This window comes from Ochotona curzoniae, unplaced genomic scaffold (assembly GCF_017591425.1).
Source record: "Ochotona curzoniae isolate NIBS_2020 unplaced genomic scaffold, NIBS_Ocur_1.0 contig_883, whole genome shotgun sequence".
Taxonomy (NCBI): Eukaryota; Metazoa; Chordata; class Mammalia; order Lagomorpha; family Ochotonidae; genus Ochotona; species Ochotona curzoniae.
In genome coordinates this window covers 57,558,248-57,630,336 of record NW_024466599.1, presented here as the reverse complement: position 1 = coordinate 57,630,336, position 72,089 = coordinate 57,558,248, and positions in this window count along the sequence as shown.

The following is a 72,089-nucleotide window of genomic DNA, read 5'->3' as shown; positions in this document are numbered from 1 at the left end:
GCATGTTTTGTTTGTTTTAGTTACAGAAGGATGGCACAAGAGAAATATATTTGCCCAAGTCATGACATTACATTGCATTAAATGTGAATTTAAAATGATGAAGTAAGAATTCTAGACTTAATAAACCAAGCAATCAAGAGAGGAGGCTTACTAGACTGATACTAAGACAGTATTAAGTATAAATAAGTACTAAATGGATGTAGATTAAGAGCAAGAGTTCTCATATGTATAAGAGTATAATTGGAAAATTTAATAACTTAGGAGGCAAGGCATAAGAGTTTGAACTTAGAAGAGTAGTCTGACATTATAATGTCATGATCAGATATTACAGAAATACCATGATTCCAGATGAGAATAAAATGTAGAATATTTTGTTTGTAAAACAAAGTTCAAAAGAGCTATGCATGTAAATGTCTGAGAATATCCAACTTTAGTTAGATCAGCTCTCAAAGAATTGAAATTATTGTAATAGGCTGAGAATAGGCAGTGAAAAATTCTGCTTGTTTGATAAATTTGATGAATATATGGGAATGACCATATGCATATATATGACTGTGATATGTAGCAATATCAGTGATGTGCATAGTAGGATGAAATATTAATTTCCAGGGTGCACACTTGTGCACACATACACATGTTCCTACTCATGTTTTATTTGAAAGGTAGAATTATACAGAGAAGGAGAGAGAGAGAGAGAGAGTAAGAGACTGGAAAAATCAGAAAATGGATTGGGTCAAGCTAAAGTCAGGAGTCAGAAATTTCATTAGGATCACCCATGGGGGTCAAGAAAGTATGTACACGGAACAACTTCCTCTGATTTTCTAGACGTGATAGCAGGGAGCTGGATCAAAAATTCGGTGTCTGAGGCTACAACTCCACCCATGTAGGATGCTGGCATTGCAGGTTGCAGCAGCTTAACGCACTACACCACAGCAGTTGGCCCTTTGTTTTTCCATTTGTCCCTGATGTTATATGTTCACTGTGGTCTCTTTTCTTGACTCTTCAGTAAACTAATTATTAATTAATTAATGGTTCCGTTTGCTGCCTCAATTTATTTATTCATACAGTCTCATTTTTCTTCATTGTGTTTATGCCAGCTATTACAAAGTACGGGTGCATGAGTTTGTAATTCATCACTAAAATCTCACTTTTTTCTCTGAAAAGATCTTATTGCAACCTTTCTTGTGAAATACACTTTTTATTTCAGAGTAAAAAACATTTTCAATTTTCATATTCGTGTAGGAAATTCAATGGTTATACTTCTTGCTGTTTTTGAAGTTGTGCTCTTACTCCCTCTGGATGATTATAAGATTTTTTGTAGCATTCTATGTATTTATTTATTAAGAGTATACTGTACTACCTGAATCTATGGATTTTTATATTTTCATTATGTTGGAAAATTCTTTTCATTCTTGTTCTGACTTTCCATTTCACTCTTGTTCTTTTATTCCAATAGGCTTCCAGTTTTATTTATGTGAGACATTTTACTTTATCTAAAATTTTTCGTTTTTGCCAATTTTCTGTGTTTCTTTTTAAAAGTGGCTGTGTTTAGTCAGCATATTTTCTTTTGTTGTATGATCAAACTCATTGATTCACTTCCAAAGATTTATTCTGCTGTGAAACCCCTCCATTGAATCAGTTTCAGTCATTTTGTTTTGGAGTGCCAGAATTGATCGTGTTGCTTGGGTTGCCCAGGGAGCTTCTTCCCTGAAAGGTCTGAACTCCCTTATTGTTCCTTACATTCCATTAGTCCTATGAGAGCTCAGCCTCATTTCTGTAATTACCGGCTCGATTTCACAGCCCTACCTCCAGCTTCTTTTTCTCTCACTCACTGCTTTCCAGTATCTTTGAAGGGAGATACAGCAGTAGCCATTAGCCTCAATCTCACAATTCTTTATTTTTATTTTCAGGACATTGCACTCGAATTTCAGTTTATTTGATGTTTTCATGATGCCTCCAAGCATCAGTCCTGCTTGTTGTCGTAGCGAGTCATTAGGAAAGGCAGAGTTTGCTTCACCAGCTTTGCTTCTCTCAATAACTTTAACTATACATAACCTATGTCCCATTCTAGAGAAGGTAGGATTGTGCTTATGCTAATTTTGTCTTCTTTTTCTCCAAGTAATCAAATTATATCAGATTTAATTTTTGATACCCTTGGTTTCAGTGCTTACCCACTGTACTTGTCATCCATCGGCTCTTGCTTTTAATTTTTCCACTTGCTTAGGAAAACATCATAACACATAATTTGTATGCCTTGATTCTCATTCCTCCATTTATTTTCTTTTTACCCTGACATTCGTTACATTTATCTTACAATTTGTTTCTTATTGTGTAACTCATCAGCTGAAGCTTCTGTAAGTTAGTTTCACAAAAGCTCACCTAAAATAGAAATTCCTTACTGTTATATATATATATAATATATATATGTATAATTTTATTAGTTTACTTTTTCACTTAACCATGTGATCTACATATTTACTGTGTTTGTTTGGTATGCTTGGACACTCTACTATTGTAAGCATCTAAAAAGAATATGCCCCCCTCACTTGGTGTGTAACTTCCTCCGTTGTAGTTAGGGAATGACTTGGAGTATGTATGATCCTTAACATGAGTTTTGTGATCCATTCCTTCCTTTATTCTTACTGCTCTGTATATTTATATTTTTTTCCTGGCTCTTCTTCAAGATACTTAAAGATCTGAGATAAAAGGGACTGAAAACTTACAAGGGTAAAAACAAAGCAGAGTTTTCTCGTTCTATCGGGATTCTAAAACTATTGTCCCACTACGAACTTTCCTTATGGGTCATGTTTTGGCAAGTAAAACAGACTATAAGACAAATCATTTTTTCATGCGATTCCCAAAATATGAGAACAACAGTACTTTTATCAACCATGTTTCTTATTCATTTGCAATATTGACTTTGCCATGAAATGAGAGTAATTCAATTTCAGATTATAGAATAAAGCTGAAATCATTATAGCTCTGCCTGCTAGTTTTACAGTAGTTAAGACTGTATGAGGATCTTTATGATGAATCTTTGTATTTCAGAGTTTTACAATCAGACATTGAAAAAGAAAATAAGTCAAATAGCTTTAGAGACTGTGTTGGTGTATATGAAAAATCCATATCAGGCTTTTAATTCAACAGGATTCACATCAATAATGTAGTCCCTCTGCACACAAAGTTTTATTATTAAATTTTCTCTTGGCACCACTGACACACTTTCCTTATGTCACAGAAGGACCAATTCTAGGAATTATTTATATTTAGCCTCAGAAACAGTATACAATGTATTGCTGTAAAGAGAAGCAGAATGTGTGGGGAAAATACAAAGTTCCTAATTCATTGTCTCATTATGGAAAGGGTACTTAATATTTGTTCATTCTTGTGTCATGAATAAAAAATTAAATATGAGAAAGTTTTTCCACTAACCTGAAAACCAGTGGCTGGATCTTTTGAAATCCTTTGCAGTACTTACCTCTGAGCAGTTTACCATAAAATGAACAGCTAACATACTGGGACCTTACAAATAGGAACAAAGTTTCTGTCTCTGAGTTATATTTGAGACAAATTGCAAAGTCCCAAAATGTCCAGTAAAAGACAAAAGCTCACTTAAAATGTTTATGTAATTTAACGATGAACAGGCTGAGCTGTTAATAGAATGACATGGATATCCTGAATCCAGATCCCTATTAAATACCCATGAAGGACCATGTGTGTGTGATGATCATAAAGAAATTAGTTGTGACTAGTGGACAACTAGTTAAGATTAGAAAGAATCAGAAACTGAGACAAAAGTTGGGCAGTGTTGGAACTTTCTTCATGAAACTACTCAAATTTACGGCGTCTTTATTTTTGCATTGTTCAACTGCTTAGATTTTTAAGTCCTTAAATGGGCAAATAAGGATTTTGCTACCCAGCTAGATCTCAGCAAGAAGATAAACTGCATATATTTCTGAAGTTTACAAGTTAATTTTGAATCATCTATGTAAATTATTAATAACAGTTTTTGAGTCATCTGTTTTTCCTAGATGGATAGCTTTAAGTCAAGTAATTAATGAACATAATTTAAATAATCACAAGCCACCACATGAAAATGTTATTACTGTTTTACAGATAATGAAATGTCTTTGAGAGGAGAAAGAACCTTTCCATAGCTATCTATTTCTGACAGACTTAGTCATAAGATTTAATTTTAGAAAAAAAAGTATTTTTAAGTGGTGTATTTATTTATATGAAATGCAGAATGGCAGAAACAGAGGCACAGAGAGAGGCATCTTCCATCTGCTGGTTCACCCTCCTCCTACAGATGCTGTCAGTAGGTTGGGCTATGCCAAACTGCAGTCAGGAGACAGGAACTCCATCCAGATGTCTCATATGGGTGACAGGACCACAAATACTTATGCCATCCTCTACAACTCTGAAGTACATTAAGAGGAAGCTAGATCAGAAGAATGGGGTAGGTGGGACTTGAACTAGGTACTCTGATTTGGCATATAGACATTCCAGGAATTAGGTTAACCCCCTTGGCCAAAGAACTGTTCCAGCCTGTGCCCTTAAGCCTTATTTTATATAATGCTTCCTAATTAACTAGAATAAAATAATTTAGACAAAACTTTCCCAGTAGGACAGCATGAAAAATGAATCCATAAGTTAAGGAGGGAATGCATTGTTAAAGAAGAACCAGAAACACTCGTATAATAAATGAAGCCAACTAATACAACCATGTGATTTCAATTTCCAACCATTTTACCTACTTCCTTCCATCTATCCCAAGAAACTCTACCTTGTTCAGGTCATTTCTTTTCGTGTAAATAAGTAAGGCAAGCTCAAAGATGTGTTTCATGTACCAACCCACATGTTGGCAAGCCAGGTATTGAGACTATAACAGAGTTCTTGTGTAGGGTGACTTGACTTGTTCACTTAAGGTAAACTGACAGCCTTCCCAGCAGGAAAATTATGCTTTCTTACTTAAAAAAAGAGAGAGAGAGAGAATCCTACATTAAGAATACAAATGTACACACACACACACACACTCACTCATAAAATTATTAGGAAGTTCTCACATTTCCAGCAACATCACCAGTCCCTCTCCACTCCAATGGCACCAGCAGTCACCACTTTCCTGAAATTCTTCACAAAATCTTGCTTCTGGATGTTTAGCACTAAGAAAAGGCTTTGATGCTTTTGTCTTCCGTGTAGACTTTGCAACTTTGCATTGCTAGGTTCTACTCTTCCCTCAGATGATCACTTAAACATTGAAATCCTTGATTGATATCTTTGATTGATACTGATATATTTTCTATCATGACACCTGGGTTGGTGCTTTCCTCTTTGACAATCTTCAAATAAGCATCATTGAAATTTTTTATTCATATGTAAGTTTTTAATTTGTGAATGCTTATTATGTATCAGGAAATATTATTAATGCTAAATGTTTCTCCTGACCTGTGGAAAAATAAACATATACATTTACATATATGTTTGTATTTATGCGTATATTAAACAAAGATAAAATGAATAAAACTAATAAATATAGAAAAACATAGTGAGGATAAAAATAAAAAATGTAGGTTGCTGACTTTTTGTTTAAAAAAGTAACTTGGACACAGGTTATAGAATTAAGTACACTGACAAAGGGTGATAAATATAGCCCTTACTTAGAGAATTCAGAATGAAAAATATAAAAATATCAGATATATATTTCTATGTAAAGAGTAACCTAAATTTAGAAGATAGCTTGTGAGCTTGCTATAAGGTGTAAACACAATTGCTGTATTTGATGAATATCAAGGAAACCTTTGTGGAATAGAAATGGGTGAACCTTGGGATATCAAACTTTGGTTTATGACATAAATCAAGCAGGGCCTTAATATGCTTTCATTTTTATTTAGTGGAAAGAAGGGCCACAAATGGGGTTTAAAGAGTAGCTGTTACCTAGTTTTTGTGCCTAACCTGAAGATAGACATAAATCAACAGGTAGCTGTGTTGAGAGCACCACTGGCTACATTTACTTTTGAGATCATATACAGATATGAAGAAAATAGTTAAGAACTGCAAAAGATTTGATTGGCTAGAATAACTACATACAGTTTTTAATTGGCAATCAAGTTTATAGGTGCAAAATGGGAAAATATTCCTTAAGAGATAGTTACAGAGGAAAACAATCATTAAATTTTGAAAAAAAAATATTTTTAACATTATTTATTGGAGAGGGATGCACACCCATGTTCTGTGCATTAGATTAGATTAGATTTTCTGATTAGAGTAGAGAGGGTAGAGATATGGAAGAAGTTGAGTGGGATACATATTTCAGTTCTTTTCTTTTTTATCTCCTGTGTCCAGAGTGAGAGTAGGGAAGGCGGGGGGCAGGGCTTAGGCATGGGAGATGGTCATTTAATGACAACTTAAAAGTAATGTGAAGGAGGATGCTACTTGAGTGTTCTGATGGTTCTGGGACTCTGTTTGTGTTGCTGCTCCAGGGTTGAGAAAATCTTTCCAAGTTTATTGGCTGACCAACTTCATCCTGCACATCCACAGATCCAGGCATTTCCTGCAGAACATGGCCAGGAGAATTATCCAACCTGTTCTGCTTTCTGCCCTCTAATGAGGCACTCAACATCCTCTGCTGGCAGATGAGCTGACTCTCAGATCTCCATCTGCATCTGGGCGTGCTGCCACCAGACAGGAATCAACAATGGAGAAGGTCCAATTCAGATATGTGCACTCAAGGCCAAACCACATGTTTGTGAATTTCCCTGTGGCCAGGGTCTAATTTAGCAGTCTAGTTGGGCAGTCCCCTAATAAACCTCATCTCTCAGGCCCACAAACTTGACTCTTGTGTACACTAGCTAATTCAGGATCAGTTTGTGTCCATTACCTGCACCAGTTAAGACACATAGCATTGGATGCACCTGCCTGGTGAGTTCTGTCTCTAGCCCCATCTCTCACATGAACCTGTGGTTGCTGTGGCCTAATTCAGTAAAGTTCTTCACAGGCTCAGCCTTCACAAAAACCAGTGAACACAATGAGCTGTTCAGGACGACTCCCAACAAGTCTACCAGGCTTGCCCCCAGCCCTCACCTCTGGATGTGCCAGCATATGATTTGGCCTAGTCCAGTTTGTGTCACACATCTCAGCCTGACTCATCCATAAACATAACCCTCACATGTAACAATAAGTGCTGCTACCTTGTCCAACCTGGATTCAGTCCCAGCCCTGGTTCTCACGCTCATAGGTGCCCACAGTTCCCCTGGAAGGCCCACTCCCTGCCCTAGATCTTGCCCTTGCCAGGGAGTATTGTAATCCAGTCTGACATGACTTGCACCCAGTCCTGGAACTTGCCAGTGGGTGCTATGGCCATGTCAGTGGGTGCGGCAACATAGCTGAGCCTGGCCCTCCCCACCAGTGCCCATGTGGCAGCCAGTGAGTATGACATTTCTGCCCAACCCAGCCAGCTCATAGGCCCAGCTCTCATGCTTACTAATGGAAGCAGCAGCAGTCTAGCAGAAGAATCCCCAGTTTCCCTACCAGGCCCACTTCCAGCCTCAGGTCTAGCACATGATAGCAGGTGCTGTGGCTGAGTCTGGGATGGATCTCCCCAAGTCTCAGCATTTGCCAGCAGGTGTTGCAGGCTGGATTAGTCCAGCCTTCCCCCACCCTCCCCTTCTCAGATCTCACAGGTGTGAGCAGCAGCCTAGCGCATTCTTGCCCAGGCTAGCCCAACCCCATTCTTGGCCCTCACGTGAATAGTTGGTTTACATTTTTTTTTAATCCACAAATATATGCATGACTAAAATACAAGTGGCATTATGTTTTTCAGGAGGTGTTGCTAAATATATTCCATAATAATTACACATCTATTTTATGGTTGAAGTAAGTTTTATTAATTAATGATGTTAAAAATGCCATAAAATATCATTGTTACTTAAAATGTGTTTGTTGGTCAGTAAGTACATTGAAGGATTCGCATTGTGACACAGCAGATTAAATCATGATCTGTGATGTTGGCATCACATATGAGATCACTGATTCATGTTTCGTTTTCTGCACTTCTGATTCAATTCCCTGCTGCCTGGGAAGGCAGTAGGTGATGAGTCAAGTGTTTAGGCCCCTGCCACCCATATGGGAGGCCCAGAGGAGGTTCTGTGCCCCGTTTATGGCCTTTGTGGTCATCTGTAAAGTGACCCAGCAGATAGTAGAGCTCTTTATCACTGTCTCCCCTTCTCTGCCTCTCTCCCTTTAAAACAAATAAAACAGACCTTTAAAAAACATAATTGATAAAGCTTTTAAAGAAGGACATGTTATGTTCCTTCATCCTTTTGGCATAATACATGGTGAAATATTTTTGATGTTCAAATTTATGATACGAGAACAAATTGCCCATCAGCGGATAGCTCCTTCACTTACAATTAAGATCATTATCATATCTCTGCAAAAAGTATGCAGAAAAACATACTTACTGCATACAATCACAATTTACATTGCTTTTGTTTTGCTTACATTACTTTTTTTTTTAGCTTTGTAGGTTGTCTTATTATGTCTTTTTAGCTTCCCATATAGTAAGTATGTTTATGTTCTTCAATTTCGTGGTTGGGACTTTATGGAATAAGGAAACTAAGTAAATTTCCATATTGTAAAACTGCAGCATAAAACAACAATAATTTGCATGCAGATGTGAACCTGTGCCTTTGTTTACTGGGAAGTGGTACCTTGGCATTGAGATCACTAACACATAATGCTAGCTTGGAAACTATACTTTAGGTAAGCTGTCTGAATATAATCATATCCCACTCTGGTTGAGCTTAAATATTTCTCCTTCTCACAACTAAAAAAAACTTTTCTATTTTTCTTACTTTCCACATTTTTCCCTCTCTGATCCCTTATAATGCCTTGAGAATTAAGTCATTATTTTGAAATTATTGTACATTCTGTAATGCAGATTAGTAATTTTGGATTATTTCTCTCAGCCACTGTTTATAACTAAGAAATTAATTAAATAACGAATAATTCTGGAGCTAGTTAAAATTAAGAAAAATCACTATTTAAAATGCTAAGTAACTATAGAACTTCCACAATACATTGTTCAAATCTATATATCACATCCTCCAAGTGTCAGATATCCCATCTTTAAATTAAAAGAGTTATGGTTGAAGACTAGGGCTTAATATTTGGCAGTGAAAAGCGATCAAATACTTCTAAGAGATTTTGAGTCTTTTTGAAGTTTGAGTTTATAGTATCCCAAAACCAGAGATTACAGCACATCTGGAATGTTAATATATTTTAATGTTCTCTTGAATTTAGGCTTTCAAATGAAATTATTCACTGAAATTTTAATCTTTCCAAATTAAATGGCTGAAATGAGCAGTCTTTGTTATGGAGAAAATCTAGATGAAACAAAATATTGATCTAGTACTTGGTGTCTGGCTTCTACTAATGGAAATCGTAGACACTAAGTGTGTAGCATGATGAAGAACTGAATTTGTACACATATGTGAGTTTTCTGCAGCATCAAAGTATTTTCAAATTCATTTTAATAATTGTGTGTATCACATAACATATATACAAGAGGAACACCGGAAAATGTACTCTTAAGTTCTACCTTAAGGAAAATGTTAGAATTTTTACAAATTATATTGATGATATTAATTGACCTTACTCATTGAATTCATGATAATTTTTTATAACTTCTCTGAAGCATTTATATATTTTTCTTTGTCTTCTTCTACCTGAAGGGTAAAAATATTTAAGTTTTTATATAGATTTCATTACCTAAAGGAAGTATTTTGAAAAATTCCAGTTACCAATATACAATATGAAGATCTGAGATGATGGAATATATGGTTGGGATATTTGATATTTTTGTAAGAAGAAAAGGTGTAGACTTGATCTGTCCATGATGGTTGAGACAGGCCTGTAGAATACATGGAAGTCACCATGGCTTTAACAGATTGGAAAGACTTGCAGCACAAACGTTCTTTAGAGTGTTCCAGAGGCTTGTTGGTGCTGTGGGCCTTGTGTTTTCAAGTTCAGACTCTGTACTGTTTTTGCTATTATGTTAGAAATTCAGAAATAATTGTTAAAATTGTGGTATTGTGCAAACCACAGAATGACAGCTCTGACTCACAGCTGTATCTTACAGATGCATGAACCATATGCTACCATTATGAATGTTTTCCAGATAAAAGCAGGAATGTGACTTCTCTGAGAAAAGCAGAGCTAAATTATTAGGTAAATTGATCAGAATTAATATTAGCCTGATTAAGTCTGAACTTAATATACTTTCGACATTCTCATTTTGGTTCTTTTCAAAATCCAATTAACTTACACAGATGATTAGCATTTGCTAGTCTCTGATTTTATAGCCTGCAAATTTCTCTCAGCATAGCCTTCTCTTTCATTTTCATGACTTAAATCCAAATATTACAAAGAGATTCCATAAAGTATTTGAACATTAACAAGCTTGGAAGCTGAAAATTTCATGTACGGCTATGATTAATTATGCTTTCCAAACTGAAAAGAGCATCTTTAAAACAGGCCAGAAAAAGGAAGCAGAATAAACAGGTGCTGAGGAAACATTCCTAGTTATATAGAAACAGCACAAACTCCCATAGCTGAATCATTCCCTCTGTTGATAAAAGTAAGTAAAATTTCAACCCTGCAGTATAACTGTACTTCTCCCTGGAGAGAACCAAAAATAACACACCTTCCTATGTATTACTAAATGGACCTTAGTTTTTGAAGTCTTTGAAAAGAGCTCATGGATTCACATTTTCAAATTAGTTGCAAACACATAGCAGCCACCAGAATAAATGAAAAAAACAAATAACAATGCTGTGTACTTCTTCTAAAGCTCCTATAGGAATAGAGATTCTTATATTTCACATAAAATAGTTTTCTACTCATTAAATCCACAGCCTGAAATCTCTTTTTCTGCCATTCTGGTGGCTGAAGATATTGAAAACATCACCAAACAGAAACTAACTAGAAACTCTCAAATCTGGAAGGTCTAGTAGTTCCTAAAGCAACACAAAAAACAAAGTCCTAAATCAAAATCTCTTTAAACATTTTGAAATTATGTTTTGATAAGTTTCTAACCTTTGAAACTAAATTATCCCGACTGCAACAAGATCTAAGGTTAATTAATCTCAGGATTCTTTACAGGTGGAGAAAATAGGATTCAGGGATATAAAAGAATATTAGAATATATTCATAACTGCAACCTAGTCCCCAAATATTGAATCTCTGCTGTCCAACATTGCTTCTATGCTTATTTCACAAATTTACACAAAGTTGTAGATGTGTTCTTGATCTACTACTGGTAAAATATTGAGACTTTATTTTTTATTGAAGATTATGTTAAACTAAGTAGTTGTAGAAATGATAAGTAAATTCCATCTGAAGAATGCCTTTTTTTTCATAGGAGGTAGATGAAAAATCAAGAGCAAATTAGTGAAACCCTAACAAAAATGTACTAACAGAAAGTGAGTTCAGAGTTAACATTAACTCTGTTATACCAATGTAGATTTTTTTAATGTACCTCCCACTCATTTCATTCACCATCACAATGTACAATGCAATTGATTGTAAAGGTAGACAGGAGAATATCGGCATCCATTGACTGCAACTTATTTGTTTTCCCTGACAGAATTCAAAGAATTGTTGACATCAGCAGACTCAGGGCCGTGGAAAATGTAACAGTCGCTCCTTCACACAAAGTACCTCAATTTTACTCACATACACATTTCATCCTTTAAAAACTTAAATGAATTTATTAATAAATACTAAACTTATATAATGAATTGACTATGTATTTCGGTGCTGAAATGAATTTGTTGGCAGTCATTAAATGTACTTGAATATAATTGAATGAAGTAAATTTGTCTTCCTCCCTATGGTGAGGATATTTTTCTTTGGTATGTTTTGGTAATTCAGATTTGATTGAGTGAAAACAAAGAACCCAAGAATTAACAAGGCTTTACAGCAGTAACTGAAATTACAAGCGTCTTGCCAAGGTTGCCATTACTATCAGTTATATGAAGAACCCTCAGATTCAGTGGATGCATTTATCCACTGATTCTACCAACATTTAGATTTTTATAAGCATTTTTTTTTCATTTCAATTCACATTAAATGAATCCATTTTGATTGCTAGATTATGGACAAGATGCTTGAAAAACATCGGTAAATAAAATGGACAAAGCCCCTTGTTCTGATGTCACTTAGTTTTAAGTGCCTTTTTTTTGCCTTTCTAGTGGACTTCAATTGAAGTCATAATTCCCTAGAAGTGCTTATAAGGCCTACAGTGATCTGTACCTTTCCTGTATCTGTTTATTTGCCAAAGCCAGGGGCACTGGCCTTGTTCATGAGAAGAGCTGAGCTTCCCTCAGTTCTTTTGTATTTAAGTTCCTTGTGCTAGGAATACTTCTGATCTATTTGAAGGGCTCACTAGCCTGATTTAAAACTATGTTTCAGCGACAGGTTTTTTAGGTACAATATTACAAAAAAAACAAAAGCTGCACACCTTCTTTGTATTGTTTCTTTCTTTTATACTGTAGTGCTAAACAACAGTATTTTCCAATAACTCTTTCCAATCTGATTGCTTTTCTTATGACAAAAGTCTTCTCTATCCACATGGGCACATTCCAGACAACTTGAACACAAAAATTAACAGACCCCTGTATGCTATGTTTTTCCTTTGTCTATAAACTTTAATCTCTAAATTAGTGATAGGTTGATAACAATAATAAATGCAAAAATTATGCTTTAATAAAAGCCATATGAATATATCTGTCTCTTTTAAGGTATTGTCCTGTATTTTTCTTTTGATGATGTGAAGTGATAATGTGCCTATGTAATGAGCTGAAATGAAGCTCAATATTTTCTCATGTGATACAGTCATTTCCTATTCATGTCTTCCCAGTAAAATTTGAATGCTTGTTCTACTTTAGCTAAATATTTATTATGCACCACGGATTGAACTTTTTAAGGTTGAGTTATATCAGCAGAAATATAATAAATATATTTTTCTTTGTTATTCTTTTGCTTTGCGGTTAAAATTTGTTTTGCTTATTTGGAAAACAGAGTAACAGAGGAAGAACCATATAGGAAAAGAGATCTTCCATCTGTTGATTCATTGCCCAAATGACCACACAGCCATTTGGCTGGACCAAGCTAAATTCAAGAATATGGAACTCCATCTGCATGTTTCAAGTGGGCTTCCGAGTCCAAGTACTTGGGCTCTTCAACTGCTATTCCTTTTGCATTAGCAGGAACCTAAATCAGAAGTACAACAGCCAGAACTTGAATCAATACCCATATCGGATTATTGCATTGCATGCAGTGACTTAGCCAGCTGTACCCACAACTCCAACCTTTCTTTCCTTATTTCATATAGAGATTAGAGAAGGCTTAACATATAATTTTTAAAAACATTAGTTTATTTTTATTGGAAAGTAAGATAATCAGATAGGAGAGACAGAGGGGAAGATTTTTCCATCTGGTAATTCACTCCCTAAATGGCTGTAGTGGGCAGAGCTGAGCTGGTCCAAAGCCAGAGCCAGGAGCCAAGAGATTCTTCTGGGTCTCCCACGTGGGTGCAGGGTCCCAAGGCTTTGGGCGGTTCTCAACTGATTTTCCAGGCCACAGGCAGGAAGCTGAATGGGAAGTGGGGCTGCCAGGATCCGAACTGGCGCCAATATGGGATTCCGGAATATGCAAGGTGAGGATTTTAGACACTAGGCTGCTGCGCCAGGCTCATATTTTTGTTTTCTTAAGTTGTCAGCTCTTAAATTTTCATTTAAAGAATTGACAGCATTACTGTCTGTGGTTTGCACCATTATTATGACAATGAATCTGATAAACAAATGGATCAGTAAGTGTCAGAGGACTGACTTATATCCAGCAGATACACAAAGTAATGAGTCACATGCCTGGGATGGACCCAGTAAGAAGGCAAGCAATTTCAGTTGTTGAGTAGTATGCAATTGAACTTTTGTGAGTTGTTTATATCTAGCAGTTTCCATTTAGTATGTTCAGATCACAGCTGAACAAGGGATATTGTAATTGCAAAAGGGAAACTGCAGTAAAGGAAGGACTATGGTGTAGGTAAAATTATTCTGTTTGTAGAACTATTTTTTTTTTAGCATAAATTTTTTAAAAAAATTGTTGTTTGTTGAACTATTTGTATATACAGTCTCCTCTGTCTTCATAGATTATAAATTCCTGAGAATAGATCTGTATTCTACTTTATTTTTTTTAAGATTTATATATTTATGGGAAAGGCTGATATAAAGAGAGGAGAGATAGAGAGGAAGATCTTCCGTCTGATGATTCACTCCCCAAGTGGCTGCAACGACCGATGCTACACAGATCCGAGGCCAGGAGCCAGGAACTTCTTCTGGGTCTTCCATGTGGGTGCAGGGTCCCAATAATCTGGGATTTCCTCGACTGCTTTCCCAGGCCACAAGCAGGGAGTCGGATGGGAAGTGAAGCTGCCGGGATTAGAACTGGCGCCCATTTGGGATCCTAGTCCGTTCAAGGCAAGGACCTTAACTGCTACTCTGTCGCACCAGGCCCTCTATTTCTTATCAAAACAATGAATAAGAAAGAATGTATGTGTACATAAAGGATTATTACCAAACTTTACAAGTCCTTGTCATTTATCAAGCCTTCATAGAACATATTAATAAATGTATAAATAAACTAGTAAATTCTTATTAATTTGTGCCTTCTTAGTATAAAAAATCAAGTTAATTTTTTGAAGGCATCTAATTATTCACTAAACTCAAGTGCATTGCTAAAAATAATACAAGATGGGAATATAGCTAATTTCTTTGACAGTTAAAAAAGAGGTGAAAAGTAAGAAAAAAGGCTTATTTCTTATTCTTCAAAAGGCTTATTTCTGAGTGGCTGGAGGTCATCTAATCTTTTCCGTTTTCTTCAGCTTATAAATTGCATGATTATTAGAATTATCCCTGCACATATAATAGATTTTCTTTGCATGGGGATGTTTGGGGAGGTATTTAATTCAGGATTATAAATCACATAGGGAGATGATTTATGCAAAGTTAGAATTCATTAGCATGTGTTAAATTATTTTTCCCAAAATTCAAGCAAATTGAAGAAGTCAAATGGATCAAGTTAAAAAAAAGGAGAGCAATTTGTTAATAATCCCATTACTATGTTGATAAATAACCAGAAATGGATAAATTGCAGGCTGCGGGAATCTTATTACCTTCATTGTAATTCAAATGAGAAAAGGCAAACCTCTTTTACAATAAGTGGCTGACTTTGTGTATCAGCTGATAGGCATCTCGTTGATGATACTGGACAAATGCATATTGTAAAAATGAAAAGAACTTCCATTAACTGCGCTGAAGTCCTATCACTGATTCTTGTTATGGGGAAACTTAAATGATTTATTTGTGGAAAGGAGAAACAAGTAGACTATCAAGGAACTAAATTAGCTCCAAACCCTGATTTTGCAAATTAATAACTTTATCTAAATTTTATAGGATTTTATAAAATGTTGAAATTGATAAATGCTTCCAATGTGATATTATTGTGAAATTCATAATAATGTAGAATAGGTTTAATATATATTATGTACTGTATAAATATTAATTTAATGTCATGTCCAAGTCTATCCACGTTTTGAAGAAAATTTTACCTTTTACTGTCTTGTCTTTTCTGCATATAACCTATCTTCATTTCTGGCAATGAATTATCTGTCCCAAAGTACATTTTTGGGCGTTTTTCTTAAGGTTTATTTATCTGTTTGAATGACAGAGTTAGAAAGGAAGAAGGGAGTCACATAGCTAGGGAGATGTTCCACCTGCTGGTTCACTTCCCAGATGCTTTCATGTGCCAGTGTTGAGCCTGTTCAAAACAAGGAGTTAGGATCTTCTTCCATGTCTCCTATATGGGTATTGGGCATTAGGAACTTGGGTCAACCTTTGCCTCTTTCCCATATGCATCAGCAGGAAACTGAGTCAGAATAGGAGCAACCAGAACTTCACTTGGTTCCTTTGAGTGATGTGGGCTTTGCTTGCAGTGGCCTTATTTGCTGTATCACAGTGTCATACCCCACAATGCAGTTTTATTTTTTCTTCTTCTATTATTATTATTATTATTATTATTATTAGATACAGTTCCATTGGCTCTTGGATTTCCCTTATTCCCCTGCCTCCACACTGATTTACCCTATATTATTACAATAATATAGTCCTGCATAAACAGTCATAAGTCCATCACTACAAGCATGGATAATGACAGAGTCCAGAATCCTGTTGTCAAGATGTATTTAACAACTTCATTGGGAGTCTATCTTTGATCTGGATGTAGAGATGCATTCTGCATTGTATCCTCACATTTGGATATGATAGTCTCCATTACACAGTTACTATAAATGTCCCTTAAATGAAAATCCACAATACAAAATCAACAATATGAAGAAAAATTGAAGTTTACAATGCCATGATGTAGCATGCTACTGAATGACTAATGTGTCACTGAAGAAATGAAAAAGAAAATGAAGAACCTTTTAGGAGATGATGTTACTGTATGACCTATGATTCAGTAAAGAATATAATAAGAGACAAAAAAACTGTTTTGAAGAAATGAAAATAAAAAACATCAGGATCCATGAGACATAGTTTCTGCTGATCTTTGCTGGTGAGATGTATCTCCTGTGGTAGGCAGCACATAGATGGGTTTTGTTTTTTGATCCAGTCTACTAATATATGACATTTGATTGATGGGTTTAAGCCATTTACCCTCAGGGTTAATATGAATGGGTGTAATTTGGTCCTGTCATTGTAGCAATGGATTGTTCATTGTTTGATTTAGTCTTCTGTTGTTATTTTACTGTGATGTTCTTCACATTTGCCTGTAGTTTGGGTACGAGCTATTCCTTTTCTCTATCAAGAGAACATCTTTAAGTATCATTTGGAGGGCAGGTCTGGAAGAGGTGTATTCTTTGAGCTTTTCTTTACTGTTGAAGAATTTTATTTCATTTCCAAAGGCAAAGGAAAGCTTTACTGGTACATTATTCTGGGTCAACAATGTTTCCTTTTAGAATCTGGAATATGTTGCTCCATTCTTTTCAGTCCTGTAGAGATTTCTGTTAGAGGTCAAATGTGAGTCTGATTTCATTCCTCTATATGTCAATTTGATTTTTTCATGTGCACATTTAAGGATCTTTTCCTTATGTTCAACTGAAGAGAGCTTGATTATCATGTGTCGTGGTGAAGATTGCTTTTGGCTAATGGTAAAGTATATTTTTAATCACTTGATTCTGTTGTCCAAAGATGATGTAGGTTTTCCTCATAATATGTACATCAGTTAACATTCTTTACTGTCTTATTTTTTCTTGTTATGGGTCCTAGTATTTTTTTTTCAGTCACTGTTAAACATTGTTGTTAAGCTTAAAGTTTTATGGTTTTCCATTTACAATTATAGGCATAATTGATATATGTATTTCTTAAGCCGACACATTTCCTTGTTCACCTCTTCCTATCATTTTTCTATAAAGCTGGTGTAAAAAAATCACTTTAGATTGGGAGCTGGGACCATTAAAAGCCACTATTGGGTGTTTTATCCTTCTAATTGTAATATCTCTGTGGACAAATGATTTTTTAACACATTTTTGAATTTACTCTAGTAGTTTAAGTCTCATATTCTCTTTTCAAGAATTCAACTAATTAGGGGAGTGGGAGACAATGACAACTGGAGTTGAAATTGAAAAATCTAGATTGGAATATAAAACTTTAATTTTTACTTTACGTTGCATATGCATGTTAGCATTTTGAGAACATATTCATACTTGTAGGTGGATAAGAGTATAACATCAACAGGAGTGTTTACATATATAACACACCTACCATGGTCATCTTTTCCAATGAAACAATTCCTCTCTGTTTATATATTAAAATTAAATATATTTTAGATATGTTATAATTTTCTATGCTTTGTAACTTGCAAGTCCAGGAAAGGCATTTAATCAAAGATAGCATTAAGACACGAGCAGTTCTGTTATTTCTTCATTTATTCATAAGCAACTTAGCTAACTTTTTTTCTTTATTTTATGCCAGAACTGAAATAAACCAGTGATTTTAATTTTCTTGATCATAAGCTATAATTACAAAAGTCCTTTACTCTGTACCCTAGGAAATACAATTGCATGCAAATAAGAATTTAATGAAATTACACTTAATTTAATAATATGCTATCATCCCTATTCCATTTATTTATGAATTGATTTTATTATTAAAGTGATAATTGAAATCTACCAAATTGATTGTTAACTCACTAATGGTTGCCAGCAGGTACTTTGAAAAACACTGATGTAAGGCAGATGGAGATAGTAAGTATCTGATTTGGTTGGTTAGCTGAAATAATCTGGTTCCAGAATTTGACCATTTACTGTAGAAATGACTAATGTTATCGCTGTCCTGAGGCCAAAGAGATTAAAAAAATCAAAGGACAGGATATGGAATAGGAAATTCACCACTAAGTCTTAGAAAAGATTATATTACCTTGGTTTAATATGTTACCATGTAGCAGAGCTTGAGATTGATTGAGGTAGAAGATAGGAAATGTGTATATTGTCAAATTCTAAAATTCTAGAACAGGTTTTAGGTAATCAGGCTCTACTGCCATATAAAATGAACAGAGTGACTGTTTAGAGGGCTGTTTGTGCTAAAAACTCTCAAATGTCAACATTAGGAAATCAGTTGTTTCCAGGTACTCTGGTGCATTAATTCTTTTAATCTGTACAAGTATACTCTAACATAAGCACACTTGTTAATCCTTTAGATATATAGGAAACTGAGACACAAAACAGTTGGATGACTTGGCTAAACCAGAGACTCTAGGGAGTCATCCTATTTTTCAGAAGTAGAGATGCCTACTGCAATGTATCTCCACTTCATGGTATACTTGCCTCCATTATACATATCTTCCAGATAAATATATGTATATACATGTTTACCTATATATCTATTGATATATTGTAGTGACCATTGCTATTCACAATGATGCAGGCCAAAACACTTAGACCACTCTTAGGCTTGCTTCTAGTATAAGAACCTCAACTACTAGACACATGTCAATCACAAATTCACAAAGGACAATAACAACATGTACAAAGAAGGTTTAATCTCCATAAAAAGAAAATATGAACATTCAGATCATGTGGTTTTCAGAAAAAAAAAGATTCTAAATTCCAAAAGAGATAATATGAATAAAATGTTAATGAGAGTAGTGATGGTGGTAATAACAACAAAAATGACAAGGTATCATCTTTCTGGCTGATAATCACTCTCTAAAAACTAGATAAAATATCATTTAACAGATCTCTTGATATATTGGACAGAACGGTCCATCTGTGTCAGATGCCGGGTGAGAGCTAGATTCTAACCATGTGCCAACTCATGATTCTACTTTTCCTCAAAGTTATTCAACATTTAAAAGGTAAAGCCCCTACCCCGATATGTATTTTTGCTAATCTGTTGGCACTGTGGAACAAAAGGGAAAGAACAAGGTATAGTAAAGATAGTAATTCTAGCTTTAGTCTCCAAGAGACCCTGGAAATCTTAGAAAGAACAGAAATAAACCAACAACTACTTGGCTATATGACCAATTTCATGTCATTTACATAACTAACAAAACATTAACTGAAATGGAATTTGAGTTGGAAAGCAACAAAATTCAAAGTATTTGTTTGAGTTATTTCCATGCATAATGGATAAAGAGAGTCAGATAAATGCAGAAACAAAAAATATGAACAAGGGTCAGTATATTTATTGCAAAAAAAACCCCCATATTTACAGATAATACAAATACTTGGATTATCAGACATTCATTTCAAGCAAAGTGATTTACTGTAAATAATAATAGAAGCATAAAACAAGGTCAAATATTCACAGTAACCAAACTTCATTTTTTAAATGACCTAAATATTTGAAAAAATATAAATGCAATTGAAAAAATAAATTGACATGAAGGTTCTAGTTTAACAGCAGATAAAATATAGCTAAAAGGAAATTAACAAAAGCCTATCCCAAAGTTATAATTTAAAAACTATTTATTTCCCTTTAAGCCAGGGTAACAGATAGTGATGGACATGTAGCATAGATTTGAGGCATGTAATAAATTCAGAGAAGAAAAGTAATTAAAACTTAGAAAAAGAGGGAAAAAAATGTTATCATTATTTGAAATATATAATAGATTCAATTATGTAGAAAATTACATAGAGTCGAAAAACTACTGTAATTCAGATTCATGAGTGTAAATCAAAATATGAAATCAGATGCTGTTTTGTACTGGCTATGATCAAAGCGAAAGGATGTTGAACAAAATAGCTTTGTAAGACAAAAATTCTTAGAATGTAAAGATAGGATAACAGTGATAGATTTTAATGAGACATTTTTCTTGTAAAATCATTTCCAGAAAACAAGATGTGTTTCTTGATTTAAAAACAGTATTAATTAAACAAGCTCAAGTGAATTGACATATATAGAACTTCAAATACTTCAGAGTAATACAGATTATAACAATATGGATAATTGAGAAAAATCAACAAAAATTATAAGTGAAAAGTGGTAGATTTACATACTGTGTTCTGTTTACATTACACAAGTCAAACTTTTTATGAAAATAGTTTCTTTTTACAAGCAATTTGTTAATGTAAAGAGATTTTGTGCATTCTATAGATACAGCTCTAAGAAGAAAACTTAATTTTCTTCACTGGCCTCTACTCACATCTCTCTCCTTATAAATCTTGCAAAATCACTTAGAAAAGCTTACATATATAATAACTAAAACCTGAAAATAACAATTGGTTATTAAGCAGCAGAGATGCATTAACACAAAACCTATAAAAATACCAAGATATGTTTAGGATTAAATGACTTTTTTGCAGCAGAGAAGTACTGGAATTTGAAACATTCAAATGAAAAAAGGTCCAGTACAACAGCCTAGTGGCTAAAGTCCTCTCCTTACATGTGCTGGTTTGTGTCCCAGCTGCTCCACTTGCCTTCCAGCTCCCTGCTTGTGGCCTGGGTAATTAGTAGAGTATGGCCGAAAGTCTTGGGACTGTGGACCAGTGTGGAAGACCCGGAAGAAGCTCCTGGCTTCTGATTGGCTCAACTCTGGCCATTGTGGCCACTTGGAGAGTGAATCAATGGATTGCAGATCTTTCTGTTTATTTCTCTCTGTATATGTGATTTTCCACAAGTAATAAATAAATCTTTTAAAAAGGAAAATATGTAAAATATAATATCAACAATCTATCTACAAATAACTATATAATATACATATTGCATTTATTAAAATATAAGAATGAACTTAGACATTAAAAAAGAATTAAAGATGAAAGTAATGAGGTTTTTCTTTTGTTTGCTTCTTTAGCGTGAATTCAAAATTCACTGATAATAACATGATAAGGTAGGTTCCGGAAAGCTCCTCTTGTTCTCCAAGGAGGCTGGATGGAAGCCGTGGCGAGGGAAGATTCTCAGTGCAATGCAGACTAAGTTGGGGCTGAGATTCCCAATGGTAGCCAGTAACCCAATGCGCAGTTCCTTCTTGGATACCGTGTGGATCATTATGTCTCCCCACCCTGTTGCTGTAGGGAAATTTGTTGTCATACAAGGGAATGAGCTTGACAATGTAGTCACTGAGGACAATGCCAGTCCCAGCATCAAAGCTAGAGGAGTCAGTGTGATGGTTCAAGTCCTAGAAGATAACTTGGACTTTGTTGTAGTCTAGGTAATCCTTCGGGTTTCCCAGCCATGCTTCCTTCACTGTCTTCAGGATATCACCATATTTAGCAAATTTCTCTAAACAGATCAGGTCCATCACTGACACCTTGGGCTGATCCCACAAACGCTATGCAGTGAAATTCCTATGTAGCTTAGGGATGACCCTTTGCTAGCTCGGTCAATGCCTGTAGATGAAATGATGATATCCTGAGTCGCCAATGTGGTCACTTGCCAGTTTCCTGTAGAGATCATCCACAGCCTTTTGTGTGGCAGTCCTGGCATCAACTGTGGTGCCGAAACTGTCATAGATGACTTTGGCCTGGGGAACTAGGGTAGGTGGCATATGAGACCTGGTAATTTTGAGGGAGTTATCATGATTCCTATGGGTCACACAAATCACAAACATGAGGGGCATCTACATAGAGCGCAGAGAGGATGAGCCTTTTGCTTTCACCCCTCGGATGAGCCCCTGGCTTCTCCTTGGTGCTGAAGATCTCAGTGGACTCCACAACAAAGTACCAACATCGCCCCTTTGGAAGTTGCATGATCTCACTCCCAGAAGGTGGCGATGGCTTTCCCATTCTCAGCCATGACTGGGCCATAGAGTTTGCTCTATGTGGAATCCAACTGGAACATGGAGCCGACAGCAGTTGTTTACATGAGAGTTCATTCTTGGTGTTTTACCTTTTATGAGATTTGACAAATATGTATTTACATTTACCATTATTAGAGAACTAATAATTATAATTTCACTACTATAATAATTCTCTGTCATGTGAGTCAGTCTTTCGCCCCCCTCCCGCCAGCCCTTAGGATTTACTGATAATTAACTGTTTTCACAATATTCTAGAAGTTCAGACCATCAGAATCAAATATGCAGGCTTTTACTTCTAAGTGGTTTAAGTGGCTCCTTTCTTTTCTTTCTTTTTCCCCCTTATGTCTGTATTTACTATGAATGACACTGTTTAGATATCTGCAGCTTTGCAATAACATGCCTCTCTTTTTAAAATTAACTTATTTTGTTTATATGAGATGAATAAATGTCATGTATCTCATAATACAGACTTAGGAACGGAGTCATACTTCCCGCTCTATGTTCCCTCCTGCCCACATGCTGGAGGATGGAGATTTCCTCCATTTAGTAATTTGTGCTTTGAGTTCTGCCATGTATTTATGGTTTTATGATTTATTTTTAGGCAATGAGTAAAACTCTGCCTTCTGAATATACCACAATTTATTTCCCCATTTTCTTTGAAGGACATCTTGCTTCCTTTCAAGTTTTGTCAATTATGAATATAGCTGCTTTTGACATCTATGTGAATGTGTCTGAGAGGCCATACATTTTCACCTGGGTGAAGTTCAAGGTGTACAATCGCTTAATCCAACCACCCTCTTTGGCTAAAGCCCATCATAGATTTTCCTTAGCATACAGAGAAAGCATCTGGAGAAGCTGTACTTTCTATTTTCATGTGAAAAAAAGGTAAAATATTTTCCTCATAGCTAACTTAGACAGTGGCTTATATAAAATGCCCTGAAGTATTTTACTTAAGCTTCTGTTTTAACAGTTTTTATTAAGATACTTTCTTGCTAACTTTTCCCCCTGTTGTTCATAGCTTTCTCTTCTTGCAGTGAGCTATAGTATTAATACTATTTTGTCAAATGTTTCTTATATATAATGAAGCTTCTAGCAGATATTTAAACTGTAAGTCCCCCTTATAAGCAAATATACAAAAAAACCTCACAGACTTTATCCCTATAAATTATTATGATGATGATTTGACACTGTTTAGTATTGTTCTAAGTTTTCATCTCATATGTCTTTGTACACATAGGAAGTCACTTATATACATTTATTCTTCTGGATCTTCACTCACATGGTTCCAAAAAGTGATACTCATGCTATAGACTTACATTTAATACATATATGTATGCAATAGAATTTGTGCAGAAGGAGATTAAAACAGAAACAGTGCCAAGGGAAGGCTTTAATGGAAATCTGTTTCACTTGACAAATTATTTTTATAAGGCTACAACCATAAATAATACACCGGCTATTTTTATGGCTTTCAATTTCTCAATCTATGGAAGAATCACAATCCGGTAGGACCACTGCTATTTCATCAGTTTTGCAATTTTTAATATTGTTAATGTTACAGTGAGACTAGTCCTTTTTGATAAAACTGACAAAGAGGGGAGATTTATCAACATAGTAAACGAGGTTTTTAATAGGCAGAATGTCTAGTCTTGATGCTGAAAAAATAAGTCATTTAAAAATGCTCTTTATTACTTTTTATATTTTCAATATTTTATCTGAGAAACAAGCCTCATTTCCTACTTTTTTTTCCCTGCTCCCCCTTCTTCCATCTTTCTTCATTATTGGCTTTTCTTTACATTTTTAAATAGCATATTTAGATTTTCAATACAGATCTTAAGGCTTCACCAAATAAATTTGGGGAAAAAAAAGAAAAAAAGATGTTAACTTAGTGAGAAATATAGCAAAAGCTACAAACAATAGTTCAATCGAAAGAAGTATCATACACAGTAAATATAGTAACCAAAATCATTATCCCTACTCTTTTCCATAATTATTCTGCAATTGTCCTTCTCATACCTAGAATTTAATGTTTTGTTTTTACAAAGCTTTCTCTACAGTTTGTATAATTCAAAGTCATCATAAAAGCAAAACCGATACATAGCTAGAGTGTTCACAGTCCTCATCAATAAATAGAGGAGAGAAAAGGAGAAAAGGCTGAGAATGTTGTGGTACAGGGGGAAGTGTTAATGTGGTACACTGGCACAGAAGTAGACAAGTAAATGCCTATAATTGTCTTAGCCCTGAAACATGGGAAATATAGATGGGGGCAGGGACTCCATTAAGGAAAATGATTTTATGTGAAAATTTTAAAAGATTTGTTTGTTTTTATTTGAAAAGCAGAGTTATAAAAAGTGAAGGAGAAAGGGAGAGAGAGAGAGAGAAGAAAGAGAGAGAGAAGCTTCCATCCTCTGATTCACTTCCCAAATTACTGCTAACAAATGAAACTGAGCAGATCCAAAGCCAGGAGCCAAGAACTTCTTCCAAATCTCATGTGGGTGCAGGGTCCTAAGTACTTGGACCATCATCCTCTGCTGCTTTCCCAGGTCATAAGCAGGGAGCTGGATGGGAGATGGAGCAGCCAGGGTGGGAACTGGAAGCCATATGCTAGCAAGCAAAGCCATAGTACTGATCCTATGAAAAAGTTTGCTACAGTGTTTCTCCTAACACTTAGATGTATTTTAAAAGATGTGAGAGGAGATGTTACAGAAATGAAATTCAAACCGCAGAAAACCAATAAGGTAGTTCAATAATATGTGTTAACATTTTTCCTAGCTTGTGTAACCCATAGACTGCAGTGCAAATATATGTAGTTTTATACAGATATTATTACCTTGAAACTGGAAGATTTAACATTGCATAAATGAACAGTAATGAAAGAGCAGATTAAAATATACTAGAGTCTGTAAAACCTTTGAATACTGATACTTATTTCAATCAGCCTTCTTTGTATTTATGAGTTTCCCAATGAATATGAAAGGAAAGGCATTCAGGATTAAATCCGTTGTTTACCTTTTCATTATCCTTGCATTAACAGCACTTCCAAATATTTATGTATTTATTTGAAAGACAGTTTCACACAGACACACACACAAAGAGAAAGAGAGGGAAAGAAAGACAGAATGTAAATCGATATGTCTCAGCTTATGCGTAAATTTTGAAACCAGCTCAAATTGACTGGTAAGAGATGAGGAGACTTGGGTCTTGGCTAAGAAACAGAAATAGAAGTCTTAGTAACGACTTGTTTTTGGCTAGTCAAAGCTGAGAATTTGAATATATGTTTTGTTAGCTCTATTCCTTTTCTTTCCTCTCTAAAGTTTTACACATCAGTGTCCGTGAGAGAGTTATCTATCTAATTTAGTTTGGGGAAAATGCAAAATTTAACTATATTAAATGTGTTTGATATTTCCTATACTTCAAAAGATAATTGCTTGGAAAATGTGACAGAAATGCAGCAGCATTGGGTTAGCACTGGAGCAGTTAGGCAACATATTGGTACCCGTATTGGATGTCAGCACAGCACATGGAGACTTAACCCACTACACAACAGTCCCAACTTCCAGTCAGGCTTTTAAAACCGTGATCTGTTCCAATACATGTCAATTGTGCATTTAAAAATCACATTTCTTGCTATTCTGAGTAATACAGGTTCCGTGTTAATTTAAATTCAGATATGATGGGAAGAAATTGAGGAAATATTGGGAATAAAATGTTGGGAAGAAATTGAGGAAAAGATCATGGAATAACTCTTCCGTTAAAAGTGGCTAAAATTTTAGGCCCGGCGCTGTGGCCTAGCTGCTAAAGTCCTCACCTTGCACACACTGGGATCCCATATGGGTGCCAGTTCTAATCCCAACAGCTCCACTTTCCATCCAGCTCTCTGCTCATGGCCTGTGAAAGCAGTTGAGGACGACCAAAAGCTTTGGGACCTTGCACCCACATGGTAGTCCCAGAAGAGGTTCCTGGTTCCCGGCTTTGGATCGGCGCAGCACCAGCCATTTTGGTCACTTGGCGAGTGAATCATTGGACTGAAGATCTTCCTCTCTGTCTCTCTGACCTTGTAATAAAAATAAATAAATCTTTTTTTAAAAGTGGCTAGAATCTAGGCTGGAAAGCAAAGAAAGTAAACGATCCTTTTGTAGCCTACTGATCAATAAGTTTGATAGGGAAGGAAAAGTGTTAGACAGGTAAGATATTCTTAAGGAGATTAAGATGGATCTGGGCTTTTTCTTGTATATCTGGTGGGTATTCAGTAAAATAGTGTGTATGAATAGTCAAATGTATACAAGTTTTTCCAGTATAAGCAGATATGTATGACAACATACATGAAGTGAATGATTATCTCCATATGTATCCTTTAAGTGGCCAGAGAAGATAGGGAGTGAGAGAAGAATAAGGAAGGAAAAAGAGAGAAGGCATAGGTGGCATTTTGAATGTGGCAAAAGGGGTTGCTTAATTAAATATGTCTCATGATGCTTAAAAATCTCCAATTGAATCTGATGAAGTATACAATTTTAATAATTTTTCATGTAGTAAAGGTTGGGCTGGAAAAATTTGCAGAATTTGTACAAGTGTTTAAAATTTGAAAGTAATCAAACTATAATTCATGTCAAAATACCCACAGCTGATCCATTTTGTATTTATTTTGATGTGAACAATCATATAGCAATGCAAGCATTTCACAATCTACATAGTTATATATCAACAATAGTGGGGAACATTATACTTTGTTAATTATCAAATATCTATTTAAATACATTGTCAGATGTAATGGAATGAAATTGAGAAGATCGTAGAGAAGATACTTTAAGTTTAAAGATTAAAAAAGTACAATACCATGGAGTTAAATAACATGGACAAATCAAAGAAAACAAAAAGGCTTTCTGGAGAAAAAGATGCTAATGTATGACCCATGAGACACTGAGGAATTTAATAATACAAAAGGAACAATTTTGAAGAAATGAAAATAAAAACAAAAATATAAAGAACTGTAAGTTGTAGCAAAAACGGTATATGAAATGGCTGTCAATCCTGTATTTTTGCATGAAGGCTGCCTTATATCAGAGAGAAAACAGTATTTGTCCTTTTGTGGTTGACTTGCTTCACTGAAGATAATGGTCTCTACTTGGGACCATTTGGTTGCAAATGGTAGAATTTTATTCTTTTGAATGGCTGAGTAGTAGTCCATGAACATTTGACATGTTTCTTTATCCATTTCTCTTTGGATGGGCATCTGGGCTATTTCCATGTGTTTGTTATTGTAGATTGTGCTGCTGTGAACATAGGATTACAGATTCCTTTCTCATATGCAGATTTCATTTCCTTTAGATATCTTCCCAGCAACGGTATAGCTAGGTCATATGACTAGTTTATTTTCATTTCTCTTAGCACTCTCCATACTGACTTCCATTGTGTTTGTACTAGCCTACACTCCCACCAGCAGTGAAGGAGGGTGCCTTTCTCCCCAGATCCGTGGTAGCAGAGTTCTGAATGTAGGCCAATCTTGCTGGATTTAGGTGGAACTTCCAGCTGATTTTCACTTGTATCTCCCTGACTGCTAGGGAGCCTGACCATCTTTTCATATGTCTAATAGCCATTTGAATTTGTTCTTTTGAAAAATGTCTGTTCATCTCTGCCCATTTCTTCACAGGGCTGTTTGTTGTCATTGGGTTTCTAAAACTCTTATAAATCCTGGGTATTAGTCCCCTATCAGTAGTGTAGTGTGAAGATTTTCTCCCATTCTGTTGGTTGCTTCTTCACTTTGTTGATTGTCTCCTTTGCTGTACAGAAGCTTTTTAGTTTGATATAGTCCCATTTGTTTATTTTGGCTCTGACTACCTGTGCTTTTTCAAGAAGCCTTTCCCTATTCCTATATTTCGGAGAGTGCTTCCTATGTTTTCATTTAATAGTTTGATGGTTTCTGGGTGAATATTTAGGCCCTTGATCCAATTGGAGCTAATTTTTGAGTGAGGTGGGGGTCTTGCTTCTTACATCTGCAGGCTGTTGTCCAATTGTTCTAACAGCATTTGTTGAAGAGACCAGGCTTTGTCCATGGATTGTTTTCACTTTTCTTGTCAAAAAAATAGCTGGCTATACATGCGTGGGCTCTCTTCTGAGGTTTCTATTCGGTTCCATTGATCTTTTTTAAAATCTGTATATGTGAAATAATTGAAATTTATTCACTTCATATTAGTAAAAATAAAATGAGAAAGGAAGCCTTAAAAGTATTTAAGTATATGAATTAAATTTGTGCATATTGATGTGTATATTATTGTGATACATGCATAGAATGTGCAATGTTAGGATGAACCAATCTGTCTTCTCATTGTCTTTACAATGTAAACATTCAAAATCATTCCTTGTAGTTAATCTCATTAAAATAATATTCAGTATTTGATGTTTGTCTATAATGATATTATCATGCAATAGAACCCCCGGCTTCTGTCTTCTGTCCAGCTATATTTGTTGACATTTAATCAATCTTTCTCCCTTCCTCCCTACTATAATAGCATCTGAAAGCTAAAATTTCAATTGGATCTAGGTATTTTGGGTGTGACAACACGTGATTATAAAAATCAACAAAAATCTTAAATGTGGGATTTCAGAAAATCAAGTCATTGCAACATATGATCCTAGACTGCTCATTAGGGAAATGCAAACTGAAGCTGAGATACCACTTCACGGCTACCAGGATGATTTCCATCAATATCATATAAAACAAGGAACGTTGAGATTGTGAAAAACCAGTGAAATTCTAGCATGATGTTAGTGTGAATGAGAATGTTCCGCCACTAAGGGAAAGAGTATGGTGATGCCTCAAAGGGGAAAGCAAAAAAAAGTTGAGATCACCTTGAAATATAGTGGCTGGGTATATGAATACACAAAAGAAATTAAAGTAGGGTATTTGAAGAAATAAATGTGTTAATGTTCTTAGCAGAGTATAAAGTAGCCAAACTGTTCAAGTGTCCATTAAGAATATAATAAAAACATTCTAGTTTTTACCTACACGTCATGGAATTATCAATCCGTTTTCCAAAGAAAGGAAATGGCAATGTAGATGAAATTTGAAGATACATGGCAAAGGTAGTCTGAGCAAGTGACAGATATTATCTGATTTTGATTATATAAGGAATCTAATCTAAATCATACATAGGTTATATTTGTCCTAATGATGAATTATAAAAACCTTCCTATCTTCTCCATATCTTAAGTTTTGGTTTTCTTCACTTTTTACAGAATTATTGATTTTAACTATAAATGTTATGAAAATATATGTTTAAAATTTGAATGTTATCTGACAGACAGCTATATAAATGCAATAATATATAATGTGTGTTTGTGTGTACAAGCATACATAATATGAAGAGTATTTTTAAAATAATTTAGAATAAGAAGCTCCTAGTAGGAAGCAAATTACCTTCATGTAATGTGTTTAACCATTAAAATAGATCACATTTTATAAGCCAGGTTAAAATTTAAATTCAGCATAAAACAAAAAAATTAAGTTTTAAAGTAGAATATGATAAAATCAATATTGCTCTTTTGAAATGAAAGTATTCTCTTGGAATCAACCAGCTAACCTTTACGGTAGCAGGGCAAAAGTTTCCAAGTAAAATTCCAATAAATTTCAAGGGTTTAATTACTGATGAATTATAAGAAAATGGTACTGTTTAATTCTGGGATGTTCCCAGCCAATTTGTGAGATGACTCACTGGAGAAAAATATCTCTATGTCAATGACTATTCAAAACATATAAATGTAAATCAGACCACTAGGGCAAAGAAAAAGAAAACTGAATTATTTTTGTTTTAATCATTTGCTGCAGGCCAGGGATTTCATTGTCACTAAAATAGGAGCGTGGCTCTTATTCACTGTTGAGGCTAGTAGGGCCAAGTTGATTTTTTTTTTCCTGTTATCTATCTAAGCACATTATTTTCATTAAGATGCAAAAAGTCAACAGTACAATTTAAAATTTTTTTTTTTAAATTGGGGTGGAAACTTTTTTCAAACGGAAATTCAGAGGTTATCTGACTTATGAACACTACAGTTCACAAAAGTCAATTATCTTCTGGGTATACAGTTTCATACACAGAGGAAAGGGCATAATTTAAAATATTTGTTTCAGCACAGAAATTGTTTATCAACCTGTCAATTTCTGTAAATAGCCGCTGTAGCTGAATAAATTATGAGATTGGCCATAAGTCTTAGGTCTTTATGAAAGCAATAAATACATTGATAAGCTTAACATGGACAGCTGTTACAGGTTAGCATTGTATAGTAATTTTGGGCTCAAACTTTGTGTTCAAATCCAATCCATGTTAATCAATGGTTCTTTGACTCCAGGCTAGTCAGTGATCCTATGCAACACTGTCTTTCCTGTAAAATGGGGATAATGATCATGAAAATGCCAGCAATGATAATTTCCATAGTACACATTTCATGAAATTTAATCCAGCTTTGTAAGCTATTAGTATAGTGATAAAATGAAGACAATAAAGTTACCCACTTCACTGAACCCAAGGCAAGCATTAATAACTTAATAAGACACAAATTGTTTTAGGCTGCATTAAGCACTTAGTAATAATTATTTCATAGAATAAAACTAACCATCCCTGTATTAGGAGCTCCCAATACCAGTCAATGACAGTAATAACAGATGTGAATACTTTAAAATCAGCTGTAAATATCTTGAACCTCTCTGTAGAAACTGAAATAATTTTTTTTAAGATTTATTTATTTATTTATTTATTTGGAAAGGCAGATTTACAGAGAGAAGGAGACACAGAAAGGAAGATTTTTGTCCATTGGTTCATTTCCTAAGTCCCCACAATGGCCAGAGCTAAGCCCACCCAAAGCTAGGAGCCAGGAGCTTCTTCTGGGTCTCCCACATGGGTACAGGGTTTCAAGATCTTGGGCCATCCTCTACTACTTTTCCAGGCCACAAGCAGAGAGCTGGATGAGGGGTGGAGCAGCTGGGGCACTAAATCAGCACCCAAACTGGATCCTGGTGGTTGCAGGGCAAGGATTCAGCCACTAGGCTATTGCACTGGGTCATGAAAGAGTTATTTTTTTTTTGGTAAACCATGGCAAGAAAATCATTGGTTTGTTATGGGCAATAAAAACTGCAAATCAGTTGCAAATAATAATTAACGTAGAGTGAAAGGTCATCTGTATGAGTTTTCCATAGCAATGCAAAGAAAATGTGCTTATGTATTGCATCTACTGTCTAGTCTTCCAGGGTAACCCGCAGTTACTGTTTTCATGGAACACCTCAGGTTTATTTGATTCACTCCTATTAGAAATTCACACAATTAGTTTTTGACATCTGGTCACTGCTTCAATAAGTTTTGTTAAATCCTCCAGGGATAATAAATCTATCTTTGCATATCTGGTTATCAGAATCATAATATTGTCTCAAAATATAGAAAAAATCTGAATTTTAAAGTCCTGAGTTAAAGTTTATTCATAAATAAGTAGAAAGCATTTTTAAAAATTAGAGGTAAAGGGCCAGGCGCAGTAGCCAAACGGCTAAAGTCCTCACTTTGCATTCACCAGGATCCTATATGGGCGCCAGTTCTAATCTCAGTGGCCCTACTTCCCGTCCATTTCCCGTCCAGTTCCAGTTTCCCGTCCAGTGGCCTAGGAAAGAAGTTGAGGATGGCCCAGAGCCTTGGGACCCTGCACCTGCTTGGGAGTTCCAGAAGAATCTCCTGGCTCCTGGTTTTGGATTAGTGCAGCTCCAGCCAATGCTGCCACTTGGGGAGTGAATCAATGGACAGAAGATCTTCCTCTCTGTCTCTCCTCCTTTCTGTATATCTGACTTTCCAATAAAAATAAAATAAATCTTTAAAAAAATTTAGAGGTAAAATGCTGCTATCATTTTGGAATTAAGGTATCCCCAGTATCAGTGTGTTAAAGTGTTGGTCTTCAACATCTCATCTTATAACAATATTAATTGTTTTCAGATTAAAGCTGGAGGCCTGATTCAGTTATGGCTTCCAGAAGGACACTTTTGATCTTTGGGGTCTGGAGTTCTCATGAGGGGCATGTTGATATGCGGTGGGTCAGGTCCAGCTGTTCCCACCTCTCTTTTGGTTTGCCACTCCTGCTCACACACACAAGACTCATCTTGTGACCAGTGCAATATAAAGCACTCAGTCATGGACTGTGGAACTCCTTAATCAGGAGAGGAAAAACTGCCTTCTGTCCTTATTAGTTATTTGTCTCATATACTTTATGTATAGTGATGAAAAGCTGGTTAATACAGTAATCATCTTTTCAATTATTTCTGTCAAAGGGAAAAGTTAGGGGCCCATTAAGAAAGGACAGAAGATTTTTGCTCTGTTATTACTGTACCAATATGAGGAAACAGAATTGAAAGATTTATTTTTATGAAAACCTTTTTGAGATTCTCTCCATGTGAGTCATCTTTAAAAATTTCAGGAAATGGAAATTATAAAACAAAATTGTATGTTAACATGATAGATAATTGTTATAAATTTGTGTTGTTGAATCACCATGCATATGTTGGATGGATTCCCACTTGGTCTGTGTGAATTATCTTTTAAATTTTTTTAAGTTTTGAATTTTTTTATTAATTATGTTTTTATGCTACTTGACTAGGATGATAAGGGTCAAGGTCTACAGGAAGGTGGGTGAAATCACCATTTCCACATTCTTTTTTTTTTTCCTTCCTGTGTCTGAGGGAAGCAGGGAGGTCAAGCAGAGAAGCCACATCCAGCCTCTCAAATGCCTCTGCACCCTGGGATGGAGGACAGCCACCTGACACCATCCCAGGTTCCTCCATGTGGCATGCTCTGAGTTTCCTGCTCAAGAGGTTTTGATAGTTCAACAGTTCCAAATTACTGCCAAGATGGGCACTCCAAGCACAACGAAATTGCTCCAGAATCTACTGTTGACATAGTCTTTTTGGTGTGTTCCTGTAGTAAATGAGATAGTATTTTGTTGAGGATTTTTGGATCTGTGTTCATCAGACTTTTATCTGTAGTTTCCTTCCTTTATTATATCTTTCCTTGGTTTTGGAATTGAGGTGATGCTGGCCCCTTTGAAGTTTGAAAAGATTCCCTTCCTTGAAATTGCTTTAACTACTTTGAGAAAGATTGGGATTACTTCTTTAAGGGTTTGGTAGAATTTTGCAGTGAAACCACCTGATCCTGAGGTTTCCTGTGTTGGGATTTCTACAACTGATCCAATCTGTCTTAATTATTGGCTTGTTAGTTTTCTGTGTCTTAGTGACTCAATTTTGGTACTTTGTGTGTGTGCAGAGATCTTTCTGTTTCTTTTGTGTTTTCCAATTTGTTGGTAAATAGCTGTTTATAGTGATATTTGATGATTCTTTCTATTTCTGTGTTATAGATCAGAGTCACAATTTGGAAGCTGCAACCCCTAGACTTTATAATCCTTTCTGTCCACCTATCAGCCAAATGATGCCTCTCCATGACTACCTACTCTAATCTTGGACCTGAGGGGGATGGAGTCATGTAGCCACTCCCCTTTCAAGGTCCTTAAGAGCTCATGCTGAGGAGGGGCTTGGGTTGGTGCTTGCTTGGTCTGTCCTCTCCCTATGGATGGACTAGGGGAACAGAAGATAGAAACTCTCTTTCCCTCACCCTTTTCTTTCCTGGCCAAAACTCCCTGGATATAGTTCACATATGTCTGTATTCTTCACCTTTTGAATAAACCTTGCCACTTTATTAAACTGTATTGATGCCTAGTGCTTAAAATACTTTTAAGTTATAACATTTCTCCATATATACAACTATATATATATAACATATAATTATAACATCATCCATTGTACCATCTCCTTTTGCATATCTGATTTTATCTGAGTTTTCTGCCTTCTCGTTTTTGTTGGGTGAATTGGGCTAGAGGCATATCAATATTGTTGATTTTTTTTTTTTTTAAAAATTTGTCATTTAGCTGAAATTTCATATCATTATTTTAGTTTCCATTTGTTTCTCTCTAATTTTTATTATTTTTTATTCATTCTACTAGTTCTTAGCTGTCTTGTGACTACAGGTCTTGATGCGGCATTACTACATCATTCATTTGATATCTTTCCAATTAATCTACAACTTTTACGTAGCATTTCACCTTAATACAGCTTTTTCTGAATTCCGTAAGTTTTGATATGTTGTTTTGTTGTCTTCATTCATTTATACTTTTCATTTTATTTCTTCCATGACTCAGTGTTCATTCAGGTGTTTGTTGTTCCATCTCCATGTGTTTGCATATTTTATTGAGTTTCTTAAGTTGCTAATTTCCAACTTCATTCCACCTAAGAAAAGAAAAGATAACATGGTATGATTCAGTTGTTTGTTTATTTAAATTTATTTTATGGCCTATCCTGGGGACAATTTGGAGAAAATCCCATGCATTAATAAAAAGAATCTGGATCCTTTAGATCTGTTCACTTTTATAAAGGTAGCTAGTTGCCCTAAAACAATATTATTATCTTAGTAGATTCAGAAAATATATTGGATACAATATAACAGCTTTCATAATAAGAACCTTAAGCAAATTTGTTTTATAAGAATCATTGGAACACAATAATGGAAATATATAACAAACCCACAGCCAGCATCGTATTGATTGGGAAAAAGCTGAAAAAAATTTGCTAAGATCTAGAGCCAAATAAGTATGCCCACTGTCACCATTACTATACAATATTATTCCAAAAGTTTTAGCCCAAGCTATTAGTTTAAAAAAAGAGAGAGAACAAGGAAGGAAGGGAGGGAGGAAGGAAGGGAGGGAAGGATGAAGGAATCAAGGAAGGAAGGGAGGAAAAGGAAGGACAGGAGAGAAGGACAAAAGAAAAGAAAAAGGACATGGATGGAAAAGGGAGAAGTACCATTATCTGTGATTGCAGACAATAGGACTCTAAACAGAGGAGCCCCTGAAGGCACCACAGTAGATTGTTGGAACTAATCAAGGCAGTTTGATAGCTACAGGATGTAAAATCAACACACAGAAATGAATAGCCATAGTGTAGAGAAGCGATGCCATTGCCAAGGAGTGACCTGTAGTATCAGTCTCACAATACTTACAATAACCAAAAAATTAAATGCCTTGAGATAAATTTAACCAAGGATGTGAAAAATTTCTATGATCAATTTTTCTAAGTTTTATTTCTAAGATGGGAACAAAAATATACTCATATGAAAGTGTTTTATAAAATGTTAAGCAGACACTGGAGATTTCTAGATAACTGAAAAAAAACCTGAAAGAAACTGCTTAAGCTAAGAAATATTTTATATTCAACCTAATTTAATTTTCATTCCTGCATGGAGAGCTTTCCATTTGGGAATACTTCAGCTTACAGAAAAATCAATGAGCTGTCAAGTTAAAAAAAAAAAACTAACAAATCATAGACTTGGAATTTTAAACTAGGTTTGCTGCTTTTTAAGATCAGACTTTTAACAGGTTTTAGTTATATTGTAGTGTTTTCAAGAATGTACATGAAATAGATCACACACACCCAATTAGCAAATTTTTCTGCTCATCTTTGCTTCCTTTTTTCCTTCTTTCCCTTATTATTTTTTCTTTATTCCCTTAGAAATAAGACAGAGTTCAGAACATTATATATATGTCTCATAATATATATATTATATATATGTGCCTATCATATATATATATATACATCAACAGATTATATCTAAGAAATAATGAAAAAGATACATTAATGTCAGGAAAAAGAAATTGCTCCAGGAATAAAATGAAATAAAATCCAAGAAAATTTAAGCAAGGTAATAAGAAAACCAAGACAGAATCTAATACTTTTTTAAGAAAGAAATGGAATTGAGAAATAAATTTAACATTTCTGCTTCCTGCAAGGTGAATACCATATTTAATAAAAAAAAAAGTTCTTCTAAGAATCACAAGAAAGTTAGGAAATTGGAATGCCTACAGCCTAAGAATAATCTGAAATAATAGTGGTGATTGGAGTCAAGAATCTAAGCTACCCGTTAGCATTTTTTATTATCATGATTCTAGATTACCAAACCTTATAGAACTGGGAGTAAAATAAAGCAAAACAACTTGAGTCCTAGGATGTAGAGAAAATGAAACTTCTCTTTATTACAAAATTGGTCCTTTGAATATGTGTTAGGTAATGAATGGGCAACATACAACATATGTAATGGTGTAAACACAAAAAATTTTCCACAATGACTCTTCTTGAAAGAAAACGATAGTCAAATGTTGATTCTAATTAAGATTTGTGCTTTAATTTGCACACATTGCTAATTGACAAATGTCAAATTTAATTACAACTTTGAAGTTCTAGGAAAAATAAATCAAAAGTCAATTTCAAGGCAAAAAAAAAAAAAAAAAAATACCTGCCCCTCCAAAAAAGACCCACTGAATTCAGAAACCCAAGTATGCTCACCATGAAAATCAGAAAAACATAACAAATAATATATCGATATGGAAATGCAAGCACCCAGGGAAAAGGGTCAGTAGGAACAAAATTGATCTTGTAGGGAGTCAAATGTAGTATTCCACAGGAGATTATGAAAAAGAGACTAACAGACTTGAGAATTCTGTGCTTCGATATGCTTGCAGGTAGACTGATGGCCATACCTCCTTGGTTGAGTTTCATCTGAATTTTGTCCCTATGAGAAACCATAGCTGTGATTATGATCATATGCTGAGTCCATTGTGTATTTGTAGAAAATTATCAAACCTAGGGTAATCTTTAGGATTCACAAAATCTAAAAAGATTTGACTAAAATATTTTAGGAAGAGTTGCTTGGCCTTGTGGTTGATATGTCACTTGAATCATCCCTGTTCCTCTTCAAAGTAGCACATTTGACACCTTGCTCCTGCTACGGACTCAGGTGTTTTGCTAATATGTCTGCTCAAGCAGTGTTCCTGCCTCCTACATGGAGGTCATGTTTCTGTTCCAGGCTGCTGTCTTTGGCCTGCTGCAACTTCATGTTCAGTGTGTCTATTGGAGATATTTAGGGAGTTAACCACCTGATGAGAGGGTGCTCTCTCATTCCGTGTGTGTGTGTGTCTTTGACAAATACATAATAATGAAAAAATTGCAAGCACAGTAAAAAATGAACAAATCTAAGAGAGCAAATAGGAAGGAGTTATAAATGAAGAGGGCATTAGCAATTAGAGTCATAATCCCTGAAGAGACTAAATCAGTAAACATTTTTTTAAGTGTTGTAGATAGCAGAGAAAAAATTAATGTAGTGGGGCAGTAAGACTAAAGAAATGAATCAAAGCATATTAATTGGTCCAAAGATATGGTGAAGAACACAAAAACAAAATGTTGAATTTCAGAGTGCTTAAGAAGTACATAGTTTGAGATTACCTATGAAGCAGACAGAACCTTCTGCCACCATGGGTCACAGATCATCAGAGGAGGATGAGAATCCTAATCAAATGACATAAAACACGGATTTCTGAAAACTAACAAGAAATAAACTCTCTAAGGGACACCAGAATCAGGAAGCTTGTGTGTGAATGAATTGTTTCAAATCGATTAGATAAAATGACAATCAGTTTCAATTTATGTGTTCAAAAATCTCCCTTTCAAAGATAAAAGTGGTAAAGAAAAACTATGTTACAAGTGTCAGCCATCAGCAGAACATCCCAGGGAAATTCAAGAATATGTATTATTGCAATTTAGCAATAGTTATTAGAGAATTCTGATAAACATGAAGATATGTGAGCAAATAATATTGACTACATAGGGTGGCTGTAACTAACTTATATTATGAGAATTTATCAAGTGGGGTAATATGAATATATATGGACAAATGTTAAGATTTAAAGAATTTATTTTTATATGCCAGAAACTGAAAGTTAAAAATCTGTTACATTATTTATGTTTAACATTTTTTAACAATTTTAATTTATTTTAAATTTTTAACTTTATACTTATTAACATCAAAACAAGACATCACATGTAATGTAAACACGCAATTTACAGTGTCAACAAAATAATCAAGATTAAATCTCCCAAAGAGGTGACTTAATTATTATTTATGAAATGTTGTGAAGAGACATGGAAAGGACATGAATAGATCAGAGAAATAGAACATAATCATTAATATTAAAGAGTAATAAATTAAACCTTTTAATATTATTGAGGTACATAACATTGCATTATAGTAACAATAAACATAAATGACACAAGGGGTTTTTTTTAGTTTTACAGAAAAAAAGAGAAATTGGTCAGGATGATCTTTAAGAAAAAAGAACATTCATTTGCTAAGTTAGACCCTCAGCATCCCCCTGTGAATTATTACTCATGTGCCCCTGTAACAAAGATTTCACTAAAGAAATAGGCAAAGAAGTAAAACTATTCCGTGAAATAGATATACTTAAAATTTGTTGCTAATAATGATTATGCTGGGCCCAGCACAGTGGTCTAGCAGCTAAACTCTTCACCTTGAACGCTCTGGGATCTCATATGTGCACCGGTAGTATGGCCAGCAGCCTCGCTTCCCACCCAGTTCCCTGCTTGTGGCCTGAGAAAGCAGTCGTGACGGCCCAAAGCCTTGGGACCCTGCACCTGTGTGAGAGACCTGGAGCAAGCTCCTGGCTCCTGACTTCAAAACAGCACAGCAACAGCCGTTAGGGTCACTTGGGGAGTGAATCAATGGACAGAAGATTGTCCTCTCTGTCTCTCCTCCTCTTTGTATATCTGACTTTCCAATAAAAATAAAATAAATTTTTTAAAAAGGGGTTATGTTGATGATTACCTGAGAAGATTAAAAACTTTTCTATACATAGTTAAGGGAGCAGTGTATAGGACTGTTATTAAAAATTAAACCCTCACAAACAGGGAAATTACAGAATTAAATGAAAAGCAAAATTTTTAAAGTTCAGAAATAAATCATGGAAGAATTTTTGTGTTAATTTAGGGAAAATTAATTATTAAGAATTAAAAAGGATTAGATCAGATTTAGATTAGTTTAGGACCATAAAAATTCTGATGTAAGATATATGTTCTTTAAAAGAATAGAAGAATCGGGCCCAGCATGGTAGCCTAGTGCCTAAAGTCCTCGCCTTGCATGCTCCTGGATCCCATATGGGTGGCTGTTTGGGTTTCAGCAACCCTCCCTCCCTTCCAGCTCCCTGCTTGTGGCCTGGGAAGGCAATCCAGGACAGCCCAAAGCTTTGGGACTTTGTACCTGTGTGAGAAACCTGGAAGAAGCTCCTGGCTCCTGGCTTTGAACTATATCAGCACCGGGCATTGCGGCCACTTGGGGAGTGAATCATCGGATGGAAGATCTTCCTCTCTATCTCTCCTCTCTTTATATTGGCCTTTCCAATAAAAAGAACTAAATCTTTTTTTTTTTTATTATTATTATTGTTGCTTACATTGTATTATGTAGTACAGCTCCATAGGCGCTGGGGATTCCCCCCACCCCTCCCACACCCCTCCCCCCATGGTGGATTCCTCCACCTTGTTGCATAACCATAGATCAAGTTCAGTTGAGATTCATTGCTTGCAAACACATGCCTAGCATAAAGTTCAGCGTCTTATTGTCCAGATAAGTTCAGTGGCCTCTTGGGGAGACCTTCTATGGTCTGAAGATAGGTCTAACAGAGTAAAGATCCGGTCAGTTAAAAGCCCCAACAAGGCCTCAGTATCATTATACAACATTATGGAATTAATTGACATAGTATTGGGTAAACAATATGTTAAAAATAATGCAAGTTCCATTCTTCGAGACATCTGGGTTGAGACAGTATCAATGACAGGTTCAAAAAATAACAAACAACCAAACAAAAATTACACGTTAAATCAAGGCAAACATGTGGTATCTAATCTTTTGGGATTCACTCATTTCCCTTAGCATTATAGTTTCCAGTTGTGCCCATTTAGCCACAAAGAACTGCATTTTGTTTTTTTTAATAGCTGAGTAGTATTCCATGGAGTAGATGAACCAAAGCTTTCTTATCCAATCTTCTGCTGATGGGCATTTTGGTTGCTTCCATGTTTTCGCAATTACTGATTGTGCTGCAATGAACATAGGGATGCATGTTGGTTTGTCGTAAAACAGGTGTTTTGGATATATTCCTAGGAGTGCTATTGCTGGGTCATATGGTATGCAGATTTTGAGTTGTTTGAGTGTTCTCCAGACTGATTTCCATAGAGGCTGTACCAATTTGCAGCTCCACCAGCAGTGGAGTAGGGTTCCCTTTTCCCCGCATCCTCGCCAGCAGGCGTCGTTGGTGTTCTTGTTTATGTGGGCCAATCTTGCTGGTGTTAGGTGGTACCTCATCGATGTTTTAATTTGGATTTCCCTTATTGCTAGGGAGCTGGAACATTTTTTCATATGTTTGTTTGCCATTTGGATTTGTTCCTTTGTGAAATGTTTGCCCATTTCCCGTGCCCATTTCTTGAGTGGCTTGTTCGTTTTGGTTTTTTGGTTGTTTTGAAGTTCTTTGTATATCCTGGAAATTAGCCCCCTATCGCCTATATCGTGTGCAAAGATCTTCTCCCACTCTGTGGGTTGCTTTTTTACTTTGTTGATTGTTTCCCTTGCTGTACAGAAGCTTCTTAGTTTGATGAGGTCCCATTTGTTTATTCTGTTCTCAACTGCTATTGCTTTTGGTGTCCTTCTTAGAAAGTTGGGACCTACTCCTAGGTCTTGCAGGGTATTTCCTACATTTTCTTGCAAGAGTTTGAAGGTTTCTGGATGTAGGTTTAGGTCTTTTATCCATGTAGATTGGATCTTGGTGTATGGTGATAGATGTGGGTCTATCTTTTTGTTTCTACAGGCTATCAGCCAGTTGTCCCAACAACATTTACTAAAGAGGCCTTCCCACTTGCTTGAGTTGTCATTGGTCTTTTTGTCAAAGATTAATTGGTTGTATTTGTGTGGGTTCCCTTTTGGAGCTTCTATTCTATTCCATTGATCTTCCTTTCTGTCTTTGTGCCAGTACCAGGCTGTTTTGATAACCACTGCTCTATAGTATGTCCAGAGGTCCGGGATTGTGCTGCTAACTTCTTATTTTTCAGGATGGTTCTAGCTATTCGTGGTTTTTTGTGTTTCCAGATGAACTTTTGAATCATTGTATCCAGTTCCGTGAAGAATGTTTTGGGCAATTTGATTGGAATTGCATTGAAAATGTATATTGCTTGTGGCAGTATAGACATTTTAATGATATTGATTTTGCCTATCCAGGAGCACGGGATGTTGTTCCATCTTTTGAGGTTTTGTTCAATTTCCTTTTTAAATAGTTTGTAGTTTTCTTCGAATAGGTCTCCTACGCTTTTGGTTAGATTTATTCCCAAATACTTCATACTTCTCTCAGCTATTTTGAATGGTATCCTGTTGGTTAGATTTTCTTCCATCTTGGTGTTATTTGCGTACACTATGGCTGTTGATTTTCGTTCGTTAATTTTGTACCCCGCCACTCTACCAAACTCTCGTATAAGTTCTAGCAGTTTCTGTATTGAGTCTCCTGGTTTTTCTATGTATAGGATTATGTCATCTGCATATAGTGAAAGCTTGACTTCTTCTTTTCCTATACGTATGCCTTTGATTTCTTTTTCTTGTCTTATGGCCTCTGCAAGTACCTCTAGGACTATGTTGAATAGCAGTGGTGATAGCGGGCACCCTTGTCTTGTTCCAGATCGCAGTGGGAAGGGTTCTAGCTTTTCTCCATTCAGTATGATACTGGCGTTGGGTTTTTCATAAATTGCTTTGATTATGTTGTGGATTTTCCCGTCTATGCCTACTTTGGCTAGAGTTTTTAGCATGAAGAGGTGTTGGATTTTGTCGAAGGCTTTTTCTGCATCTATTGAAACTATTATGTGGTTCTTGTTTTGCAGTTTTTGGATATGGTTTATAACATTTATGGATTTCCGAATATTGAACCATCCCTGCATTCCAGGGATGAATCCTACTTGATCCGGATGAATGATCTGTCTGATGATTTTTTGAATTCTATTGGCTAGGATTTTGTTGAGAATTTTAGCATCAATGTTCATCAGAGAAATAGGTCTGTAGTTTTCCTTCTCTGATGGTTCTCTGTCCGGTTTTGGGATTAAGGTGATGTTGGCTTCATAGAATGAGTTTGGGAGGGTTGCTTCCTCCTCTATTGTTTTGAAGAGCTTGTAGAGGATTGGGGTTAGTTCTGTTCGGAATGTTTTGTAGAATTCTGTAGTGAAGCCGTCTGGGCCTGGGCTTTTTTTCGTTGGGAGATCCTTGATGACTGTTTCAATCTCTACCTCGGTTATGGGTTTATTTAATTCTGCAGTTGCCTCCGGACTGAGTTTTGGTAGGTGGTGGGAGTCCAAGAACTTTTCTATTTCTTGGTGGTCCTCAAATTTGTGGGAATACAGTTCTTTGTAGTAATTTCTAATTATTTTCTTAATGATTGCAGTGTCTGTTGTTATGTTGCCTTTTTCATCTTTAATGCTATTGATTCTCACTTTCTCTTGTTTTTTTTTGGTCAATCGGGCCAGTGGAGTGTCTATTTTGTTTATTTTCTCAAAAAACCAACTTTTTGATTTGTTGATTTTATGTATAGTTTTTTTGATTTCTATTTGGTTTATCTCCTCCCTTGTTTTGATGATTTCTTGTTTCCTATTGTGCGTGGGACTCTTCTGCTGCTGTTTTTCCAGATCCTGGAGGTGTGAGGTTATTTCCTGTATTTGGCGTCTTTCTTGGGCCTTGACATGCGCTCCGATTGCGATGAATCTACCTCGTAGCACTGCTTTGGCAGTGTCCCACAAGTTTTGGAATGTTGTATCAGAGTTTTCATTGGTTTCCATAAATTTTTTGATCTCATCTTTAATTTCTTCTCTGACCCATTGTTCGTTTAATAGCATATTGTTCAATTTCCAAGAGTGCCTATACTTCCTGGGGAGTTTTGAGTTGTTGATTTCCAGTTTCATCCCATGGTGGTCTGAGAGGGTACATGGTATGATACTAATGTTTTGGAAGTTGTTTAGATTCGCTTTATGTCCTATCATGTGGTCGATTCTGGAGAAGGTGCCATGCACCGCTGAGAAGAAGGTATAGTCTGTGGCCTTAGGATAAAAAGTTCTATATATGTCTACTAAGTCCAGTTGTTCTATTGTTTGTGTGAGCTCTGTTGTTTCTTTGTTGAGTTTTTGTTTCGTAGACCGGTCCATTGTTGTTAGAGGTGTGTTGAGATCGCCTACAAGAATTGTGCGGGTGTCTATGTCTTCCCTTAAGTCTGTAAGTAATTGCTTTACGTAAGTAGGTGCATTAAGATTCGGTGCATAAACATTAATGATGGTGATTGCTTCTTGATGGATCTTTCCTTTCACCAGTATAAAATGGCCTTCCCTGTCTCTTTTGATGTTAGTTAGAATGAAATCTATCTCGTCTGAAATTAGGATAGCTACCCCAGCTTTTTTTTCTCGTCTATTGGCGTGAAATATCTTTTTCCATCCCTTCACTTTCAGTTTCTTTGCATCCTTTCTGGTTAGATGCGTTTCTTGTAGGCAACAGATGGTTGGGTCTTGTTTGATGATCCATTCTATTAATCTCTGTCTTTTGATTGGTGAATTTAGACCATTTGTGTTGAGAGTTAAAATTGAGAGGTTGCAATTTTGTCCTGCCATGTGATTGTGTTGTGTGTGTGTTGTTGCCTATGTAATTGTCTTGTTCGTGTGGCCTTTAGTTTGGAGACCTTCTTATTTGCCAACTTTGTTTGTGATTTGCCTCCTTTTTGTCCGGGACTAGCGCATTTCTAAGGAGACTTTGCAGAGCTGGTTTTGTGTAGACATATTCTTCTAGTTTTTCTTTGCTATTGAAGTATCTGATTTCGTTCTCATATACAAATGAGATCTTTGCTGGGTAGATTATTTTTGGTTGACAGTTGTTTTGTTTCAGGACTTGGAAGATCTTTGTCCATTCTCTCCTTGCTTGTAGGGTCTCTTCGGAGAAGTCAGCAGTGATTCTGATGGGTTTTCCCCTGTATGTGATCTTTTCTCTACTTCGTACTTGTCTCAGGATTCCTTCTTTGTCTTCATTGGAGTAGAACTTGAGCACCGTGTGTCTGGGTGAAGATCTCTTTGGATCATATCTGTTGGGAGTTCTCTGTCCATCCTGTATGCGGGGTGGATTCGTGTTCCAAGTGTTTTGGAAGTTTTCCTGTATAATTTCATCAAGCACTGCTTGCATCCCAGATTCTCTTTCTACTCCCTCGGGGAGGCCGATGATCCGAATATTCAATTTTCTAAGGTAATCTTTCATCTCTTGCATCATTTTATTAGTTTTGCTGAGGTTTGTCTCCAGCTGTTTAATTCGCTGGGCACCTTCATTTTGTGTGTCTTCTGTGTCAGAGATCCTTTCCTCTGCCACATTTATTCTGTTGATGAGGCTTTCAATCTTATTATCTTGGGCATCCAGTTTGGTTTTGATTTGTTGTATTTCGGTGATTATGCGGTTCTGGAAGTCTTCCAGCTTTGTGTCCACGTCTCTGAGAAATTTTAGCATTATTTTCATCAATTCCTTTGCTGGTAACACGTCCATGTCTTCATCTCGTATCGTCGATATTGATAATGGCTTTTGGCCCTTGTTTGGTGGGGTGCTGGCTCTTTCATCTGGAGCACAACTCTTTCTGGTGGTTTTTCCCATTGCGTTGGTGTATTCTGGTGGGGCAAATGGACCCGTGTGTTGAGGGGCCGTCGGGTGCTTTCCTGTAGAGATTGGAGCCTGCAGGCGTGGTGTTGCCAGGCGTGGTAGTTTTCAAGGCACCGTTGGTGCGTTCTCAGGGCCCGGGGCTGTAGAGCACCACCTTGGGGGCCCAGTGGATTCCAGGCACACTCTGGGCACCTCTTCTACAGGTGTGACACCCCAGGGCGTGGAGGGATGGAGGCGCTCTCTGGGTGTGCCCCCTGCACGGGAATCCACAGGGCTTAGAAGGTTTTATGTGCTTTCTCCCTGCGTTCTCCGTGTCAGGGACTGCAGGGTCTTTCAGAGCCCACCTGGTGCGTCTCCCACACACGGGACTGTGGGTGAGGCACTTTCCAGGCGTGGCTCTTGTGCAGTGAATCCACCACTCGTGGTGTGTGGGTGTTCAGAGCCCCTGCTCCCGTGTGGCTCCCCCACACAGGCCCTTAGCGGAGGAGTGGCCCAGGCGCCCTGTTATAATGACTTCACGGCAGGTTCGCACCGTGTGAGTATGGTGCTGGAGTTTTCAGAGCTCTCCTGGTGGGTCGCCCACACTCAGAACTGCGGGATGGTAGGCGAGGAGTGAGCAGTTCACTCTATGGGAGTGGTACCTGCGTGTCAGGGACACACAGCGCTACACTTCCCAAATCTCAGAGGTCTCCTGACACCTGACACCTGCGCTGCGGAGGCGGCTGCTGCAGGCGGGGCCGCCCAGTCCGCTCGGTGCAGCGTTCAGAGTCCTCCCGGTCCTCCACCAGGCGGGGTGTGGGGGACTCCAGACCCTTGCCAGCTGTCTCTGCGCACCGAGACGCACTGGCCCCCTCAGCGCAAGAACAACCGAGGCGCCTTCCCAGGGCCCCTTCAGCCACCAACACCACTGAGCGTAGTTCCCAAGGCCAAGACCCGACAGTTTCAGGCTGCCTGCCCCGCGATCTCAGAGGCTGTAACCTCAGCAGGGGTCGAGGAATGCGAAGGCTGCCACGTCAACCCCCCTCCCCCCCCTCCCCGCTCACCAAACGTCCGGCCGCTGCAGTCTGCCTCCGCCGCTGTTGAGGGCCTCCCGCCGGGGACGATCCCCCTGATCTCCCCGCCTCCGAGCTGGCCGCGTCTCCCGTCAGGCCGTTTTCAAAAGTGACTCAGCAGGTCTGGCGTGGGATGTCGGTTTCTCTGCCTTTGCCCTGCTCCGTTCTCGTTGTTCTTCAGAGTTGTGTGGATCTTTTTGGCTCCACACTGTCCCAGGGAGCTTCACGGACCTCTCCCTGCGGTTCCCTGCTGTTCCTCTTTGCTGCTTTTGTAGCGTTCTATCCCTCTCTCACTAGACGCTCACTCACAGCCTTCCTCCTACGTCGGCCATCTTCCTCCCCTCCAAAAGAACTAAATCTTAAAAAAAAAAAAGTACAAGAGTGAGTGAGAAAAAATGAATGTCTAGAATATGTAAATTTTTCTGCAAATTGATAACATATATGACAGTTATCCAAACAGAAAAAGTCACAATTTGGGGGCAAAGTTTTTTTTAATTTATTTTTAAAAAATTCTTTACTTTCATGACACAGTTCACCCTCACCTCCTCCCACTACTGTTTTCTCCTATAGTATAACAATAATTTAGTTCCTTAACAACAGTCACAAGTCCATTTTTCTGCTTTTTAACTGTATCCTGATATTGTAAGTATAGAGATGTCGGGGGTCCCTTGGCCAGCAAGTCAAACCCAGACACTGGTTGTCTTTGTGGAACCTTTATTGCAGAGATGACACGGCAAAACCGGTGCACCGCAGTGGCCACGCAGCAGCCGCCATGCAGCCGCCATGAGGCTGCCACATCGCGAGGCACACAGCAGCTACATCTTGGCAAGGCGTGCTCTCTCCTTCTCTCCTCCTCCCATTTCTCTGGCTCCCTTATATTGGGTAATATGGCCAATCAGCGTAAAGGTCACCTCTGCACGCAGCGGGCAGGCCAGTCCTCACACAGATCACGCGGTGTCCAATAGCCATCCACGCACCCCTGGGCCAATCACAGCAGACTTCCTGAATCTTGTTTTACTACCACAGCAGGAAGCAGCAGTTCGGCGCCGTCTGTCTAGGGTGTGGGCTGCAGGCTCCCTACACAGAGAATGCTGTCAAGTCCAATATTCTAATGTGAAGATATATTTAACAGTTTCATTGGGAGTCCATCTTTTATTCAGCAGTGGAGGTGCATACTGTGATGTATCTCCACTTCATGGTGGGGCAAACATTTTATAAGTCAAATACGTGAATGACTTATAAATTCAGAACACGAGGTACAAATCCACCAGTAAGTGAGAGCATTAAAATTTATATCTGATAAAAAATTCCTTTAGTCTCCCAATAACCTAACAAAAATTCAAGTTTTATATACCACAAGCAAGAATGTCTACTGTTCAGAACTCATACTGCTGACCAGGTTGTAAAACGATTATAAATTGATCCAGAGAAATTTTTGGCACTATCTCTGTGAGGATTACATAGTCCTTTGGCAAACCCAGAATACTTCACCGTGAGAAGCTCTTGTATGTATCTGGAAGGATTACTTGTATAAGCCTGCATGAGGCCTCGCCACGTCCTCAGCAGCCTGAGTCACTGTGGGGTCTGTCCTTTGCCTGTTTCCAGCCATTACCATTCCCTTGCGTCATTAGATGACTCAACTAGACAGCCCGACTGATTGTCAGTCTCCAAAACAGTTAGGGAAGTGAAACGACTTCCTTTCTAAGTAGCGTGTCTTAGTTTTTCTAGTTGTGTGGTTAGTGTAACTACGGGATATTTTGTCTGATATATGTAAAGGTCTTATTCTGTTTAGCTTACTCTATCCATATTTGTTTTTGTCGCTTCATTTTAAGTCCATATAAGCCCCTGAAGCTGAAGTTATTTCTTAGTGGTAGCATACAGTTAGATCTTTTTTTCGTTTTTAAATTTATTGTGTAACTCTGTGTCTTTTGATTGGATGAATTAATTGGTTTATATGTACAGTAGTTGTGTATAAGATCTTATAAGGACTTACTAGTACCACTTTGTCTATTATATCCAATATATAGTTATTTAGTATGTTGAGTCTACTTCCAATAAATGTAAAATTCCTAGTAAATTTTACGTGCTAAGTGAAAAATATTGACTCATTCTGCTTTTATAATTATTTTCTAAAATACAAGATCATAATTTGAAAACACTTATTAAGAATGATTATTCATCAATTTTAAATATGTTTTGTTAAAATATGACAGATTTCTCAGTTAAAGTTCAGTATTTTTTCAGTCCAGTGTTTTTTTAAAGATTTATTTTTATTATTTTTTCATTGGAAAGGCGGATATACAGAGAGGAGAGACAGAGAGGAAGATCTTCCGTCCGATGATTCACTCCCCAAGTGAGCTCAATGACCAATACTATGCCAATCCAAAGCCAGGAGCCTCTTCCTGGTCTCCCACGGGGGGGCAGGTTCCCAAAGCTTTGGGCCGTCCTCCACTGCTTTCCCGGGCCACAGGCAGGGAGCTGGAAGGGAAGCAGGGCTGCTGGGATTAGAACCGGCGCCCAAATGGGATCCCAGGCGTGCAAGGCGAGGACCTTTAACCACTTGCGACACCGCGCCGGGCCCCAGTGTTTTTGTATTGATGTATACACTTCAGTAGATTTTTTATGGAGGAATCAGTCTACAAAATAATTCTTACTTTACCTACTCTTTTGTAAAGATATATTTGTTATTTTTTTTAAAGATTTATTTTTATTATTTTTTTATTGGAAAGGCAGATATACAGAGAGGAGAGACAGAGAGGAAGATCTTCCATCTGATGATTCACTCCCCAAGTGAGCGCAAAGGCCGATACTTTGCCGAGCCTAAGCCAGGAGCCTCTTCCGGGTCTCCCACGCGGGGGCAGGTTCCCAAAGCTTTGGGCCGTCCTCGACTGCTCTCCCGGGCCACAGGCAGGGAGCTGGAAGGGAAGCGGGGCTGCCGGGATTAGAACTAGCGCCCATATGGGATCCTGGGCGTGTAAGGCGAGGACGTTAACCACTTGTGCCACCGCGCCGGCCCAAGATATATTTGTTATATATTTTTATTGGAAAGGTAGATATACAGAGAGGAGGAGAGACAGAGAGGAATATCTTCTGACCATTGATTCACTCCCCAAGAGCTCACAATGAACGGAGCTGAGCCAATCTGAACCCAGGAGCCAGGAGCCTCTTCTGGGTCTCTGATGTGGGTGCTGGGTCCCCAAGCTTTGGGAACTCCTTGACTGCTTTTCCAGGGCACAAGCAGGGAGCTGGATGGGAAGTGGGGCCACAGGAACATGAACCAGCCCCCCCATGGGATCCTTGTGCACACAAGGTGAGGACTTTAGCCATTAGGTTGTGGCGCCAGGCTCTACATACTCTGTTTTTAATCCATCCTATATTTATATTGTTTACATGGCTCCCCAAGTTTCTCTAGTTATTTATTTAAATGATTATATGATATTTTGGCAAGTTATGTTAACATTTATTAACTTGAATTTTATAGGAGAAACAACGTCATCACTAGGTAATGATTTAAAAGGCTTATCAGTTACTTGTGTATCTTGGATCACATATGTGGTCTATATTCATTGAGATCTTTATCATGGGCATTATTTTTAAATGTGTAATTTTGCTGTAAATTTAAATTATTTTCAAATGACTTGAAAGTGAATAATGTTAGCATATTTGTTAGGTTTTTACTTGCTGTACCAAAAAACATAAAGCTGCACACAAAAACAGAAGGATTTATTTAGGTCTTGGTTTCAGAAAAGACTGTGTTGCATGATACTTAGAGTGGCTCTGGAGAGAGGTTTGAAGGAGATGGTGAAACATATAAAGAGTTTTGATTATATGGTTATTCAGCAAACATGGTGATTGGGTTTAAACTGACTGTTAAAGCAACCTTTTCATGAAAACTGAAGAAATCACAGTAGAACTACTTTATAAAGGCCTGTCCTCAGTAACCCGTGGACATTCCGGTAAGATCCATCTCCTACTCGAATTACCGGTTCTGCAGTCTCCTAGTAGTACCAAGGCATCTAAGAATCAAAACTGGCATGATTCTGTAGCTCTTTGTTTAAGAAAAAGAAAATAATTTGAATTTGTATGTCTGTTTTCAGATTTAAAGAATTCCAATTATGACTTTCCCAAATTCCTTAATAACAGACATAATCTAGAATGTACATATTAGTTCCAACCCCTGTAACATTCTAAGGATTACTGAATGAAAATCGCTAGAAGGAAGGAAGTATATACTGTGTCTACACAGTTGTTCCTATATGTTTTTTTTTTACTGTTAGTTAAGAAAACATTGAATTGGCCAGTTTTTCTGTGCTTTTTTAGTATCTGTAACTTCTTATCCCAAGCCAATTGTCTTGGGAACAGATAAGAATTATTAACTTGGCTTAATTGCCTCCTGAACTCTAAGCACAAGTCTACTTTGAGAAGTTTTACTTTAGCACCAGGGAGGGATATTTCTATTTCTACTTCCTTGGGAGTATTAGCACACCACATAATTAAGCTGTCACTTGGGTCCTTGTAAAGAGATTTTAATGATTTCCTTTAAGAATTTTTTTAAAATAATGTTTTCATGAAATAAAGATAGATTGTAAATAGATGATGGAAAATGTATGATGGCTGATAGGAAGGAAGGAAGGAAGGAAGGAAGGAAGGAAGGAAGGAAGGAAGGAAGGAAGGAAGGAAGGAAGGAAGGAAGGAAGGAAGGAAGGGAAGGAAGGAGCAAAAAGAGACAGAACACTCATGCACAACTTTAATCTCAAATCCCTGAAACATATGAGGCTGCTGGGTTAAGGTGAATCCAGGAGCTCGGAATTCAATGTGTTCCATTTGGGTTCCAGGGACTCAAATATTTGAGTCATTACCTGCAAATGTCCTGAGTGTGCATCAGCAGGAAACGGGGATGCATAAAGCCAGGACTTGACCTAGGTTTGGGTTGCTGATACCAAAAGCGGCATATCAACTGCTGTGCCAAATGCCTGCCTCAGATCCTGATGGCTGCTTAAAGGTCAAATAAAATTGCCTCATAAGCTGATTGAGTACTTAGCCTCTGCACTTAGAAGCACTTGTTTGTAAACATATCACACACTCACAAAAAGTAAGGTTGAAAATCATGTAATAATCACTTTTCTTCAAATCTCTCTCTCCCCGCCCCTTCCACCCGTTTCCTCCCTGCCCTTTCCCTACTCTATCTCATCTTCTCTCTTCTACTCTCTCTCCTTTTCCATTTTGCTCTGTGTGTGTATGTGTGTGTGTTTGTGTGTGTGTGTCTGTGTGAACAGAGTTGTGTTTTGAGGAACCTGTGACTCAGAGAAACAAATATATTTTAGACTTTAAAAGTGTGAATCTATTCAGACGATAATAATAATGGTCAGCTAACTGCTTTTGATCTATACAGAGGAATTTTCCATTTTGGTGCGTTTCTTAATTTAATGCATGATAGTTTCCACATTCATATTCCATGCAGTATATTGTACTAAATATTATTAAACGAAGAGTCTCTATCAGTAAGAACCCAGCTGAACTTTTAGATTCAAATCAAATCAACTTGAATTAAATCAGTTTTATAGATTGATCTGACCTGGATGTCAAACAAGATTCTCTCAATTTGGATGGGAAATTGTGCCTTCAAGAGCCAAATGCACTTTTAAGCTTTCCCTGTTTTAACTTCTATTTTTCTAAAGTCAGAATGAATCATATATAGCAGCATTTTCATTACATTAATTTGACCATTTCCATTGACAGATTGTGTTTCAAATTTGAGTTCTACTCTATTAGGTTTGAAACGTTGGAGAGATTTTTTTCTAGGAAGATGATGAAACAGAAATTATTTCTAAGAAAAGTACAAAAGTCTCGGAAGAATCTTTAGTTTTCAATATGTCTTATGGAAAAAATAAAAAACCTGAGTGAGAGGAGCAAATATTTGCCATAAATATAAAAAATTTTTGAATTATATCCATAAAGTTAAGTTGCAATCAATTTGAGCTAACCTTTAGTAATGTTTAGGAAGTGAAAGATTAGGGACATGGGCTTTAAAAACTAAAAATTAAAACATGTATCGTTATGCTCATGGAATAATGAATGTAATTGTTTTGTCAGAGAAGGTTAAATGCATTCTAAGTCTGTTAAGCAAATTTGAAATCATGAATTCCAGGGATCTGTCAGGAGAACATATTTGTTCATTTCCTGTTCCATTTTTCTCAAAGCATCGTTCTGATGTTGGAAATATTTCCTTGATCTCATGGGTTGTGACTCATGGTTCACACTGGCGCAGTTTAATGTCTTCTGTCCTGGTGTTATCGTTGTCATCATTGTCGTCGTCGTCTTCTTCTACAACTCGTAGCATTTGCATCTACTGCTTTTTGTATATACTTATGTGTCTGCATAAATGTGTAAGAGAGAGAAAGTGTCACATTCTTTCATGAATTGGTATTATTTTCTGGAAAAGTTATTGCTATCAGATTTAATCTATTGATGCTGCTAGGCAAAGGAAGATAATTTGGCAATCTTTAAAGCATAGTACTCAGACATATGCCTTCTTATCTTCCGGGCAATAGGCACAGACTTATTTTTCATGGTTTAGTTTTCATAGAACTTACATTTCTATATGGCATTCTCAGTTTAGGTCTGTGAAAGTCACAGTGAATGGATTATTACGTGTACTTTACAAGTAGGAAAATAACAGAGTAGTTAATAGGTATACTCACATGAATTCAGCCAAGGAGAGAAAGAGAATTCAATCAAGCTTTATTTTTTTTCTCTTTAAAATATGGGCATACCAAAAACAAGACCTCCCTCAAATAACCTGATTTTTCCTCAGTGTGCACTCAACTCTTATTGTAATTCTATTATGTTATTCTTCCTGATAATCAGAAATGTGATATTGTGTTTTTTACATTTCAAGTTTTATGGCAACCTATCATTGAATGTATCCTAGAGCATGTGTTCAGTTTGCTTCTTTATGTCATATTTTGGCAGTTCTATTAAAGCTTCAAATGTTTTCATACATATATTATGAAACATATGGAACATATGTATGTTACTATTATAATTTCTTTGATCCCCTGTGAAATAAGTTATAATGTTATAAATGGAACAGCATAGGATAGTGTATATGTGCTAGCCACTCCAGTTATGGTCCATGCCCCTCCTCTCTTATCCCGTGGACTTGTTTATTTCCCGAGGCATGATAATGTTGAAACCATGTCACTTAACACATCTAAGTGTTGAAGTGAAAGGAAGAGTTTCATAGCGTTTACTTTGTGTTTCGCTCTATTAAAAAGAACTTGTTTATTTTCATTTTATTTGAAAGGCCAAAGGAGAAACAGAGCCCATTCATCATCTAATTCACTCACCAAATGATCACAACCTCCAGGGTTGTACCACATGGAAGCAAGGAACCTAAAACCCTGTTCAGTAGGTGACAGGGATCCAACAGCTTGAACTACTATCTGTTTCTTTGAGAGTGTGCAGGAGCAGGAAGCTATATTGGATGTGAAGTTGTTGAGACTTGAACTATTCCCTGTGATAGAGGATACAGATGTAATAAATAGCAAGTCAACTGCTGTGACAAGTGTTTGCTGTTGTGCCTCTCACTAAAATCAAAATACACAGGTTAACTCATTGAAGAAGGTGTGTTGGTTCTTGGATTTGTGGAAAGGAGGCCATCTCAAAACATAAATGCAATTTGAAGCAGCAAGTGTTGGTGCAGAAAATGGCCCAAGCCATTCAAATCTAAGATCACCAGTGCAGCTGATGCATTCAGGGAGTGAACATCAGGTTGAAAATTTAACAGAATGTAGTTCGTTGGAGTTCCTCCTTCAATTTTGCTATCACACCTATTATGCAAGAAGTTGTTAATCACAATTTCTGTTAAAATATCTGGAAATTTACATCTAAAGTAAACAATCATATAATTCCTGTTTTGTAAATCAAACTTCTTAAAGTCTCTCTACTTTACACAACAATATTACGACCAATTTAGAACATCAAAATAGTGTTTTCATAACTTGTGTCACAATTCCTGAGAGTTGAGTCTCAAACTGGTAGCTCAATTTGTAATGAATCCACTTCCAAGCTCTCTTGTTTTTTTATTTTCTTTGCGTCCACGTGACTCTGTGCCTCAGGACAATGAATTCTTTCTGACATTTGACTGGAGTCTGCCCTTGCTTTCTAGAGAGTTCTGAAAGCTTTGTACCATGTCAAGTACAATGGACACTTCATTTTTTTGTGAAGGAGGCTCTAATGAGCAATACAGAGTTTTCAATATAGAAATAGAATTACAAAACTGACATTTTATCATCTTTGTAATAATAACTCACATCTGTGAACTTTGAAGTTTTCAAAGTCCTAAGCGTTCTGAAATATGGAACATTGCCAGGGGGTTCTTTCTGACATGTCCAGAATTGGGGAATAATGCTGGAGAAGTCAATATGTGTACATTGTTTCTGGGATTGAAACATTTGGACACATTATGAATTTTTGCAATGGAGAATTTTGAATGAATATTGAGGAACACTCAGCAGCATGATGGATATAAACAAACCTGGTAAATTAGAAAAGGAATAAAATGTTTATTATTTTCATTAGATCACATTTGTGTTGGTAAATATGATATTTCATTCAGCTGAGAATGATCCCTTTATCTTCAAAACTGTATCATGGAAAATAATAGTAATAAATATTATTATTATAATATAGCAAAAAAGTAACACACACATGTTCTACCATTTCCTTGGGTCTTTCTTGAAAACCTTCCTCCTCATACTGTGTAGGAAGTTTCTATCTTTAACACACACATATAAACAGCTTTAATCAGTCTTGCACTGTTTACTGACAGTGTCCACATGAAAATCCTTTGCTGTGACAAAAGAATCAAGGCTGCCTTGGTCTTTTTGTGTAAAATTCCCTGCAATACTGTTACATGGTATAACCTAATCTAATCTAAATTCTTATCAAAACTACCTGGTTTGTTCCTAAAGAGCCAAACCAGGAACTTCAAATATTATCTCTGCTGGAGTATATCTCCTATATATTATCATTTATTTTGGTTTGCTATCTCCCAATCGAAATTTTATGGAATTTTGTATACCAGAACAATTAATTAACAAATATGCTAAAAATATGATTAGGTTCTTATGGGGAGCCAATCTACTAAGCTGAACTAAAACATGAGATGTCATAGAAAACTTCCAGGAAAACTGTGTGAAACGTCATGGGTAGTCATGGAGCAAGTTGGTTTCTAATTATGGATAAATATATTGAATGGCGATCAAAAAATCAGTATAAAATAGTACATATTTTTCTTAATTTCAGTTGTTTGGGCTCTCTAAAGCAGTCAACATCAAATGCTTTCTCAAATGCTTCTGAATGTGACTTTTTTGTCCCCATTACAAATGTCATAATTTCAGTGCACCCAATATGATTTTATTCTTTAATATACAAGATAACTCTGCTTATGACCTTCCCCAGAGACATACTATCCTCCAGTTTTATCAAGGATATTTTTAAAAAATGCCCCAAAGCTCCTCTTTTCTCTTTCTCTTTCTAAAGGGATTTTTGGTTGTGTTTATTAGAACATCAAGTTACAAAGAGAGAAAGAGATCTTACACTCTTCAAATGAGCACAACAGTCACAGCTGGACCAGGGCAAAGATTCTTCCAGGTCCACACAAATGGATTCAGGGACTCAGGAACTTGGCCTACTTCCCTCTGCTTTCTCATGAGTGTTATCCCAGAACTCAGCTAGAAGCAGAGAATGTTAGAACAGCTGATCATGCCTTAAGTCATGCTACAGTGCCAGCACTGAACTCCTCCTTTCTCCCTAAAATGTTCAGGGTCAGATCACGAAATATGTGGGCCCAAACATTGCAAAGCTTTCATGTGTTTTGAGAAGGAAATTATATTATTTTCTAATGCCGAATATAAAATTATTTGTCATTTAAAATGCATGCTTAAAAACATCCAGCATGACATTAATATAATATTTACTGTAATAATATTGATTATAATATGTAATATTAATACCACCAACATGGTCTCAATTATCATTAATTATATGTTATATTTTATATGTTATATAATTATACATCTAATTTAATATTAATATAATAATAACTAGCAATTCTTCATACAATGCACAGCCAGTGGTATCCAAATTATCATAAATGTTTCCTATTTTTAATATTTTGATTATTTGAGCCAGTGTCAAAACACATCTCATGCATTTCAACAGGTTTATCTCCCTTAAAGAATTTTAATTTGTTTTCTCCTGCTTTCATTCTTGTTTTAATTATGTTTGGGAACATTAGACAGTTTGTTCCCTAGAGTGTCTTACACTCTTGAAACTGTTGATGATACCCATGTTCTCACTGTATGTTGTGTAAACTGATGTTTAGCATTTTCCTTAGATAACCCATCCCTTCTTCATTCCACTCGCCTCTCTTTTCCCCTCCTCTTTTTTGTTTCGCCATGAATCCTCTTTGATTTTATTTATTTTTTCTTGTTTAAAAATATTTTTGCAGTGATTTAGCAAATATTCGAGTACCTTTTATGGGCTAAGCACAAGTATAAACAAATCAGAGGAGAAAACAAATAAAAGAACCAACACAATGTCTGCTTTTCTGGAAGTTTCATCCACAAATATCTTAGAAACATAAAAGAAATATGATAATGGAAATTATAAATTTTAAGTGATTTATTATCTACATTAAAAATGTAAAAATAATGCCCAGTGTGATACCTAATGGCTAAGTCCTCACCTTGCTTCTGCCTGGATCCCATATAGCACCGGTTCTTACCCTGGCTACTCTGCTTACCATCCAGTTCCCTGCTTGTGGCCTGTGAAAACATTTGAGAGTGGCCCAAAGCTTTGGGACCCTGCTCCTGCATGGGATACAGGACTCCTCTTGACTCTGGATTCACATTAGCTCAGCTGTGGCAGTTGTGACCCTGCACTGAAGTCGGAGAGCCAAAGAAGCTCCTGGATCTTGGCTTCTGATCAGTTCAGCTCTGGCTGTTGGGCAGTGAGCCAGTGAATGAGTCTCTCCTCTCTGTTAAACAAACAAAAAAAAAGAAAGAAAGAAAAAGAAAAATAAACCTCTCTTTCCAATGAAAATAAATGTGTTTTGAAAAAATAAATGAATAGTTTTCAGGAAAAGAGTGGCAGGAAAGACAGGTTGAATGAATGAAGCATACAAGGTATAACTTTTGCATATTATTGCAGTGCTAAGTGTATGATATTATTCATTTCTGCAAACCTGTAGAGCTGTACAGTATATAGAGTGATCCATGTTTTATACAACTTAAAAAAAATATCAGTATTGATGGAATTATGCACAACAGGTTAAACAAACACTTGAAATGGCTACATGCCCTACGCTCAGTGACAGAACAGCAGTTTGAGTACACAATCATATTCCATCGTTATACAATTGTGCCTGAGAGGTCAGAAGATAAATGGTTCACACCATCTTTGAGTAACAGGTAGAATTCCTGTCTCCTGACTTTAACCTGGTGTAGTTCTTCCGGTTGTGGGAAGTTTGGAAGTAAACCATGTGGAAGATCTCCTGCTATCTCTTCCTCTCTCTGTGTCACTTTGCCTTTCAGATAAAATAAATAAAACAATATTTTACGATAATAGAAAATTCTGGAAAAGTGTGATGAAGCCTATGATTAATTCAAAACTATCATTGAAGTGAAAAAAAGTACTGACTGTCACTGATAATGACTGGATTTACTAAAACTAAAATCAAAAGCAGCTGCATGTAAACATTGTACTCTATTTTACAGCTGTTTCTCACGGTTCTCATATTTATACCTATATATTGCAAATGCATGGTGGATGGTAGAGCCAGTTCTTAGAACTAGAAAGATATACCTAATAAAGGGTCAGATTGGAAGATATCAATACAAACTCATATTTAGTTTGCTATTTTTATAGAGGGCTATATATGTTAATATTGTAGTTTTATGTTTATATTGGATTAGTATGTAGTTTCAAACAATCATATGAATATTTACATTATTGTCAAAGACATCCTGTGTCACTAAATAAATAATTCAAAAACCAAAAAAGACTACAGTTCAATTTATTTGAAAGGCCAAAGCAGAGAGAAAGAGAAAAATCTTTCGCTTGCTGATTTACATCCCCAAGGCCCATAACAGTCACGCATAGGCCAAAGCCAAACACAGGAACTGAGTATGCAATCCAGGTCCCCCGTCAATGGGTTAGGAAACAAATTACTTGAGACATCAAATTTTTTCTCATAGGATCTGCATTAAGCAGCAGACTGCAATCAATAGCTTGAGCTGAGAATCAAACCCAAGGACACTGATGTGGGACTATTAGCTACTATGCTAAGTTTCTGTTCCAGAATTTGATTTCTCTAGTTGATAAAGGACTAGTCTACTTTCAGCTGTGCCAAATTGTGTTAATTCAAGGATATTTTTACATTTTTCTATACACACAGTTAGGCCAGACCAACATCAGGAGTCAGGAGCTCCATTGGGCTCCTGTGTGAGTAGTAGGAACTGACATGTTTTGATCATCATCCACTGCTTCCAGGGTGTGTTAGCAGGAACCTGAATTGGAAGCAGCACATCTATCATTCCATCAAGACCTCTGAAAACACATGTGGGCTTATGAAACAGTAGCTTAGTCTGTAGCACCGAAAAACCTTCCCTGTTGTAAACACCTTATAGTATTCTTTACTTGTTATTTTCTGTAGGAATATCAGTATTGGTGTGTCCCCCTTCATTTTTGTAGTTCGAAGGGTTGCTACTTTTCTCTTTTTAACCTCTCTTAATATGCGTTGCTAGTGTCTTCTCAAGCAGTAAACTTTGTGTCTCATTGCCTGTTTCTCTGTATATTATATGGTTAATTGAAAATAGGATGGACTTAATTTCCTTACTTTCTCTGTTTCTTATGATAGAATAATTTTACTTATTTCTCTTCCGATGTCAACCTTGCATTTATAAATTTCCCTCATTATTGTGTTGCACAAAAATATGTTGTAATGTTATCTCTTGATTAAAAATAGTGACTCACATAATTACTATTCAGTATGAGTTATTTGATACTGAGTATAAACTTTTCATATTTTCACATTACTTTCCTGTGATCAGTCACTGCTTTAATATCATTTTTACAGAAAACATATTTTGTAATATTTATATCTTTGATATTATTGAGGCATTTTCCCCTGCATATAAGCTATTTTGCCTAATATTGCAAAGGCATAAAAAATATTGTGTATTTTGGAATGGTTATGCTTGGTTTTCTATACAATTATATTGAGTAATGCTGATTGAGAGCGTTGTTTATTCCTTCAGTATATTTATATTTGGTCTGTCATTATTGATTCTGGTGTTAATCAAGTGAAATATTGGATTTATCTCTAATATTCTTTAGTTCTGAGTTGTCTTTCATGTTCTTTGACATGATATTAGGTAAATTCTGTAGAAATTTATGCCTTTAGAATTTTTGAGACAGTTTTCTTCTGGTAATATTCCTTGTCCTGCAGTGCAATATTTTCTTCCACTTTGATAATCATGATTTTTTTTTAATTTTTTAAGATTATGCATTTGTTTTAAAATTTATTAATTTTTAAAATGATCTTACTTAGTTGATTAGGGTAAAATGGGCCCAGGGCTACTGGAAAGTGGGTAATACTATTGTTTCCACACTAATATTTTTTTTTACCTGTATCTGGGGTCAGGGGAGAAACAAAGGGAAAAGCCCTCCCTGCCTCCCACCCATCCCAGGTCCCCAGTGTGAGGCACACTCTGAGTGTACTGCTCAAGCAGTTTTGATAGTTTAACAGTTCTGAATTGTTGCCAATTTCACTGTTCCAATCACGATGAAACCTATTCAGAATCCACTGGCTGACTTAGTGTCTTCATGGTTGGGGTTCTGAGATCAGCAGTTCAGTTGGAAGGGTCTCCAAAGAAACTTCATCTGAGGTGATCCCAAACCTGATTCTTGTGTGAGTGTGTCAGTACAGTGTCTGGCACAGTCTGTCACCCCAATCAGCTTATGCACATGCTGGTCATTTCAGTTGTTAGGTCAGTTCTGTTTTCAGCCCTGTCATCCACTTGAACCAATGGGTATTGTAGTCTAGCTTGATCCTAAACACTTCATACTCGGTGCTCACACAAACCAGTGGGAGCTGCAGGCTAGTTTGGGCGGCTCATTACCCTCACCATGTCTGCTCCCTACCCTGGTTCATACATGCCAGTATGTACGGCAGGCTTGTTCAGTCTCTCCTGCATCCCATTTAGCTCTTGTACATGTCAGTGGGCATTGAACCCTAGTTCAACCCAACCAGCCCTACTCTCCAGCCCACACGCATACTGGCAGAAGCCTTTCGGTCTAGCCATCCCTGTCCCTGTCCTGGTTTTCGTGCTCTCCAGTGGGAGTTGTTACCCATGAGGGAGGTGCCCACTATTTCCCTACTAGGCCACTCCAATTTTTGGATAGTGCACTCTCCAGGTGATTCTGGCATTTAACTTAACAGAATTGGGCTCCAGTGCCAGCCTCTGCTATCTGATGACGTGGCAAGGCCCAACCAACCTTCACCCACTCCAATTTTTGCTTGTACCAGTTGGAACAGTCACTGGTTCACTCCTCTGGGTCTCCCACTTGGGTGCAGGGTCCCAAGATTTTGGGCTGTTCTCTACTGCTTTCTCAGGTCATTCCATTTCAGATTCTGATGGAAGTTGGTGTCAACTCCAAGAAGTTCGCCAATAACATACATTTTTCTGGCCTCTAGCTACTTTTTTGCTTTTTAATTGTGTCCTAATCGCATTTATTATTTATAAAGATAAATATAATTGTTGTATTGAGATCTACTCATTGATTCTTTGATTTCTGTTTTTCAGTACTCTTACCTAGCATTTCTTTCTTGTGTTCTTTTAGATTAATGTTCTCTTTTGGTTTGTTTAGTTCTTTTTATTTTAGTCTATTAGTACATTCCTTCTGTTGTTTGTTTTACTTTATCTTTTTGTTTTTTTAAATATTGAATATATTTATTTTTTTCCATTTTTTATTATATTTGACAATCTTTACATAGTTAATTAGGGTAAAAAAGGTTCAAGGGCTACAGGAAAATGGGTAAGACCATCAATTCCATATAATTTCCTTCATATATCTGAGGTAAAGGGGGATTTTAAGGGAGAAGCCCCACCCAGTCTCCCACCCACCCCAGGTCCCTGATGTGGGGCATGCTCTGAGGGTCTTGCTCAAGTGGTTTTGATAGTTCAACAGTTATGAATCGCTGCCAATCTCTCTGCTGCAAGCACTATGAGGTCGTTGAAGAATCCACTGATAGACATAATCCATCATAGAGTCTCCGTTTGCCCAGTATTTCGCTGCCAACATATAGCTGAGGTGGTTGATTGACTTGTTCTGTCCTCTGTCTTTTCATGGTTAGGGTTCTAAGTCTGGTAGTTCAATTGGGGGGACCCCAAAGAAACTTTGTCTAAGGTGTTCCCAGACCAGATTCTTGTATATATTAGCAAGTACAGGGCCCGGCATAGTCCATCGCCCCCATCAGCTGGTGGTTGCAATTGCTGGGTTGGCCCTGCTCCTAACCCTGTCCTCCACTGGAACCAATGAGTGTTGCAGTCCAGCCTGATTCTGCCCAGCACACACTTGGCCCTCACATAAACCAGTGGGAGCTGCAGCCCAGTTGGAGCAACCACAATAACCCCCACCAGGCCCACCCCCTACCCTGGTTTGCCAGTATGTGTAGCAGACTAGTCCAGTTTGTCCTGCACCCCATTCGGCTCTCATACATGTCAATGTGTATTAAAGCCTAGTCCCATCTAACAAGCTCAACTATCCAGCCCTCATGGATGTTGTTGGGTGTCTCTCTATCTAACCACCCTAGCCCCTGTCCTAGTTTTCATGCCCTTCAGGTGGTTCTGTGGTTTAACTTGACAGAACTAGCCCCCAGGGCCAGCTTCTGCCAGCTAATGCTGTGGCTAAGCCCCAACAACCCTCACCCACTCTAATTGTACTTTGCACCAGTAGGAACAATCAGCCCATGCTGGCTTTTCCCTGATTTAGTCCACATGAGGCCCATAGGTGTTGTAGCCCTGCCTAGTCTGGTCTGCCCCCATCCCAACTCACGCTCTTCAGTGGGAGTAAGGGAACCTCCCAGCAAGGGAACCTCCCCACGTTCCCCCTGCCAGCTTTGTCCCCACCCTTCCTGGTTCTCACATATGCTGGTTGGGCGCTGCGGTCACATCTGGTACAGGTAATCTCACTTGGCATTCTGTATTGTGCACTGGTTTTTGTTGCGACCGAACATGGCTTGACCCACACTATGTTCTGGTGCTCGAATTAGCCAGTTGATGATGTGAACTGATTCAGCCTGGTCTGTCCCCGAGCCATGCCAAATATATGCCAGTGGAAAACTTTTCATGGCCTGTTCTGGGCTGTTTTCTATCCTGCTTCTTGTGCTTACCTGCCAGGTCTGTGTCCTTCAGAGGAGTTGCCCAGGATCTTCCATCAGAACCCCTCCCAATGCCAGGTTTCGCGCATGCAAGGGAGTCTATGAGCCAGCCCTACTCTTTTGATTTGTTTAGTTTTTATTATTTTAGTCTATTAGCGCATTCCTTCTGTTGTTTATTTTACTTTAAAAAAATGTAATTGAAAGGGAGAGATAAACAGAGACACAGAATCTTTTATCCTCAAATTCACTATGCAAATGTCTGTTATAGTCAGAGTACACTATTTCTTCGGGTTTTGTACCTTACTTTTTTTTTTCTTTTACTATTCTATATTTCAATTCAATTGAAGTTTTTTTAAATGACTTTATATTGTCACATATTTCACAGAAAATATCTATTTATACAATATTTGTCAGGGCCCAGCATGATAGAGTAATGGTTAAAGTCCTCACCTTGAATGCTTCAGGATCCCATATGGGCACCAGTTCTAATCCTGGGGGGTTACATTTCCCATCCAGTTCCCTGCTTGTGGCCTGGGAAAGCAGTCTAGGATGGCCAGGATCTTTGGGATCCTGCACCCGTGTGGGAAACTTGGAAGAAAATCCTGGCTTCAGATTGGCTCAGCTTCAGCCGTTGTGGCTGCATAGGGAGTGAATCATCGGACGGAAGCTCCTCCTCTCTGTATATCTGCCTTTCCAATAAAAATAAATAAATCTTTTAAAAAAATACTTATCAATTCACAATAAGTAGTTTTTTAAAAAAAGAGTTATATTTATTAAAGCTGAAAGACTCAATTCACTCACAATATTTGATAAATATACTTTTATATCTAATAATATAGACTCAAAATGTATAAACACAGATTCAAAGTAATGAAAGCAAAAAATGCAAATTTATAAAGATTAGTTAATTGAACAAATAGACAAATGTTAGTAGAGATAAACAAGACCCAGCAATACATAGCAAATTTAATTTAATCTAAACCACTGATTTTCGTCTTCATGTACTGTCTCCAAAATGTCTCTATTTCTGTGGAGAGCGGAGCCGCGCCTCAAAGATGGCACTTGTTGATCTTGCTTCATGGCACAAAGGTGGTAAACAGGTTTTGGGAAGTTACTGAGGATTGGGCTGAGCACGCAGGCAAGCTATGTGACCTAAGTCATGATTGGTGTGCTTACCGCATGATGTGAGGAGATGTGTAGAGATTGGTTTGTGTAATGTAAAAAGGTCTGGGTAAAACATAGTTAAATGAGGAGATTCTCCAAGGCGCTCCGCTAGAGCTAAGGCTATCTCTTCAAGGCTGTGTTGTAGCTGCTATCGCTAGCGCTAGGCTGTAGCTGCTTTCACTTTGCTGCAATAAATCTTACAACTGCTGTAACTGTTTTTTCTTTGCTGCTACCCTTGAAGTCTTAAGAAATAAACTTTTCAAAAAGTCTTTACCGTATTGGGGTCTTGCTCACGGGACGAGGGACCCCGATAACTTCTTTTCATTTTTACTAATAGAAAGAGAACAGTTTTTTTTTTTTTGTTATAATTTGTCAATACAGGTCTACAAACATAATGTTATTTCCCTATTTCTCTCCAGTCTTCTTCCTTTTCTTGTTTGTTTCTGACAATATTTTAATTTACTTTAATGTCCAGGCTAAGTGCTTCCCTACGTAAAACGTTCCACATGCCACACCACAGGTCCCTGTACCGCATTTTCTTTATCCATCAGGTTGAGTAAAAATTATTTTTCTGCATGTACTTAATGGTGTATGCATTTGCTAATTTCAATATTCAGTTTAAATACAGTAAGCTTTACTTTTAAATTTTATAAAGTATAAATTTCAAATTCCATATGGTGAAAATTATGCTTTCATTTTTGCTTGGCTATCTGATTGATTTATTCGTTCTTCTGAGTTCTCGAATATCTTGATGACAGCATTTGTTAAACTCCCCTTGCTAATTCTTCAATCTTGGTCACCTCTGAATCGGTTTCACACATTTTTGTCTGAATTTCTAATACTTTTTAATAGGTACTTGCCATTAGGAATATGAAGTTATAAAAATTCTTGATTTTCCTATTTTCTGTGAATAATTTTTGTTTTTTAACCTACTCAACAGTGAACTTTGGTGGAATAGATCTGAAGTATTTCTCTGTACTCTGCAGACATTTTTTAGTATTCAGAGTCTAGGGATTTTTATTCATCTGGAAATTTTGGTATATATCTTTTGCATGTATAAGTCTTTCAGTAAAGTTTAGCTAAATAGTTTCTGATATGTAATTTTTTTCCCCTCTGGGTATTCCAATACTGTCCTGTATTTCATTGAGCAAGTAGGCAGCAAGCACATGTCTGATTTTTTTCCACAACAAACCACATTGCTTGAAGAGTATCTCCTGGAGAAGGGCTACACAACACAACCCACAGTCAGTATCGTCTATCTCATTTAGATATCAAACACCCTCCACTGTCTGCCTGCTTTGAGCAAGTTTCCAATGCCTGGAAATGCTGAGTTCAATCTTTGGCAGGGCTTTAAAAGTTTATTTGTAGAGGTATTAATATGGTTATTAGCTAACCTGCCATTTCTTGAAGCAGAACTGTGGTACTCATAGTTTTTATCTTAATCATGGATTTGGGATTCATATGTTTTCCTTGATTATTTTAGCCTGAAATACACATAAGTATTTTCTATGTTTCCTAATAACACATTATTAGATTTTAAACTAAAAGACCATGTAATTTTGAATTTGCATGATTTTATTTATTATTAGAATAACCATTTATTCACCTATATTATCTTCTTCACAAGATTATTTTTCAAAACACTCCCATGATTGGGGAATTTCACCATGTTTCCTCAGAAATTGTATCAGGTTTGAAGCAAGAAATATTCATTTCAAAGTCAAAAGCAGAGATTTCATCTTTGAACACTACCAAACTCTACCCTGGGAATATCTGTGTAGGAGTAGAAAGCTTTCTACAGCAGTTGTACTTCATTTTTTTTCCCACAAAAGTGGGCCATTTTGATATCTTATGATTTAAAAAACAATTCCCTTGATGATTATAGGTATGTAAGGCTGGTAATATTCAGAAATATCATGATAAGATCAGTTCTCACAATTTGCAGTCCTCAATGATTATTAGAAATTACTTAAATGACACTGCTTTCAAACATAACTGCATTTATGTGTTCAGCTTTCTCAGGAGTGTTGGTTGCTGCTCTAGGGATATTTCTTCTCTAAACATTTTCTCCTTGAGTCCTAAAGCCCATCTCACATCACTTCTTTCTTTTTCACACCAATTATTGGCAGATAGAGTATGCCTTTCAGTTCTAGATGTTATGGAGGCCTTCTTTAGATGTAAGCCTGTTGACCTAATGAATCATTCCTACTCAGATGGTTTTCACATAAAGCTGTTTCCAAAAAAGCAGACTGTAGTCATTATCCTCTTAAAGCCTTCTTTTTTTTTATTTTTTGGTTTCCTTTTCAAACAACTTTTACTATTTTATTTCTACCTGTGCATTAATTTTAGGCAGCAAGATTTCCCATTTTCCCACTTTTCTGTTTTTTTTTTTTTTTTGTTGTTGTTGTTGTTGTTTACTCATACTGGAAAGCACTTCAGCTCTGGGCTGTTCTCCTCTGTCCAGCAGACAGACCAGCACTTCTCCCTGGGGTGGCTTCCCATCATTACTTTTTTGTGTTTGCTTGTTTCTTTTTTTGTGCATCCTGGTACTCTCTGATGTTTATTTTTCTAAGCATGGTGCTGCTTATGGTAAAGTTGAACCTCCACACCAATACAGGCCTCCAGTATCCTTCTCACCCCATTTTTCTCATGATAATCCAAATGATGCTCGTAATATTTACTGCATAATTCAGTATATTCAGTTTGTGGTGGGGTCACTTGTTATAGTTACCTGGTTAAGTCTCTTGACTGCAGAGTACAGCCCAACCCTCAGATCTCTGAAACTGATGAGAAAAGTCTGTTTTCTTTTTAATAGGATACATTATTGTTTGTGAATTGTAGGTCTTAATTATCCATGTATGGTATAAAAATGTTGTGGTCCATGGGGCCAGCATTGAAGACCAGCAAATAAAGCCTTTGCCAGGGATGCCAGCATCCACCCATGGGCACCTGTTAGTATACGTTTTGTTCCTCTTCCTGTCTTACTTCTTGATAATGACCAGGAAAAAGCAGTGGAAGTTGGCAAGAGTATCTGGTCTTCACCCACTTTTGTGGGAGACCTGGATGAAGTTACTGGCTCCTGGCTTTGGTCTGACCCATCCCTGGCCATCATATTGGAATGAACCAGCAGATGGAATATCTCTCTGTTTTCCCCTCTGTTTGTAACTGCCGTTTTCAAATAAACAGATTTACAAAAAGAAAATGTCATGGCCCTCTTTTGTTTCACTGGAAAATTGGTAGGAAAATGGCGGCAGGAAGTAAGGATGTGGTGCTGCAACTGGCAGAGTAATTCAGTATTTATCCTCTCAAAACACCTTTTTTATTCCTACCCTTCTGCTCAATACCTTTGTATAAACTTTTTTAATTCTGCTAGATAAATTCAAAATAGCCAGCTCATCTAAAGCAGTTACTGCTTGTGGATACTGCTCTCTAACTTCTTAGACCAATTTTGTTCATAAGATCTTTGTAATTTCTCATATACACATACTCTAACTCTTGTATCATTTATATCTATGTGTTTATTATTGTCTTATAAGACCATTGGAGCAAAGAGAAACAGACATGTAACTTTCACTAGACACTTTGAACTTACTGTCATTTTGTGCATGTTTTATTGCTTTAAATTTAATTTGTGTTTTGTAAAAGAAAAGTTGACCCTTCCTATCAAAACCTTTCGGATAAACTGTTTCCATCCTGAATAGTTACTTTTTGAAGAACAAATCTAAATGTTTCATATGTAATCATGTTGAATTACATTTCATGACCCTCTTGTTAACCTTTTAAAGCATTTTTGACTCTGTTTTGTCATCCAAAATATCACATCTCCCTCCCGCTAGTATGCCATCTGTGATGACATATGGTGGCTTAACATCTACAGTGTGATTTGGAAAGGATCACTGCATCACTGTCAGGCTGAATCCTAACTTAGGTCCCTAACTGAGCCACCTTTCAGGTGCAGAAGGAAATTACTGCTTTAAAACAACAGCAACAAAACAGAAAAACCAAGAAACAAAGAAAAAATTTTTCCTTTGTTCAACAAGTTATTTTTTTCAAAAGAATATGAAGAAAAATTAAGAACTAAATGCTAGATGATTTAAACAAATTTTCTCCATTAAACTCTGAAGTGTTATTCTATAACCTTTTCCCAGTATTGTGGACAGATATATTTAAGTGAAAATTGTTGTGTTACTGGGTCACAGAGCATATCATTATTTTGATGAAATGAAGTAACAGAACTCAGTAATTCCACTTGTTCCCTTGTCTTGGCACTGGACAGACAAGCATACAGATGAAATTCCTGGACTTTTAGCACTAATATAATTTTTACTTTCCCTGATAAAGTGATAAATAGTATTACAAAAAAAGATATCTTTGTGCAAATAAAGGAATAACCTACAAAAATCCATTTTTTGTTTTGTTTTGTTTTGCTGTAGCAAACAAAATCCTATCTGAAAAATACTGAACCTCAATAGATTGAGGTTGTTCTTACAAATAGAAAGTAAAAATGTAATGTGCCATCTTTTCGAAAGCTCTTCCAATGATTTTCATTACTAGTTGGAAAGGTGGCAAGTCATGAGCCATACATATCTCCACAAAAGCTATGGAGATACATTGTTGTATAATAACACCAATTGAATGAAATTTTCCTCTTCCATCTCATTGTAAAGCTAATTATTGTAATATTTTTCAGGATATACACTTTTTGATAGCATACTCTCAAATTTATATTATTAACTATCATATATTTCACTTTCAATGATTTTTTTGGAAAATATTTGTTTTTTAAAAGCAGAACTAAAGGCACAGAGAGAGGTAGAGATAAAGAGAAATCTTCCATCTGCTGGTTCCTATCCCATATGGCTGCTATAGCTAGAACTGCAAAGATCCAAAACCAACAGCCCAGAGCTCACACACGTGGGTACAGGATGCCAAGTACTCAGGCTGTCTTCTGCTGCAATTATGGACGCATTATTAGGGAGCTGGATCAAAGGTGAAATAGCTGGGACTTGAACTGGTGCTTTCGTGAGATGCCAACACCACAAGTGGAGGCTTAAAATGCCATATCACAGCAGCAGCCATGATTTCAGCGGTTTTAGTTTTTTTTTTCCATTTAAATCCATGTATCCTTGTTGTAACAATCAACTTTTCAATGTGCAATGTGTACTACTCAATCATTAAAATAAAAATTTACCTTCTGCAAGAACATGGTCCCAACAAAATGGCTCAGAAATGAAAACCAATCCCAAAAGAAAATTGTCATATGTTCTCGATCATATAAGGCAATGTTCGTGCAAAATACAAAACAAATAACTATTTAGGTAAACATGTATGTATATATATACATATGTTATACATATGTACATATATAATAGGTATATTATGTACTGCATAATGAAGATGAACATTCTGGAAATGAAGATGTGTTGCAGTATGTGTCTCTACTCCAGGATAAAAGGTAGACTCCCAATGAAACTGTTAAATATGGCTTGACACTATAATACTAGATTTTCTACAATTGTCTATACCTACTTAAATAGTAGAAGGTTTCTCTTGTACCTGTTGTTGAAGCAGTATGCTATCATAATAATTTTAGAAAAATGGTGTTGTTGGGGCATGGAGAGTGAGCAAAGGGAAGAGGAAGTTTCTTTATCTACAAAATCATGTAATGGAATATAATAGTAATAATAATGCATTTTATAAAAGTTTGAATATCTGAAGATCAGGAATAAAATCATTGAATTATTAGAGTATAAAGCAGGGGGAGTACTGGAAGACTTTTCATAGGGAGAGACTTCTTGAGTAACTCACCAGGAGCATGGAAGATAAAAGCAAAAATAGAAAAATTGTATTCTATCAAGCTAGCAAGCTTTTTTTTTTTACGATTTATTTTATTTTTATTGGAAAGGCAGATATACAGAGAGGAAGATCTTCCGTCCGATGATTCACTCCCCAAGTGAGCGCAACGGGCCAAAACTATGCCGATCCGAAGCCAGGAGCCTCTTCCGGGTCTCCCACGTGGGTGCAGGGTCCCAAAGCTTTGGGCCATCCTCGACTGCTTTCCCGGGTCACAGGCAGAGAGCTGGATGGAAAGTGGGGCTGCCGGGATTAGAACCTGCGCCCATATGGGATCCTGGGCGTGCAAGGCGAGGACCTTAACCACTGAGCCATCGCACCGGGCCCACTAGCAAGCCTTTTCACACCAAGGAAATAAATAACAAAGTGAAGAGGCTGCCAACGGAAGAGGACAATATATTTGGAAACTATACATCTAATACAGGATTACTACACGAAATATAAAAATCTTGAGAAAACACACTTTCAATGTAGGTTTCTCACAATGTAGACTTTTGATGAAGTAGGACATCTTTCAAGATAATAAAACACATTAAATAAATCAGGTATCTAAGGAATAGTTCTTAACAAAATCATGGCAATACGTACCAAACCCACAGCCAACCTCAAATTTGAATGGAGAAAAGTTGGAAGCATTTTCACTAAGATCCAGGACCAGATATTATGCCCAGTTTCACCTTTGCTATTTAATATAGATCTGAAAGGTTTTGCCCAGAGCCGTGTGTTAGTTACTCAAGGCAAGAAAAATTAATCAAAAGGATACAAACTTGAAAAGAGAAAGTCAAACTATCCCTATTTGCAATTTATATATTCTAATGCAATAGTATAGAAACCTCAGAAATCAATCCATTCCTCTATAACAACTCATCTTTGACAAGCAAGCTAAAACCAATATGTGTATAAGGGACAGTCTGTTCAACGAATGATGCTGAGAAAATTTGATCTTTACATGCACAAGTACTAAACAAGATCCCCACCTAAATGTTTTATTTAACAATCAATTCTCAATGGATGAAGGATCTAAATCAGGCCTAATGCCATCAAATTACTAGAGAGAGAGAGACATCAGCGAAACTCTGCAAGACAAAGAATTACTGGATGAGACCTAGGAGCCCAGACAATAAGAGCAAAAAATAGAAAACTGGAATTATATCAAGCTAAAATGTTTCTGTATTACAGAAGAAAAAATAAAACAAAAACAATGTGAAGAAGTAATTGACAGAATAGGAAAAAAAAATGGAAGAAACCAAACAATAGGAAAAACGAAAGTCCAGCTAAGACTTGGGCAAAAGACATAAACAGGGAACTTTTTTCTTTTTTTAAGATGTATGTATTTATTTATTTTGGACAGTCAAATTTATGGAGAAAATCAGAGACAGAGAGAAAGATCCTCCATGTGCTGTTTCACACTCTAGCTGGCTGCAATATCCAAAGCTGAGACAATTTGAAGCCAGCAGCCAAGAGCTTCTTCTGGGTCTCACACAGGTGCAGGATCCCAAGTCTTTGGGCCACCCTATACTACTTTCCCAGGCCACAAACAGGGAGCTGGAAGGGAAGTGGTGCAGCCAGGACATGAGCCAGTGCTTATATGTGATCTAGGTGCTTGCAAGGCAAGGATTTAGCCACTGATGCATCACGCTGGGCCTGAGCATGCAAATTTCAAGGAATGAAATTCAAATGGCCAGTTAACACATGAAGAAATGCTGAGGACTATTCATCACCAGGGAAATACACACAAAAAACACAGGTTTCTCCTCACTTCAGTTACAATGGCTATTCTACAAAAATAATAGTGATAATAGTAATAATAATAACACAATGCAGGTATGTATATAGAGAAAACTGTACATCAATCCTTTGTTGTTTGGAATGGAAACTAGAACAAACATTGTGGAAGACAATATGGAAAAGTCCTCAATAATCTGAAAAGAGATCTAGCATGCGAATTATTCTCCCCAAAACAGAAAATAGGCATTTGAAACAGTTATCTATACATCTATGCTTATTAAAACTCAATTCACAATAACTGAAGTATGGAATTAACTCAGTTGTCCATCAACAAATGATTGAATAAAGAAAAAGTGTTATATATACACTGTGGAATTTCACTCAACTGTGAGAATGAGGAAATCCTGTCTTTTGCAACAAAATGGATGCAATTGGAAATCGTTGGGCTTAATGAAATGTCAGTTCCAAATAAAAAAAATCATGTATTTTTCCCTGATATATGATAAAATGCTACTCTGCCCTAAAAAGAATAAAATCCTGACATTTGTAACAAAATAGATGCAACTGGAAAATGTCATGTTAAGTGGAAAAGCCATATCAAACAAAAGTTTTCTCTTATTTATATAATTAAAATATATAGATAATAAAATTAGTGTGTGATATATAACTTGACCTATAGTTTTATTTCTTGCTTCACTAAATCATAGCACATAGTTTATAATATTCTTTCTCATACTAACTAAAAAGGAATCAGATAAGAGATGACAGCGCAGACTGTTTAGATGTTAATATTTTGTTCTTAAATTTTTACTTGCTTATAAGTGTATATAAGAAAAAGCTCATTTTCTGTATACTTATTTGCATTTCTTGGTA